The following is a 72,089-nucleotide window of genomic DNA, read 5'->3' on the forward strand; positions in this document are numbered from 1 at the left end:
TAAGGAATATTATGTACTACAATCTGGGGACTTGAGGGACAAAGTAATTGTACATGGGTTCTGTTTTATTTTTCTTAATGTTCTTTGGCTGAAAGTTCAAAGTTAAGATATCAGCAATGGGACTACTGAGAATTCTGTATATGTGTGATTGTCCTTCCACTGTAACTTTACCTTGTCCTCTTTCTTTGCATCTTTGTTCTCATAATTAAAAATAAAAAATTAGGGCCCGGAGAGATAGCACAGTGGTGTTTGCCTTGCAAGCAGCCGATCCAGGACCAAAGGTGGTTGGTTCTTTCTTTCTATTTCTTTCTTTCTTTCTTTCTTCAGTTCTTTCTCATTTTTTTTCTTTCTTTCTTTATTTACTTTCTTTCTTTCTTCCTTCCTTCCTTCCTTTGCTTCTTTCCTTCCTTCCTTCCTTCCTTCTTACCTTCTTTCTTTCTGTTCTTTCTTTCTTTCTTTCTTTCTGTATCTCCTTACTTTCTTTCTTTCTTTCTTATTTTCTTTTTTTTTCTTTCTTTCTATCTTTCTTTCTTTCTTTCTTTCTTTCTCTCTCTCTCTCTCTCTTTCTTTCTTTCTTTCTTTCTTTCTTTCTTTCTTCTTTCTTTCTTTTCTTTCTTTCTTTCTTTCTCTTTCTTTCTTTCTTTCTTTCTTTCCTTCTTCCATTCTTCCTACCTTCCTTCCGTCCCTTCTTTCTTTCTTTCTTTCTTTCTTTCTTTCTTTCTTTCTTTCTTTTCTTTCTTTCTTCTTTCTTTCTTTCTTTCTTTCTTTCTTTCTTTCTTTCTTTCTTTCTTTCTTTCTTCTTTCTTTCTCTCTCTCTCTTTCGTTCTTTCTTTCCTTCCTTCCTCCTTCCTTCTTTCTGTTTCTTTCTTTCTTTCTAGCTTTCTTTCTTGCTTTCTTGCTTTCTTTCTTTCTTTCTTCTTTCTTTCTTTCTCTCTCTTTCTCTTTCTTTCTTTCTCTCTCTCTCTTTTCTTTCTTTTTCTTTCTTTCTTTCTTTTTCTTTCTTTCTTTTTTCTTTCTTTCTTTCTTTCTTTCTTTCTTTCTTTCTTTCTTCTTTCTTTCTTTCTCTCTCTTTCTTCTTTCTTTCTTTCTTTCTTTCTTTCCTTTTCCTTCCTTCCTTCCTTCCTTCCTTCCTTCCTTCCTTCCTTCCTTCCTTCCTTCCTTCCTTCCTTCCTTCCTTCCTTCCTTCCTTCCTTCCTTCCTTCCTTCCTTCCTTCCTTCCTTCCTTCCTTCCTTCCTTCCTTCCTTTCTTTCTTTCTTTCTTTCTTTCTTGAACCATTTTTTGAACCAGTTTTTTGAACCATTCCCCTAGCCCACTGAATTTCAGTCTTTTCATTAGAATTTATGGAAATTTGAAATATGACATATCTTTATTTTCCAATTTTGGAACATAACAAATCATTAAAATACATGAAAAAGTTCTCCTTAATATGAAATGTGCATTAAAATGCTTTAAAATTTAAGTAATAATAAAACACTGTTTTATATGTATATATATTTCTGTGATATTCTCCAATAATCTATAATCTATAGGATTGGTGCATTTTTTGATATTATAAAAACATTTGCTGTTTATCAGTTTCAAATGAAAAATTTCAAAATGGAGAAGAGTAATTAAGTGATAATGATGTGTAGAACACCAACAGAATGCCAAAGTTAATTTCTCATTTATTTTCACAAATATTTAATTGGTATATGTTAAAGTTCATAAACATTATCTAGTTAGAAAAACAGTAACAGTGTAGCAAGTTATCAGCAGACTTTTCCAGAAGCTATTCTTTTAAGCATATTAACTAAAAGAAAACAAATCAGGGATATCATGAATCATATTCAGCATCCTTTGTTTTAAAATATTTCCAACATTGATTCAATTTACATACAACTAATATTATCAAATGCTTTTTCAGTTAAAAATACCTTGTCCATTGTTTAATGGTGAGATGAAATCAGAAGACACTCTGTCCTTTGATCTGTGCAAAAACCAAAACCAAGATCACTAAATACAGAGGACTGACTACATTAACCGTGACTGAGCAGAATATCTAGAACCAGAAAGATTCTGTCCTACACTTCATACTAGTATCTGTGCAAATACCAAGATCTCTAACTACAGAGAACTAATTTTTGACTACACAACTGAGCAGAACATTTCCTGGCACCATAAAGAAAGACCTCAGGCTTTGACAATAAACATGTACAGAACCTGTAGTTGGTCTCATGACAGTATACTTCAACAGTGGAAATACCCTGTATCTCTTAGGCCAAGGGAATTTCCTTTTTAAATTTCCCCCAACATTTACTGTGCCTATGCAAACAAACAAACAAACAAACAAAGAAAGAAAAAGCCTTGGCACCACCATCCCCCTCTTTTTAAAAAAATTTATACTTATAGCTTCTAGACAGGAGCTCCACAAGCTTTCTTTTCTATTTTCTATTTTATTCTTAACAGAACCGTAGAACAGGAATCATTTGTTCTGCCTCATATTTCTATGTTTTCCCACAAACTCAAAAAAAAAAAAGTTGATGGTACCAGTGGCAAAGCAGTTTCATGAGCATTGAGTGGAAATAAAAATTGATCAGACACAACCCAATCCAAAATAAATGACAATAGAATCAAGAGACCCAAACCACAATAATCTATACACAAAAGGGACCTGCCACACTAGCAGTCCAGGGGGTAAGTGGGGAGGTCTGGGAGACAGGTTGGAAACAGTGGTTGAGGGAGGTCAACACTGGTGGTGGAAATTTTCCTAATTCACTGTCACTATGTACCTTAAATATAACTGTGAAAGTTCACATTGCTTTCAATAAAAATTATTAAGAAAAACATTCTACACTTCTGAATAATGCATAGAGTATCTACCACATAGAATACATAACCTAGAAGGATAATTAAACATAAATAATTTCTTAGTTTTTCATGTGCTCCAGAAGCTAGTCTGATTGCTCTTGGTCTAATAAAAATTTTATGATATAACTCTTACTTAAAGTTAAATATCTCAAAATAAATATTTACTGTATGTATGAAGATTTTATTTTGACCTTTATGCTGTTTTAAAATGTTGATTATGCTATTAAGCAATTTGAAACATTTTTCTTTCTATTTTTTTAAGACAGCAAGTAACTCACCTACAAAATAATGATACCTGCCACAGACGTGGAAGAAAACTATGACATAATTTTGGGTAAAATCGACAGCTCTGTGGTAGGGCAGGAAAGATAAACACAACCACTCTTTGTCCAGCCTGGATAATTATTACATAGAAGACTAATCCTTGATCTCAAGTTAATAATGGAAAGCAATGTGATTGGACCCAATTGGAAAGGCTACAGGTTTAAGCAGATACAGAGGATCAGACCAAAGAAGCCTGCTGTGAAGTAAACTTTTGCTTTAAGAATACTTTCTGCCCCAAGAATGTTGAAATATAGTTGAAACCATGGAAACCAAGTGATGCATTGAATAAGCTATTTATGTTTGGTGCAAGAGGTGAAAAGATGAATGTGTAGAGTGAAGCTGTTAAGCTGGGATCAGGTTACAGATCAACTAAAAACTGAACTGAGAGATAAATGAATAACTAAGTTCTGGAAGAAATATCTCCTAAACCAAAGAAATTTTCCTAGTAGACCAGAACATCTTAGCTTTACGATAAAGGGAATCTGTATTCTAGTCACTGAGTTGTGCTCAACCGTTGGTGATTTTCCTAGCTCATATTTGTACATTTAAGATAGTTTAATCTTCCTGTTTACATCAGAAAGTAACACCACTATGGTGGCCAGTATTTTCTAAAATCAATTAAATATATGCTGATACTTTCTTTTCTTTACTTTTCTTTTTTTTTTGGTTTTGGGGCCACACCCGGAGGTGCTCAGGGATTACTCCTGGCTATCTGCTCAGGAATAGCTGCTGGCAGGCACAGGGGACCATATGGGACACCGGGATTTGAACCAACCACCTTTGGTCCTGGGACAGCTGCTTGCAAGGCAAACGCCACTGTGCTATCTCTCCGGCCCCATGCTGATACTTTTTAAACCTGATTTTATTCTTTTTTTTCTTCCAACTGTGCCTCTTAAGGAATAAGTGAGGGATGACAAATTTTGTCCTTAATCCACAGTGCTTACTCTTTATCACTCTCATACCTATTTTCCCAGATAGCTATTTCTTGTTTGAAAAAGATTTTTCTCCTTTTAATATACCCATTAAAAACTAAATTTATGAATTTCTGCAAATTCTACACTAAAACTGATGTATGTAGAGAATATATGTACCCATGAGTCTTACTGAAACCATTAATTTTCTGTTTGCTCAGATTAATAGAATATCTATTATAGCTTCATTCATTAGCACTTATAACAACCACTAGAGACATTTTCCAGTCCCTTTAACAGTTTTGCAAAGGTATTTCCCAGACTAATAATATAATAATCACATTAATAATGGAAAACATTATGATATTACCAACACATCCATGTTTTTCCAAATTTTATGTTTCAACTTAACAAAAAATGTTCACCTATCAAAATAAATATATCAAAATTTGGGATTGTTCCATAGACTATTATGAGCAGAACATACGTTTGATAGGTTCTAAGATAACCTTTGTGGCAAATGTTAGAGTTATACACTGAAATAATAGAAGTTATTTCAGATATTGAAGACAACAAAATAAATAAATAATGATTTACTCAAAGTTGTAGAAGCCAACTAGCTGAAACTTTGTAGAGAATAGTTTGCAATATATATATGTGTGTATATATATATAATATATGTACACACATATACATACACATATATGTTGTTAAAGGAGAAAAAATATTGGTGAAACTGATAAGAGTGGCTAGTTTAAGGATAACCCAGTGAAAATCTTCCTAATTATTTCCTCGTGTCTGGGTCAATGACTTTTTTTTTTTTTGTTTTTTTTTTTTCAGCCACACCCGTTTGATGCTCAGGGGTTATTCCTGGCTAAACGCTCAGAAATTGCCCCTGGCTTGGGGGGACCATATGGGACCCCGGGGGGATCTAACCGCGGTCCTTCCTTGGCTAGCGCTTGCAAGGCAGACACCTTACCTCTAGTGCCAGCTCGCCAGCCCCTGGGTCAATGACTTTTAATGCCTTATATTTTTTATCTATATTGACACTTATGGAAAATATAACAGAAGAAAAATGAAAATTGTTTCAGGTAGTCATTTCTGAAAAAGTATCAATTGCTTAAATGGATTTTAAAATCTTCCATATAAATTCAGTAAAGATGAATAAGTTAATTTATACAATTTTACAGAAGTAGAATTATGTTTAGATTTATGAAAAGTTAAAACATTAAAACTTAATGAAAACAAATTGTATTTATTTATTTTCCTTCCATAGAAGGAAAATAAACCTACAATGAAAATATTCAATAATATAGCTTTGATTAAAGAATGAAACTGAAATATGCTAAAATAACATTTTTTTTTTTTTTTGGTTTTGGGTCACACTTGGCAGTGCTCAGGGGCTACTCCTGGCTCTATGCTCAGATGGCACTCCTGGTGGGCTCGTGGGACCATATGGGATGCCAGGATTCGAACCATTATCCTTCTGCATGCAAAGCAAATGCCCTAATTTCATGTTATCTCTCCAGCCCCTAAAATAACTTTTTAAAACAACAAAAATTAGGATAAATATAGGTTTGGGGAAATAAGTTTTTATTTATTTATTTTTGGCTAACACAATCAACATGGTAATTCCTAAACATGTGGGGCTTATTTTAAAAGTTGGGTAGCATTTTATTTCCAACTATTCATTTTGTAAATGAAGAAATGAAGCAAAGGGAATAATTTTCCCAGAATCTTAAAGACAAGATAGTATGAGTGGACAATGTTGCATTAAACTCAGGACAAATTGACTTCAAGATCTAGAATCCTTGTTTTTTTTTGTTTTGTTTTGTTTTCTTGTTTTTGTTTTTTTTGAAGGCCCTACTACCGCCATTGTACTGACTTACTCCAAAGCCTATCCATTTGTCCTGTTTTGGATTTCTGGAACATTTCTAGTTGAACTTTGGTGTAATTCCTAGCTTGGCCACAGGGATTCACTCCTGAGAGTGATTGGGGAACAAGTGAGATCATGGATCCCAAATGAAGCTCCCATGTACAAAGCCTGTGCTCTAGACTAGACCTTTGAGCTTACTCCAAGCTCAAGACAATGTTTTTGTAGCTGTTCAAGTTTAAAGTGGACAGACATAGCACAATGTATGTGTATATGTGTTTCTGTGTGTTCATGCGCATGTTCATATGAGTGTTATTTCTGGGCTAACATGGCTTCTCTTTAAAGAATCTTTGTTTCTGACAACTGTTTCTTTTCACAGACACTTGACCCTATCTGAATGTTTCAATTCAAATAATGGTCTTATTTTGTAGCTCCATGTCTTCTTTGTTCTCATTCTTTTGTTCCTCAAATGCAGTTAATGGAAATAATATATATTTTAGGTAAAATTTATCAGTACACTTTTAAGCCAACTCTATGTATTCATAATATTTATTTTTTTCAAGATAAATTTAACAGAATGTAAATATTAATAATAATTAGATAAGTATTAATTGGGGGGGTTGGGCCACACCCGGTGATGCTCAGCTCAGGGGTTATTCCTGGCGATGTTCTCAAAATCGCTCCTGGCTTGGGGGACCAATATAGGACATTGAGCATCGAACCCAGGTCCATCCTGGGTTCAGCCACAGGCAAGGCAAAAACTGTATAGCTATGCTATGGCTCCGGCCCAGGTTTTACTTTTTATGTCACTTTTATTCTTTTATTTTATATTAATTTAGAAAAACTACAAAATAAAAACTTATATTTTCAATTAAGATTAAGATTTTTTTGATTGTTTGGGGGGCTATACTTAGGTGCTTTGGGGATACTCCTGGCTCTATCTCAGTGATCTCAACAGGTAGAGCTCAGAGGACTACATCTTGCCATGGTTGGAACCCGGTTCACTCACATGCAAAACATATGCTCAGTCTCATTATCCTATCTCTTTTCCCAAGATAAAGACTATTTATTTCAATTATTTTGTTTTACTTTGAGGCCACATTTTGCTGTACTCAGTGTTCACTTCTGGATCTGGCCCTAATTATCATATTTATGCATATTAATTTATAGTCACTCTTCCTAAAGAAGTGATGTAGTTTCTTACATATACCTTTCATAAAATCAGAATCACTTATATACTTATAATGGAAAATATTTTTTGCTTATTTTGGTTCCAAACTTCAATGGTTCCAGACTTTACCTTCCAAGTGGTTATTTGTTCACTAATCCACAATAAAAGGCTTGGCTTGCAGCAAAGCCATATTTGGCTATAGTCATTAGATTGTTCTGATGTGGGGGCAGATTGTCAAAATTTTGTATATTTTCAAGGATCTTCTACTGTTTTATAGAATGTTTCACTTGTATACTTCCAATGTTTCATAATTCTAAGATTTTTATATGTAGTTTTGTTCCACAAAGCAGATAGTAAGTATCAACTCACTTAAAAAAAAGTGAATGCAATCATCATAGGAAATGCCACTTCATCATTATGTTCTTTTTGTGTCCTGTAAAGCCTTGTATCAAAATATCTCAAGGATTTTTTTAAATTATCTAGTTCATTTAGGTAGATTATCTTACTTTTCTCTGATAGGTTCTTGTGCTCTATACACTGAGGACTTAAGGCTTTTTCTTTGTATATGCAGTTCTTTGCCCCCAGAATTAGAGGTAGACTAGTATAATGTTAAGAATAAAATGTGTGATTATAGGCAGTTACTTCATGGTTCTTTGCATTCTTTTTCTTATCTGTAAAACGAGTGCATTATATCTTTTGTCATGCAAGGTTATTGTGAAGATCATGTTGTGATAAATTTGAAGTATACAAAGTAAGCTACAGACAAAATGCATCAATGTTGACTTTTACCTACTAGAGTCTAGTACTGTTCTGAGTTCTGTTGATACCTGCTGTGGTAAATAGTATAAATGGAGAAAGACAGATAGAAACCAGAATCAAATCCAATATATGTTGATTGTAATCAAGGGAAGATAATAAAACAGGATAATTATATCGAGAATTTTTTGTGAACAAAGGTCTCATTGAGGTATGATAATCAAAAGGCCATTCTGAGGAAGTTAGATGGATGAGTGAATTTAAAAAGAAACCAGCAATAGAAAATCTAAACTGGAAACAAGTTTTTCATATGATGACCTAAATATGTTTTATAATATTTTTAAAAATTGTTGCATGTATGTAATTTAATGTTCATTTGAATAAATTTATTTGAATAAATTATTGTATAGTAGCATATTAAAATGCAAATCTAAAAGAGATATCTGTGTTTATATAAAACTTTTAAACTATAACTTCTGGAGCAGTAACAGTGCTTGCCTTGCACATGATGACCCAGGTTTGCTCTCTGGCACACCATATGGTCCACCAACCCCAGCAGAAGTCATCCCTGAGCAGAGAGACAGGAGTAAGCCCTGGACACTACTAGATGTGGTCAACCACTTCCAAAATAAAACCCCCAAAACATTTGACTTCTATACCCACAAATAAATTCAGTGATATATTGAAGTTAAAAATAAAATTTTTCCTCAATTTTGAATCTGGAATATATAATCTCACAAGGAACATTAGTCCTTTTATGAAAACTTTAAAGATAAAATCAAATAATTCATATACTAAATGTTTCAGGAAAATTTTTTATAATCATTTAATATTAATTCTTAAACTTCTCAGTTATCACTTTAATTGGGTGGTGAGACATACAAAAATTAAATACCATATCCAAAGTCTCGAAGACAGTAAAAGTAGGGCATGGATTGAAATTTACTAATTATTTATTAAGAGTAGAATGAACCTGCATCCTTGGGAAGTTTAGATAATATTTAACTATTTTCAGTTTATAAATTAAGATGGCTGTCTATTAAATTTAAATTATTTCTCCACAGACAAGGTCATTGGAATATATTTGAGATTACACTGCAAAATCTATCAGGTATGGTACCTATGCTATTAAGGGCTTGTGAGAGTCTTCTGAATTCCCAAAATTAATGGACGGTGTGGACCACAAGTTATCACATCATGGCTGATGAACTTGCTATCTGAGTTGTCAAGGGAGATGCTGGAACTAGCTACTGAGCCCTTGTTGTTTCTTAAATGTGTCAAGTTCAAAACTGATGAACCAAGAAAGTGGCTCATCAATTTCAAAAGAAAAAGGTTTTCTGCTTTTATTTTTATCTGAGGCTAAATATTGCTTGTGGTATCTCTGACATGGCTCTGTGCCTGTGAAGGTTGGCAGTAAATAAATGGGGTTGAAGAATGAAAGTCACAAACAGGCTGAACAGATGCCACCACCTCACTCAAGCCCACATCAGACCCTAGAAGGCTAATGCATCTCTGTATTCTTTAGTTAACGGTCACTTGAAGCTTTTTCTATCAAAATAATACATATATGTCTAGTCAGCTATTATTGAGTCTCATCTGGGAGATATATCAAGCAGTGCAAGCTGCATGATATTTGAAAAGGACAAAGAAAAGGCATAATAAAGACAGAGACAAATATAACTTTCAGGGAAAGAGGAAGATATGAACCAGGGGAAGATACAAGGGCAACTGCTTATGAATGTTTCAGTGTGTTATTGATGGCAGAGGAAGGGATGTGTGTGGTTCTCCAAGTACTTTTCTTTACAGGATACCAGTGACCTTTCTCCTGATTTAAGACTAACTTAGTAGCATGCATTATTTGTAAATTTGGTGCAATAAAGGCAACATATCAAATAGCAACTACATAAAGACAAGAGGCCATGGAGTCATCATGAGAGCTGTAGTAGACACAGTTTATAATGACCTCTGGCTCTGAGTGAGTTTTCAGTGGATAAAAGCTGCAGCTGTTGATGTTGATCAAGGGGAACTTATTCTAAGTACCTACTCTTAGTTGAGTCTTACTCAGATTTATAAAAAAAAATGTACTTTCTATTTCTTTTCTCCAGGAAGAGTCATAAATAATAGATAAACAAAGTCAGGTTTTTATAGCAGAGTCTCTGAAATTGAAGTTTAGAGAAATTAAATTCAACCAAGTGACATAAGCAGAAAGGCAGAAATCAGACTGTAATTGGTGTGTGTTCTAAGATAGAGGTTGTTTTTGGACAGTCTTGTAAATATTTAATGAACATATAAGTGAGGTTCCAATTGATACAAAGGCAAGAAAAATGAGGAAAAAAATGAAGGTGAAGCAAAGTACAAATAGGGTAATATTTTAAAATTAATTCACACCTTACCCACTCTTGATATTATTTTTTGATATAAATGTGAGTAAGCTATTCCATTTGGATGCTGCTATTTAAAAACTTTCTAGTCTCTCTGTTAAAACTTGAGCAATTTAAATTGTTCCAGTAGATTCTAAGATATTTTGAGATTTCAAAAAACTATTTTAAGGGACAGAAATCCAGTAAGTAAAGCACTTGATTTGAATGTACTTAAATCTATTAAATACTTAGAGTCCAATATGTTCCTCTAAGCTCTGCCGTGAATTATCCCTGAGCAAAGAACTAGAGGTCAGCTCTGAGTAGTGCCAGGTATAGCCCTAAACAAAAACACTGTAAAGAGCCATTATTTTATCTTATACAAACACAAAGTATGTTAATATTTTCAACAAATGACAATTTGCTGAGAAAGAAAATAGTAGACCTACTAGTTATTATTGCCTATTTCAGAAGGGTTTTCAATGAGAGTTCTAATCCTTTATGAGAACTGTGAGATTTAGACCCTCATTTTCTATAATAACCAATATTTCTGTTTAACTAGGGTGGTCTTGGATTCTGTTATAAAGTAAAACACTTCCAGCAATTGTCAAGACATAAAAAGGTTCATGCCATGCTATTCATGGTATGGGTTTTCCGGAATTACTGAGGAAGTGTGGACTTCTTAGTTTGTTGTTCTGGAACGGCTGAGGGAAAATTCTGTAATACAATGGACATAGGTCATTTCCTAATAAAAACAGCATTGTGCCATAAACATATAAAAATAGTTTATAAAACACCAGTCTGGACCTTAATGGACTAAAAGAAGCAAAGAATATGTTATTTTTTGTAACCTCCCAGCTTAGAACTAAGCATTCTTCCTTGGAACACCAGGATGTTGCCAAAATTAGTCTCATAATCAGTCTGTTGATGTGTCAAATTTTCCTTTGATCATACATTGCATAACATACCACATAAAAAGGCAATATTAACAAAATCTTCACAATAGAGGCAATTAAAATAAAAACCATAATAAATACGTGACTGAATTTATGAATAATATATGTGTGTCTCTGGAAAAGTATTTTCTGTACTGGAAGTAAATGGACTAAAAATTCCTTAATGGAAACAGCTAAGGAAAGAACATAACATGTACATAATGAGGAGACAACATACACTGGATTTCTATTCTGCAAAAAGAATTGCAAATAGGCTTAATATTATTCAAAAATTAGAATTTTACTACTCAAATTGAAGAGTCATACTTGATTTGGGGGACAGAGCAGTAGCACAGAAAGGAGGGTGTTTGCATTGCCAAGTCTGATCCCTAGTATCCCATGTGGTCCCTTGAGGTTGTCAGGAGTAATTTATGAGTGCAGAGCTAGGAATAAGCCCTGAGCACCACTGAGAGTGACCCCAAACCTCCCCATTTTTTCCCCCAAGAAACCTACTTGTTGAGAATGACAGTCTGCTAGTGAGATTCAAGGACTCTGAGGCTCTGACTTGGGCTTTTGAATGCAAAGCATTTACTCTAAATATTTGCACTATCTCCTGACCCCTAAAATATGACTTTTGTTGAAAGAGTTTATTAAAAATAGCTAATCATAGGGTGTACTACTATCTCCTACTATTCTAATTTCCTTGCTTTTATTTTGGGTTGGGCAATAACTAGCTTGTAGGAGAAAAGTCAGCTTTATAATTTTTCATAATTACCTCATATTTACCAATGAAAAAGTTTCAGAAAAGAAAATCAGTTTTTAATCAAGCTACATTTTCTTTTTCATATCCATACTCAAAGGAAGTCAATTTTAACATAGCCTTATCCTTTCTTTTTAGGAATTATTGAGGACCATATGAATTACAGTGTACCTTAAAATATTCTGAATCAAAGTGTCATCAGAATAGAAAGTTATGTTGTCCCAGTAAAAAGAAATAAAATATTACAACAGCACACTGTCACCCCCTCCCAGGCCAAAATGCTAATCTCACGTGGAGAGGCAGAGCTACCCACATCTGGGAGGGGTCTATGGAAGGTAACAAAGGGGTTGCTTGAGAGGTGGAGAAGGCTTGAGGAGGAGAAGGCTGGGAAGAATGGATTGATGAGGTAGAGATGTTAGAAACAGGTTGAGATGCTAAGCGGCTGAAGGAGCCTGCTTAAAAGGTTAGATTAAGGCCACACATGATGGCTGTGGCTTGTAATAAAACTTTGTCTTCTGAAACTTCATGATTGCCTGTGGATCATTTCCCTGCCGCTACACTGAACCTCCTGACCCGCTGGCTGGAAGGGGTTGCAGGCGCTAGCCTGGGCTGACAGAGAAAGGCCTCACCAGCCATCCATCACCATCCACTATCCAGGACTCATATATATAATTAATATATATTTCTATACACAACAACATATATACATATTCCTATTTTAAACTCATATCCAAAATTCATATTCCCAGCATAGAGGGATTGAGTTAATCTCTATCCTAATACTGTCAATTACAAATCTTATTTCTTGTCATTTTTATGTTCCATTCTTGATGTCAACTTTTATGTATTTTGATAAGTGAGAGAACATTAAATCCAAAACATATTATGTAATTCACATTAATATTTTCCTGATATATAGATAACATAAATTTAGGGCTGGATTGATCTTAGGAATTCTAACAGGATTATTTTCCTTTGTTCTTTTTTTAATAGTCATACACTTTATATTGACTCGGTAAGAAATTTTAAGATAGCATGCTGACTATCTTAAAACAACTGTGTTGGGGCTGGAGTAATAGCACAGTGGTAGAGCTTTTGCCTTGCATGCTACTGATCTGGACAGAACTGGGTTTGATCCCTGACAGTTCATATGATTCCCCATATGGTCCCCTTGCTAGGAGTGATTTCTGACCACCACAAAGTCCGTAGTAACCCCTGAGTGCTGCCAGATGAGTGATTTCTGACCACCACAAAGTCCGTAGTAACCCCTGAGTGCTGTCAGATGAAGCTAAAACAAACAAACAAAAACAACCCAAAATTATTGTGTCTATATCTCCCAAGTGCAATGGATGACAGATATCTTCTCTCTATGATTCTAGATTAGGACTTGAAAAATCAGTGAGATTTAGAGACTAAGTGAAGCTTCAGTCATTAAAGTTGAAAATCTATGTAAGAGAAGAGCTAAGTGCAGTTTGCAGTTTGGACTGCTGATTAGCGAGCTGCTTTACCTTGTTCATATGAGATGATATATGCCCTCTCCTATCACCTATTCTACCTTGTTCTTTTAACTTCTTGGAATGTTTCTGTGAAGCACCAGCTGTGGTGATAACTTTGTGGGCAATCAAGTATTAGGTTTGACTTTGTACTTATATTGCACTTTGTCTTTCTAGGTTCTGAAGTGAATTTGTGAGATCCAATTTGTTCTCATTCCCATTTCATATTTATTTTTACTATTTGATGATCAAGTTCAAGCCTGTCACCACTTAAAGTGTCAATATTTTCCCATGGATTTCTTCAGCAAACCACAAATTATGCATGGTTTTATTTCTAAAATATTTATTTGTTTCATATAGTTTATAGAAATTCTTCTTCATTTTGTGTGTGTTTGTGTTTTGGGCTACACCCGGCAACACCCAGAAGTTACTCTTGACTCTGCACTCAGAAATCACTTCTGGCAGGCTTAGGAGACCCTATGGAATGTTGGGAATCAAACTCGGTCCTTCCCAGGTCAGCCGCATGTAAGGAAAATACCCTATTGCTGTGCTATCTCTCTGGCCCCAAAATTCTATTTTTGTAACCAACTCCCACCTTAAATAATAAAAATAGGCTTTCTTTTTGTACTCATTTCACATTTTTTTCAAACCTTGTGAAAAAAAAAAGACGTGATTTTTTTACTAGGATTTTTATTAGTTGAATCAACTTGAGTCATGAGGTAATTTCCTATATATCTCTGTGTCCCAGAAGACAACATTGTACTTATTGGTAAACCTGATTCATATGTTCTTAAATTAATCATTGTGGTTCAATGAGTTCAGCATGTGACTGAACAAAGAGAAGAGGGTTGATTTGCAAAATAATGAATGGTGTTGCAGGAGGAAGACAGAAAAAGCATGCATTATATAAAGGAGCACACTCATATTGGATTAGGTACATTGTAGATGCTTTCAAAGATTAGACATTTAATAGTAGTAAAGAGACAGTGACTGTTTCTAATCAAAACTGGGAAGGAGCCTAATAGTTCCCACCAAACTCTTAAACTCTGAGAACAATATTTCATTTGATTTTTTTTTTTTTTTGGTATATACAACACAATGGTTACTCTGAAAGATGAGCTTGTTTAATGGTATGGCCTATGCTTTTGAACAATGGTAAGATATTATTTGGTATATACAGGTGAGTGAAACATAATTAAGTCAGAATCATGGTCTTTTCTAGATAGAACACATACATGAACAGGATGCTAGACAAATTGCAAGATGCGACAGGTTTAAGAACGAAGGGAAAGCATGAAGCAAAGGACGATTGAGAAGTAATAGGAATATAGAAAGAAAACTGGAGCACCTAAAAAGAGAATCTCAAAGAAATTGGGCTCTTTGCAGTTTCTTGGAGGAGGATGAAGTTGTACAATATGCGTATCTATTTCTTATAAATACTGTGAGCTTTTTCCTCACTGTTTCATTCTATAATTACAGATATTTAAAAATGAATCACATGGTGATTGGCCCAAACTTTAAAAGTTGGCATTTGTCAAGGATCAATGATAAAATTTAAAGCTTTGTACATATATTAGTATTATTTTTATGTTCTCATAGCCTCAATGCATATCCATTAAGTTCATTCTAAGAAGATAATGCCTAATTCAGTAAAAATAGTATTTAATCTACCTTCTTCTTACGTTATTTCAACTTACCAACTCCCAGGGTTTTAAAAATTAATATTAGAGTAAATTTTTGTAAAAATAATAATATACAAAAACACTAAAATAATATACAAATCCACAAAAAATAAACAATTTCACTATAAGAAATTGTAGAGCATATAAACGTTAAATATATTTTCTATACTTTAAATTAATCAGAGTTCTATATCATAAGGATAATGTTAGCAAGTTATTCTGTTCCAAGAATATCAAAGGAATTACATTAACTTTAAAACTTTCTTTGTATCAAGTTACTAAGTTAGTTTAAAAATGTATTATAAGATGAAATTAAAAAAGTGAATAGCTTAATAAATCAAAATAAGTAATCAACTATCCAAGCACTTGAAACTGATATTTGAAATTTAAAAATTATTAAAAGTTATAATTGCAAGCTTTTAGAAAAACAACAAAATCAGAAAAGTGCATTAAACACTGATACATTTATTTGAAAACCAAACTCAGATATAATTTTTTCATCAAACAAAAAGAAAAATAAACATATCCTTCAGCTTAGAATAGTACAGAAACATTATAGTCAATTACTTTTTTAAAAAAATATAAAGAATGGAGAAGCTAATATTAATGAAAGAGAAAATGAGAGTAATAAAACATCTTTAAAATGTGCTTATTCTTTAGGCAAAATAAAAATTTTGGAAATTGTAACCATAAAGTATTTGAGAGGATTATAACAAAATGTCAGAACTATAATAAAACATTGTATTCTCATTAATGTTTAGTGTCTGAAAGTTTCAATGAAATAATATTGAAGGATATAACAAACTTTTTTTTTTTTTTTTTTTGGTTTTTATGTCAGATCTGTTAGCGCTCAGAGGTTACTCCTGGCTCTAAGTTCAGAAATCGCTCTTGGCAGGCTCAGGGGACCATATGGGATGCCGGGATTCAAACCCTTCTGCGTGCAAGGAAAATGCACTACCTCCATTCTATCTCTCCGACCCCAATAACAAACTTTGAATAGTATACCATAAAGCAAAAAATAAAAAAAATGCATATTGAATTTTTTTCACATTAAACTCCCAATAAAAAGAGGTGACTCATTACAAATATACAAGAAATAAATTTTACTTTTCTATAAAACCATTTGGTCAAAATATATAAAGGATCGAAAGTTATACAACTCAGAAGTAAATTTTATAAATATAAAGAAGTTTTATAAAATCTGGGGGGTGGAGCGATAGCATGGAGGTAAGGCTTTTGCCTTACATGGTAAAGGACGGTGGTTCGAATCCCGGCATCCCATATGTTCCCTGAGCCTGCCAGGAGCAATTCCTGAGCATTGAGCCAGGAGTAACCCCTGAGCGCTGCCAGATGTGACCCCCCAAAAAACAAAACAAAAAATTAAAAAAATAATATAACTGAAAATTCAAAATAAAAACTTGGGGGAAATAAAATAAAAACATTTTATTTTTATAATTAAAATATATTTTATAAATAAAAATAAAATAAAAACTATTAAAAACTAACCACTATTTTCAGATTGTCTTTTTCTCACAGGATGGTGGTTGGTGGTTATAATATACAAAAAGGGATATGATATAAATGTATTTTCAGTCAAAAGGAGTTCATTTCAAAAAAGTTAGAGCTTAATTAAGCTAATACTTAATTTAGTACTACTTTACAAATCTTCAGAGTAGAAATTCCTTTATTTATTTATTTATTTATTTATTTTGGTTTTTTTTTTTTTTTTGGTCACACCAGGCAGTGCTCAGGAGTTACTCCTGGCTCTACCCTCAGAAATCGCTCCTGGCAGGCTTGGGGGACCATATGAAATGCCGGAATTCGAACCATCGTCCTTCTGCATGCAAGGCAAATGCCCTACCTCCATGCTATCTCTCCGGCCCCCTTTCATCATTTTTTAAAGTATATTCTAGGCATATCAGACTCTGTTTCATTCAAATCTCCATTTTAAAAATACACTTAAGTGCCAAAGAGGTACAGCAGATATTGTGCTTGCCTTGAAGGCAGTTAACATGGGTTTTAATTGCCAGCACAGCAAAGCCAGGAGTGATCTTAATTTCGTTTTAATTCTAAACTACATTTCATACTATTTTTAAATTTTTTGTATACACTGGCTAGAGAGATAGTACAGCTGGGTAGGTTGTTTTCCTTACATGCAGTAGAATTGGATTATATCAGTAGTAGCCCACATGGTCCCCAGATTCTTCTAGGAGTGATCCCTGAGCTCAGAGTTAAGAATAAGTCTTGAGCATTGCTGATTGACCTCCCCAAGATTTAACAAACAAAAAACAAGTAGTTACAAAAGAGAAAGAAATTTTGGAATAATATCTTAACTTATTGTTGATGTACAATTTGGTGGAATTTTAGCAATTCTTTTAGCTTTAATTACCGTATTTTCCAGCATATAAGATGACTTTTGAAACAAAAAAAAGTCAACCGAAAGTCGGAGGTCATCTTATACGCCGAGTATATCCCGAAAAATGTTTCAATATGCCACTAAACAAAAATTGTCTGAATATTGTCACAAAATGAATTTTCCAACTCGATCTTGCACCAATCACTGCAAGGCTGCTCGGATGCCTCTCTAACTCAGCCAATCCAAGCAGGCTTTTTATGCATGCAAATTATACAGTGTTCTGTACCCCAATCAACCCTGTAAAAAACCTGCTCATATTGGCCAGAGTCAGAGAGGACATCTATTACAATATAACCTTTGGATCTTTGCTTGTTGTGATTGGCTCACTGTGGAAGATACAGTTGCAGCACAGGAACATTCTGTCTTATACAGCAAATATTGGCCTAAACCTATGTTTTAACTGTAAAATTAGAGTGTCGTCTTATACGCCGGAAAATACAGTGTGTGTGTGTGTGTGTGTGTGTGTGTGTGTGTGTGTGTGTGTGTGTGTGTGTGTGTAGGTGTCACCACATCCACAAAAAGAAGTAAAAAAAATATCTCCCAGATGTAGATTAGAATTTTTTTATTTGGTTTTTAGGCCACAAAAACAAAAAGCTGGTTTTGCTCAGGTGATGCTCAGGGGTTACTCTTGGCTATGTGCTCAGAAATTGCTCCTGGCTTGGGGTACCATATGGTACACTGGGGGATCAAACTGTGGTCTGTCCTAGGCCAGCTGCATGCAAGGCAAATGCCCTACCATTGTGCTACTGCTCCAGCCCCAGATGTGGAATATAAAGAAGTACAGAAAGTGAATGGCCAAAGTCATTGGAAATAAAGATGTTGTCCATGGAATTGAGCTTTCAGGGGTTAGGGATGAGTTGGCTAAAAGGGACCCTTGGAAAACTGGTATGCATAAAAATGATATATGCATAAAAGTATAATAAACAGCATTGTAAATCACCATACTTCATGAAAACAATTTTTAGGTATTATAAATTACAGTACCAAAATCATTGGATAACAGGAAAGGAAAATAGAAGGCGAGAAAAACAGAAAAAAGAAAAAAAAACAAAGAAAGAAAGAAAAAAGAAGGATGAAAAGAAAGATGAAAGGAAAAGAGAAAGAAATAAACAAATATCTAAGTATAATATTTATAATTGTTCACATTAAAATTAAGATGTTTAAAATGAATATAGTAATAGAGGAAAATTTCCTTATCATTGTGCAAACTAAATACCAGTCTGTCATTAGCAGTGAACTTAAAAAGTTGAAAATTAAAGCATGATAAAAAAAAATGAACTCAGTAGTTAAGGATCCTTTAAGAGACAAGTGCCTTTATCTTTTTTAAGGTTTAATGAAAGATTGGCCTATTGGCTTTGTCTCTTTCCTGGCTAGCAAGCTACTTCCTTTCCACATTCACGTTGTTTAAATTACCCTCTCCCAGTTGCAGTGGTTTGTTTGTGGAGAAAGAAATGAGCAATTTTTCTCTCTAACCACTTTCTGTGGGTGCAGAGCAAATAAAAAAAAATTTAAGATTGTTCGTGTAGCAAGTGCAAATAGAAGATGAAAGTGCCTTTGTTTTGGTTTCCATCTTCTCTTCCGAGGAAATGCCCAATCATGACTGTTCATTGTTTATAAATGTCTCAAGGAATTAGTTTTTCTCAGAGTTGATGACTGCATTTTGAAAAGAGGAGGGAGGAAAAGGAGTGCATTAAGAAACAGAAAAAATGCTAATTTGCACTATATTTGGATTTAAATCCCCAAATCTACAATATACTGTTATTTTTTATATTATTATAAATATGCTATTTCTGACAAGAAGGAAATTGAGCAATATTTATTTGCCTCATCAATTTTGTCATGATTGCTGCCTATTTCCTATTTCTTGGCCTCTCTGGCTACTTTCCAGGGGTCTGGTGACCAATCCCAGTGATACTGGCCTGAGGTTCAGTGCTCAGAACCTGCAATGCAGGTGGACCACCAACACCTTCTTTGGATTGCCAGAAGCTCTCCAGTAAAACATCTAGCAGTGTTCTCAGCCAAGCGGTAGTACTGGGATGAAACTGAATTTGGATGTATGTTTTGTAATACCCATCTAACACATGTAGTATATCCCTGATCTTTTTTTTCTTTCTGTTTCCTTTTTTCCTCTTCTTTCCTTTCTTTTCCTTTTCTTTTCATTTCTCTTTTCTTTTCCTCCCCCATTTTCTTCTGTTTTCTTTCCTTTTCTTTTCTTTATCCTCTCTCCTCCCTGATCCTTCTCTCGCCTTTCCTCTATCTCTTCTCTGCTCTCTTCTCCTTTCATCTTTTCTTTTGTAAAGTTTTCATCAGCTGTAAGACACATATTAAAATGGACATTTTAACTACTTTGAAGTTTTCTGACTTTAAATTCTTCGTTAAGATTTATAATAACAGTTCTAGTTTTGTGTCAATAATCTGTCTAAACATTGGAATGTTGTTTATTGAGTTATTTTTATTCAATAAATACTTAAGTAAAATTTGTTTTAAATGCAAGTGTAAGGGTAATATCGGTTATTATATTAGAGCATTTAAATATTTAACTGTATTTAGTGTACTAATAGATATTTAGATATTTAAATAGTAGAATAAAAATAGTATTTAAATATAGCAATATGTGAGTATAAATTTAAATATTTGAATAAAGTTTAAATATAAATTTTATATTTAAATTTTAAATAGTGGAATAAAATAATAGAATTAGCTTGGGGCACAATGTCACAAAGTGAAGAGAGATAATGAACAGATGAGATAGTGACCAGTTCAGTCTCACACACACTGACCTTGAGGTATTTCAAAGTAAACCTGTGTGGAAATAAATGCAAAGCATTTGCTTGGTTTTCTGGAGAAATGTGCCTGGAAAACAGATTTGTGGGCTCATTGGCATTTAGGAGAAATGTTAAGTTTCGCAGTCAAAATGAAAAAGAATTTCCGTTCACCTTGCCCACTTCTATGTCCTATTTATGTTTTATTTAAGAAATCTTCAAACCAAAAAAATAAAAAAGAAAACTTCAAACCAATATTATTTTTCCCATGCATAATGGTGAAACTTACAATTATTCAGAGGCCCTATTTCTTTAAAAACATTTTTATATCTGTTTCTCAACAGCCATATCAACCAGATACTTTTAAGTCACAAAAACATCTACTTGTTTGAAAAGTACCTTTTGTTTCTCCTTTAGTTTCTAAGTTCCTAGGAAACAAACTGCAACATTGCCAGACTGTTCAAAAGTCAAGACAGAAGTCAAGGGCAAGAATAACAGTGTTAGTATTATGAAACAAATTAGATTTTATTCTATTATTTCTTTTTATTTGGTCACTGTGAAATTACAAATTTATTTATGATTGGACTTCAGGTATACAATGTTTCAACTTCGATACCTCCAACCAGTGTCCATGCTGTCCTACAATATTTCCAAACCCTATTTACAAGCTACCCACAAGTCCTCCTCTAAAGAGGCACTTATCTATACATCCATCCACCCCACATATATGCCATTATACACATACACATACACACAAACATATAGAGCACTTTGGTTTACAGTTTTTGCACTTTTGCACTTTGACTTACAGTACTGGTGCTGATAGGGTTTCATATATAACAATTTACCACCTTTCAGCAATTTCTTCTAGTTGAATGCTTCAAAGACATTTTTACTTTCTTTTCTTTCTTTCTTTCTTTTTTTTTGGGGGGGGGCTACATCCGTTTGAAGCTCAGGGGTTACTCCTAGCTAAGCACTCAGAAATTGCCCCTGGCTTGGGGGACCATATGGGACTCCAAGGGGAATCGAACCACTGTCCTTCCTTGGCTAGCGCTTGCAAGCGCCACCTCATCGGCCCCGACATTTTTACTTTCTTAATTACCAACTTTAGCATTTTGCTACTTAATGTGTTTTGTTTTTAATGCAACAAAAACTTCATGTTTTGGGGCCAGAGAGATAACATGGAGGTAGGGTGTTTGCTTTGCATGCAAAAGGACGTGGTTCGGTGGTTCGAATCCCAGCATCCCATATGGTCCCCTGAGCCTGCCAGGAGCTATTTCTGAGTGTAGAGCCAGGAGAAACCCCTGAGTGCTGCAGAGTGTGACCCCAAAACAAACAAACAAAAAAACCCCAAAATACCAAAAAACCAAAAACGTCATGTTTTACGGGGATCCTAAAAACCAATGGAATAACATCCATATCATGTGAACAATTAATTCTCCAGTGTATTTTAAAGTAAACTTTGAAATATGGATTAAGAACAAAATATCACTCACAAGCAAAATTTACAACTAAATTCAAAATTTCCTTCTAATGTAAAAAAAAGGTGTTAATTTAATAAACTTGAATGTATATATATATAAGCTGATAATTCAAAGTGGATTATAATGTTATTATTGTATATTACTGATTTTCTTACATTTATTAAAATTAAAATATTCAAGTATTTTTATTAGCAGTAATAAAAAAATCAAAAGCATAACTTTTGTTAATACATTACTTTTATAAACATTTGTGCATTTCTTACATAAATTAATTGTACTTTATATAATAAAATAATATTTTAAAGAAATATTAAACTATTTATTTCTAAGGTTTTAGAAGGGGAAAATATTTGTAAACATCTGGCCTCTGAAGAAATAAAATTCCCACAGAAAATTTCAACTGACCTATTTCATAAGTATTTCTTTAAAAATTGGGAGAAGCACAATTATTGAGAAATTACTCATAATTCCTGAGAAATGTCTGACAATCTTCATTTGTTTTACTAAGAATCAAAACAAAGTGATGGTTAATTTTCCAAAAGATGAGAGAATGTTTCATTATTTTTCTCAAGATGATGTAGGAATATTCAAGATTTGCAGAGATATTTAAGAAAAGATTAGTATTTAAATTTCTGATATTTAGCTTTTTTTTTCTTTTAATCACTTATGTATTGGGTTGAATACTCAATGATTATGAAAAGTTTATGATTGAAACTCATCATTTGAATTCATGCCTTTTCTCTGATCTTTGCTGCCCTCTGGTGATTGACATTGTGCTCCACTTTTCCCTTTAAAACCAACTTAATCTATATCTAATTAATATATCTTATTGTATAAATTATATATAGAAAGCCAATGCTTAAATTTTATATAGATAAATGTTAACCTAGACATAAATGTTACCATACTTTATTAAGGATATTTGCTGGATTAGTACTTACAACTGAAACACTTTTGAAAAGAATTGTAGTCTAAGTTATAAATAGTAGCAATAAGGATCTGGAGAAATAGTACAGTGGGTGGGGCACTTGTATTGCTTGTGGCCAACTCTTGTTCTATCTTTAGTATTGCATATATCAGCCGACCTATATCCTCAAGAGTGATTCCTGATAGAGTTAGGAATAAACCCTGAACTTCTCTGGTTGTGGCCCCCAAACAAACAAACAAACAAACAAATAAAAATTAGCAGTATTGAAAGTATAAATTGTCATATTAAACAGGGAACGGGGACAGTATAATAATGAAGGATTGATGCAAATTGGTCTCATTTTAAAACAATTAATGTTACATTATATACTATCATTAAATGTGAAAAAAATATGACTAATGTAAGTAAATACTTTTGTTTGTTTTGTTTATTTTGGCAGTGCTCAGGTCTTACTCCTGAGTCTTTAAGCAGGGATCAATCCTGTCAGAGCTTGGTAGACCATATGGTGTGTGCCAAGGATTGACCCCAAGTTGGCCACTTGCAAAGCGAACACCGTATCTGCTGTTTTCCCTCTCTGGCCTCTAAATGCAAGTATATTTGTAAAGATGTATGCAAATTTGATAAAAGAATATTAAAAAATGGTTTTGTAAGAGTGTATGGCATGATCAGTGTATGTGTGTAGATACATAAAATAAAAGCATTTGCCATCATGTTATTATTAAAAATAGAAAACGGGCCAGGGAGAGACACATGTTTTGTATGTACCAGGTTCAGATTCTCAACCCATAAGTACAACTCCCCTATACTGCTAGTACACTGGTGGCGGCCTCCACTGCAGAGCCTGAGCAGAGTCACAGAGCTGAATTCAGCTCAGCACCATTTGTCAGGCGTAGCATTGTGCGGAGCACTGTTGAGTGTGGCTTTGGTTACCCATGGGCCATCAAAGGAAACCTCCTCTGCCCAAATGCTTGTCTCTGTTTTGCTTTCTGGAACATACCCGGCAGTGTTTAGGGCTGAATTCTCCATGCTCTTGACTCAGGGTGGTGCTTAGAGGATGATATGTTATCCCCGAGGTGGAACCTGACTCTGATATATTTCAGAGGAAAACACATTCAACTTTGTACTATTTCTCCCGCTCCCTAAATAGATCTTAAAAAGAAAATTAGATCCTAGGAAACTCTCAGTGATAGAACAGAGAATTTAAAGATTTAATGAAGCAGCATGTAAAAATGAGGAACTTTAAAAATTTACAAGGAAATTAAAAGCAAACAAATAAAAAAGAATATTTTGGTGATTTTATTGCTTTGTTTTTTTTAGTATGGATTAGTATTATGCAAAAAAGGAAGTGGCATGCATCTGCATAATAGAACCTGGTGAGATAGTTTCTATTACTATTTTCTTTTAACTTGCTTGCATTGAGATGGAATGATGGTTTTGCCTTGCACACAGCCAATCCAATGGGATTCTATCCCCAGCATTCCATATGGTCCCCCAGCATTGCTAGGAGTAATTCCTGAATGCAGAGCCAGGGATAACCACTGAACACTGCTGGATGTAGCCCAAAAAATCAAGAATAAACAAACAAACAAACAAAAGACAAAAACACTTATTTCAATCCTGAGGCTTATAGAATTGGAGAACTGGACTGAAGCATCACTTAGGGAAATGTTATAGTACTGAGCAAGATTTCAATCACTGCCATATTTCTAAAAGAAAAAAATTAAAATTCCACCTTTATTCATACAGATACCTCTAGTAGTAACCTCTAAGTGGCTTGCAAAGACTTAATGAAAGTGGGGAGCAAGCTTATCTATGGTGAATTCTAAAACGTATTCTTCTTAGAACTTGCCTATTAAAATTTTTTTTTTATTTTCTCTTATTTAACTGATAGCTTGGGTTCAAATATTCAGGTAGAAAATCTTTTTATTTTTATTTTAGAAGCCCCTTTTACGGGCACAATTGGGCCAGATAGTTCAATGGAGGGCATGTAAATGGGGAAGTGCTTGTTTGGACACGAGGTTCCTGTGAGCCCCAGAGACCACTCTGGTCTGGTGCTGGTCTGTGGCCCATGTGATGTTGGGGTTGGAACTCAGATCTGACCAACAGAATTTGACTCCCTCAAAAAATAATTTTCTCAGAATTTTGAGTGCTCCATTCTACTTATTCTCAGCTGGAATGTTGCGTAGAGAAAACAGATAATGTTCCCTGAACTGTTCCTCCTAAACTTTTACTATTTTGTACTATTTTACTATGAGACTCATTAATTCTGATAGAGATATTAATCAATATTTTTTCTTTATAAAATTGGATTTTTAATTCAGGGTAATTCTTATTTTTTCTTTGTAATTTCCTCCCATTAATTTTTTTTTGTCTTTTTTCTGAACTGCTGTTTAACTTGAAAGTTAGAATTAAAATTTCTATTTTTCTTTATTCTTACCCTAGTTTCCATTTGTGTTTTTGTTTTTATCTTTTGAAATAATTCATCTTTAGACTCCAAACTTGCTAATTAATTTTGTTTCTGGTACTGCATTGTTAATTTCCATGAACTTTTGTTTTTGCTGTCTTTTCTGTCATTTGATTCTCATAATGTTATCTTTTTATGAATTTTGTATATGCTTATTTTGGGTCATTAACTTTAGGAATACTTTAAATATTTTCTTCTAGTATTTCTATCATTCAGGTATTTTTCTATGTTTCTTTGTCCTCTACATTAGTAGATTTATATTTTAAATTCTTGGCTTTGATATTTAGAAGTAGGATCCTAGAAATGGGATTAGGAAACTTGACTGTATCCTCTGGGTTAATTGTCCATTGAGAATTCTTGTAAGATAATCACATAGGAGCCCAGTAGCTTTTATTGAGCACACTCAACTTGCAAATGTTTTGCGTTTTAACCATGAGACATTGTGATTCTAAGGAGATGATCCTTTAAATTTCCACCTACAAATAAGCACTACAGGTTAGAGTTGTGGGAAAGTATCAGATGAATTTTGTTGTTGTTCAGGAAATAGACCTTAATGGAATTCTGATTAAATACTGTCTCCTACTCTTTTGGTGTCTGATGTCTATTCCACATTTCTCAGGGGGAAAAGCCTTTAGTTGTCTGTTGTATTGGTCTATTTTAGGGTCTGATTATTTCTCATACAGAATTTTAAGGAAAACAACGGTCTAAATGATTCTACAGATATAATGATTCAGTTGTGTTTGCCTTTGTACTTAGCTATGCAGAGCAATCTGATAGCTCTAAATTTAGTAGTTTTCTTAGATAAAACTGTAAATTCACCACTTGTATCTTTTGCAGGATTTTTTTGTGTTATTTTGTTTCTGAGTTATATCTAGCAGTGCTCAGGGCTTATTCCTGACTGCACTCAAGGATCACTCCTGGTGGTGCTTGGGGACCATGTGATGCTGGGGTTAGATTTGGGGTTGGTCTCCTGAGAGGCAACTGTCTTAATTTCTGTACTATTTCTCATGCCCCCCCTTATCCATTAAAAATCCCATTGTTGCTATTGCCTTATATTAATAATCATTTACTGCTGTTTTAAATAAATTGTCTCCTGACTAATTTTCTTACCTCAGTTTTTTGCTTTAGCTTTCTTTGTCCTATTGCCAGCAACAAATAGTCATAAAATATCATTCTCATTTTATCACTAGACTTCTCAAAAGGCTCCAGATATTTCAAATTCATTAAAATAAAAAGCTAAGCCAGGGAATACTATGGGTAGGGGAGTTGACTTGCATGTGGCCAACACAAGTTTGATTCCCCACACCACAAATGATACCCCAATCCCTTCTAGAAGTATGCCATGAGCACTGCCAGGTATGACAATATACCCTCCACAAATATTTTTAAAGAGTAAATTTCCAGGTGCTCAGATGATGATGATGATGATGATGATGATGATGATGATGATGATGATGATGATGATACATCAGGTAGAGCATTTACCTTGCATAATACTTACCCAGGGTTTGATACCTGGAATTCCATATGTTCCCCAGAGCTGGTTAGGAGTGATTTCTGAGCACAGAGATAAGAGTAATTCCTGAGCACCTCCAGGTGTGGCCCCCAAAACAAAACAGAACAAAAAAGGAACTTTCTAACCTACATGAAATTTACCCAAATTCAACGTTTATTTTCTAACAAGTTTCAATATGAACACATTGCTCATTTAAATGTTACTGTGTCCAAAAGTTCACCTGTCTTCACACAATTTTATTAAGTATCTTTTCTTTCATTTAATTTTAGTCAGTCTTCTTGTTCCCCAAGAGTCTTCTTTGCTTCTTTCAGTACAAAAATGTTTCTATGCCATATTTATAGTTATAACATTTCATTATAGAACAATGCACTTAATTCTAAATAATTATCTTTAGCCTTTCATGGTTGCATTGAAGGTAAAGATCTTGTTCTTTTTATTGTTGTATATTCTCTTTCAAAGATATGAAGCATCTGAGTGCCAAGTCCTATTGTAAATTGTTTTACTTTTTCTTTAAGAAATCATAGAATTGTGGAGACAGAAGTTTATATAAAGAGTGAACACACAGAATGTGATTCGAGTGATCAGTTGAAAGTTCCCAAAGCAAACTCCAGTTTCAAAGAGGATGGATGAAAGCAAGACTTATCTCCAGCCTTAAGGGAAATAGAAATAAGATAAGAACCCTATTTACGGTTCATATCTACAAAAGAAAAAAATAATTGTTACCTTGTTCAAGGAAGGAAGGACCAGTATAGTACTAAAAGTTAGCATGATTTAATACATAAATCACTTGAGTTTTTTAAATAAAGTCTTCATTTTTCTTTGCTTCAGATGGGGTTGATCAACAAATTTAAGGGTTGCTGAGATTTCATGAAAAATTGTCTAAAACTTGCAGAAGGAAGCTAATCTGTTAACAAATAGACTGAAGCTATTAAAGACTGAAGTTCTCTAAACTTCACCAGAAGTTTGTGATCCAGAATATGTGATTTTTCACTCTCATATAAGAAGAGTTCTATATTCTTCTATTCCCTTTCAAGGGCAAATTCCACATCAGTAAGAAGAGTATAAGGCAATTTGTTAACTTTTAAAATAAAAGTAATAAAATTCTCTTATATTTAACTGTAGTAGTTTTGCTTCATTTATTTTTTAAGCTTTTATATTTTATTTTTTGTTGCTTTGTTTTGTTTCTTTTGGGGGAGGGTGAGGGGGTTACACCTAGCAGCACTCAGGTGTTATTCCTGGCTCTATATCCAGAAATAGCTCCTGGCAGGCTCGGGGGACCATATGGGATGCTTGGATTCGAACCACCATCCTTCTGCATGCAAGGCAAACCACCATGCTATCTCTCCATGCTATCCCTCTGGCCCCAAGCTTTTATATTTTAATATTATTCGACCTCATATAGACTCCGATTGAATAAATTAATACTTGTATGAATAAGTTCTCTCATTTTTTCCTTGCCAATATTTTTAATAATAAATATCGATTGAATGACTGGGGTATGTTGCAAACTTGTTCATGGTTGAATTTCAGTTATAAAATGTTAAACATTGATGCACATATTTTTAATCATAGTAGTTTTGTTTCATTCTTTCTATGAAGCTTTAATATTTTCATATTATTCAACCTCATCTTGACTAATTGAACAAATTTATACGTTTATGTTTGAATAAACTCCACAATTGTACAATTTGTCGAAATTAAGAGTTTATAAATACTAGATTAATCCTTTATCACATAAAGCATGTTGGAAATGACAACCTAAAGAGTAGTGAGAAAAACATACTTTCAGCATCAGAATATGAAGGTTTTTATATAGACAATTCAATTGTGTGAGAATAGCCAATTCCCTTAAACTATTAAGAGTCTTAAGTTGTCTTAGTTAATAAAGCCTACCAATTTCTCTTGAAAATTAAATATCTGTGAAGATTTAAACAAAAGTTTATAAAAGTTATTTGAATTATTATGTACTTTAGCCACAGAGCTTTTAGTATAACTTGAAATAAATGAATGAAAAAACCTAAAGATTCTCTAAATAATTTTCCTCCCTCAAATATATATATATATATATATATATATATATATATATATATATATATATGACTCTTCTTTGCTTTAATAATATTTGTTATGAGGTGGCAGTCTAAAGGTGGGTTAAAATTTAACTCAATTGTCTCTAATTTAATTCATTTCCCTGACAACATGCCTAAAATAGTCAGATTCAACTTTTTGCAGTAAGTGCTTTAGTCTTCAGGAGGCACCTGTAACTTAAAATAAATCAACAATGAAGAAGTGATTTAATAACTCATGAGAAGCTATTTTCATATTTATACAGATTAATATATCAGTAGGGAGTAAAATTTAAATACAAAGCCCAAAAGAAGATAAGAGTACAAAAGCCTCTGTTTCTCCAGAGTATGAAATATACTGATACTGGAGATAAAGGTAAATGGAATTTTGGAACTTAATAATGAGTAATTTTATAACTCTGTAAGTCATGCTAATCCAATTAAAAACTGGTATTTTGAACACAAGAATTGCTTCTGTTCACTCTTTTAAATAATTTTCTTCCATTCCTACTGAACTGACTGCTTAGATCTATACAATATACAAGATTCATTTATAACACAGTACTACTTATAAATCTTTGATGAGTCCTCAGGAGAATCAATTTCAGTAGAAAATTTTTACTTCACAATTTAATTAGGCGAAATAATTGTCGAGATATTTCTTAGTTAAACCAAGAAATTTTCAAACCAAAAAATAAACCTGAGAAATTAGACAAATATTAACACAACTCATTTCATGATTTCATGCAATTTTCTCAATTTTGATATGTGATTTTTATTTTTGAAAAGTATATCAAGCAACTATTATTTTCAGTCCTTTGCATAAGTATTAGCGAGAATAAAATCACAATTGTCAGTAGACTCTGATATGCTTCCTTGCAGACTCTGTCAGTTGGTGCTCAATGAAGAATCATATGGCATATGCCATCTCTAGCAGATTATTTAAGATATAAATTGTATTATAATTTATAAAGTGCATGTTGAATATAAGATATTAAGTAGGAAAAATTTTTATAAATATATGTCTGTGTAGGGGGGTGAGTGTGGGTATATGTGTCAGGTCTGAGTAAGGCAATGCATAAACTTGATATTTAAATATTTTTGAGTGCTAACTATGTGCTTGATTTTCAATCTAATACCTATATAATGATTTGACTCCAAAAATTTTCTCTCTGATGTGACTTACATGATAGTGAATAGGAATGAGATAGTAGAAAAATGGGTTAGGTGTTTGCCTTTCATCCAGTCAACCCAAGTTTGACCGCTAGCATCCCATATGATCTCCAAGCCCACCAGGAGTAATTCTGAGTGCATAGCCAGAAGTAATTCTGAGCACCATCAGAGTGCCCCACAAAAATAAATAAAATAAAATAAAACAAAAATAAAACAAGCAAAAGATGATGAAGTTTAGAGTGAAAGTTGCAATTTCAAACTGAGTAGACAAAGAAGACTTTTTGAGAAGAGATTTAGGGTTATAAATCTAGTAAGTAGGTGGTAGAGGGTCTTGGTCACTCCTGGAGTAGATAAGTCAGTTATTTGCATCCAATCCATAAGAATAGCATTGTTGTAATTATGTTATCTATACTATAGTCATACTTAAAAAGAGAAAGAGAGGAATTTCAAGAGGTGAAGGAATATTCTAAGTAGCTCTCTCAAGGAAGACCCTTTTAGGTATAGTGGATAGCAAGGAAACTATCCTAGAATCTACATATGCCACACTTTCACGGAACAAAAAATAGCCAACGCGACTGAAAAATATTCAATAGAGCAGGAAAGAATTAGGAATAATATCATGTAAAAAAAAGCAAAACAAAAATAGAAGTAGATAATCTAGGTCTGAACATACTGTTAGAATTTTATTTCACATAGTATGGAAGTCATCAGAATATTTATGCAGAATAGTAATTTGATGTATTTTCAAAAATAAAAATAGTATGAGGGTTTGTGGACACTTGATTCTGAGTCACTTAAGCATCTTTTAAAAGGCCCAAATAAAAGTATAAAATCAAGAGATGGGTCATTATATAGATATCTATAAGTAAGACCAAAGTTGATATCAACTTTTTTTTTGGTTTTTCGTTTGGAGGCCACACCTGGGGGCGCTTAGGGGTTACTTCTGGCTCTGCCCTCAGAAATCGCACCTGGCAGGCTCGGGGGACATATGGTATGCCTGGGATTGAACTCAGGTCAGTCCCAGATCAACCTCTTGCAAGGCAAACTTTGTACCATTATGCTATCACTCTGGCCCCTGATATTAACTTTTGATAGGGTGGTGAGACATTGTAATACTTGATGACAGAGTCAGTTATACCTTAAAGAATTTTTTAAATGAAAGAGTGGTAAAGTATCAAATAGAGAATCGAAAAATAACGCCAAGTTTTAAAGACTAAGTAACTGGAAAATTGCTGTTGCCATTGGCAACCATAACAAAGAAAATGAATGTATGAAGTTTAGAAAAAAGATTACACAATTGGTCTTTACATGTTGAAATGTTAATTTGGCCTCCTAGAGTAATTAATTTACATTAGGTCATTTCTCTTTGAACCTAGAATAAAAGAGAAGTATGACCTAGAGTTATACAATACTGGAAATTTTTTCCCACTACTGGAGAATTTTATGTATAAAGCTGAATGTCATGCCAAAAAAGAGTGAACTTTACAAGGAATGATGATCTCATATGACTTGATAGAACTAAAGGATCTCATGTTATGTGAAAGGACAAGTACTAAATGTTCTCACTGATCTGTGCTATAAAAATAGCATATATACATACAGATGTATATATGTTATTATTATATGTTATATAACATATATGTATATATGTTATTATATGTATATATGAATGAAAGGTATTAGAAGTGGGCAAACCATTGGCTCAAGATTACAGAAATGGAAAATGTCAATAATGAGAGAAATGGCAGGTGGTGGGACGATGTGAGAAGGGCAGCTCATAGATATAAAGTGCAGGGTCCTGTGACAATTTGTGGTGAAGAGGTGAGGTCTTTATTTATATTTAAGTCACTAGACTGAGAACACTGTAAGCATGGCTTAAAATGTATTTGTTTAAAAATATGTCTGTTTTTTTTATTAACACACTTGTTCATGATTGTTTTTCAGTCCTACAATATTCCAACACCCATCCCTTCACCAATGCACACTTCCAGCCACCAATGTCCACAGTTTTGTACATTTTCTGTCTTACATCTCTTTTGCCTTCCTACCCCAGCTCCCCACTGCCTGCCTTTATGGCAGAAATTTTTCTTCTTCTCTCTCTTTCTCTTTCTCTCTATCCTCTCTCTCTCTCCATCCATCTCTTTCTTTTGATCTTTTAGGCTCTGTCATTTGCAATATTGTTACTCTAGTGATATCATGCATATCAATTTATCTCCATTCAGTAATTGTCCACTGATCATTTCCAACTTTTATTGTCATAGTGGTCTCTTCTCTGATCAAACTGTACTCTCCCTTTGTGGCAAGCTTTCTACCAGTGTCTAGTTAGTCCTCCTGGTCCATGTCTCTATTTTTTGTCTCTAGGTATTATTACTATACTATCCCCCTTTTATAAAAAATATCCCACAAATGAGCACAATCATTCTATGCTTATACATATCCTTCTGATTCATGCCACACAGGGTAATATTCTCCATATCCATCACCTATAAGTAAATTTCTTTACTTCATTTTGCCTTTCATTGTGAAGATGTACTATTATTTCTTTATTCACACAAATATTCTTGGATTGTTTCCAGATTCTGGCTATTGTGAATAGAACTGCAATGAACATAGGAGTGCAGGCACATTTCTGCATTTTTTTTTGTCCCAGAGCAGTATTGCTGAGTGATATGGAAACTTAATTTATAGATTTTTTTTAGAAATGTCCATATTATTTTCCAAAATGATGGATCACTTACATTCCCTCCAGCAGTAAGTTTCTTTCTTCCTGAATTCACACCAGCATTGGTTGTTGTGTACTTTGTAATAATTTGTGTCAACTCTGCTATAATTGATATCTCATTGTTGTTTTGATTTTCATTTCCATAATGATTAATGATATAAAGATTATTTTTCATGTGCCTTTTGAGATGCTGTATTTCTTCTTTGAGGAAGTTTCTGTTCATCTCTTAACATTTTTGAATGGGGTTAGATTTTTTTTGGTAAGCTGTACTATTGGCTTATATATTAGATATTAACTCCTTATCAAATGGATATTGGGGGAATAGCTTCTCCTAACCCCTATGCAATCTTTGTATACTAGTCACTGTTTCCTTTGAGTTGAAGTTTTTTGTAGTTGCAATTCTTTAGTTTTGCTTCCATTTGCTTGGTAAGTAGTGTTTTATCCTTAAAAATTTCTTTAGATTTTATGTTATGTAATTCCCTGCCTACATTTTTCTTTATGTACCTTGTGGTTTTAGTCTTCTGTTAAGGAAATTAATAAATTTTTATTTGACTTTTATTCAGAAAGTACACAAAATTTTCAGATAATTTTTTGCATGTAGCTGACCAGTTTTCTCAGCACCTCTTGTTGAAGAGGCTTTCCTTGTTATACTTCATATTTCTTGAAATAGGATAACTTCTTAGCCAGCAGGACAAAAGTCATAAATTAAGAAACAAAGTCATGTTAAAAATATAAAAGACAGAATATTTAGAGATTTAAAAATTTGGAATGTTTTTGGAGGAAAGTGGGCACTAATGAAGGGGTAATTTCTGGAATATGGTATACCTGAAATTATTAATTAATAATAAATAATTTTGTAGCTATGTAGTTTAGAATGACTAACATTTAAAAGATATTTTAATAAAATTCACGTATCAATGAACACACAAAAAATGTGTTTGTCAAGGAGACAGGTGAGAAGTAGAAGAGAACCTGGAGTCATTGTTGGAAGAATGAGGATACTGGTGGTGGGACTGGAGTTGAGAACATTGAATGTTCTGAAACTTTATGCTCAACAACTTTGTAATCACAGTGTGTAAATTAAAAGAAAATACAAAGACTTTTCTCATTGTCATTGATTTAAAGATCCTTATTTTAATAGTTGGTGAAGGTAGAGGAAGTAGCAAAGGAGAATGATAGAAAATCATCCTACATAGTGTCCTGGAAGAGTTTCCAAAAATTGGAACTGTCAAACTATACCAAAAGCTTTCGCTAAGTCATTTCAAGTGAAGACAAAATATTAACCTTTACCTAGAAAGAGAGGAGTCTTTGGTAACATTTTCAACAGTAATTTTGGAGAAAGGAAGTCCATTTGGCATGAATTCAAAAGGAAGACAAAGTGAAGAGTCAATAGAAGAGTATGGGTTTTCATGTTGCTAACAATTAGATGAAAATGAACCAATGAGGTCGAGAGATTTGCTGCTCTGTGATCTTGATCCAGTTAGAACTCCCAGAATCCTATGCACAGATGTAGGACTTATAAGAAGCTTTTCTCAAATTTTTTTCTGTCAGAATACGTGAAATAAAAAGCAAATATGTCCAAATTTAAATTAGAATAAGACACACAGAGGTGAGTATTTGTGGATAATTTTGGCTATTATCAATTTCCTAGTTAGAGATAAATGTTGTAGTAGTCCTCCTTTTCAGTTCAAAATACTATAAAATATATTAAACCAAAGCTGAATATGATCTGGTATAATGAATATGGATTTCTTGTTTTGAGCAAAGAGGACTCATAGGCTGTTATAAAGGACTTTTGTTTCTTCTTTCAATTTAAAATAAAAAATTAGGGTTGAGACAAAAACAGTGGATAGGATGTTTCACTGTATGCGGCTGATCCAGGTTTTATCTTGGGCATCCTATATAGTTCCAAGAATCTGCTAGTGATGATTTCTGAGTGCAGAGTTATGAATAACCCCTGAGTACCTCCTGATGTGATCCCAAAACAAAAACAAAATTAGAAAATTTAATTTATTCTTTATGACCCATCCTGTCTTCCACTTGATAGAAATTAAGAAAACTAAGTAAACCATTTTTTCAATTTTGTTTTAAATAAAATTTTTAATAGGTAATTAGCATTTCCATAATTATTATAAAAATTTTAAATTTTATTAAAAAAATAAAATTAGTTCACTTCGTTACTTTATGCCTACTACAACTTGGATTTCTTTAGTGAGAAAGATTCATAATTGGGTATTATTCCTTTTATATTTATCAATCCTTTTGGGAAAAGGCAGACACTTGGTAGAACTCAGGGCTTACTCCTAGCTCTGCACTGAGGTTCACTTTTAATAGACTCATTGGACCACCTGGGGTACTGGGATTCAAACCTGTGTCAGATGTGTGCAAGGCAAGTGACCTAAATACTTTACTACCACTCCTGTTCCGTATCAATCCATTTTTTAGCCTTCTGTTTAGCAACACTGCTGTTTCTGAATCCTTCAATGTTTGAAAATGAGTAGAGATAGTATAGAAGGCAGAGAAAATAGTTCTTTCTTAATTAATACCATCATGAACTGACATTAACCTTAGGTTGGGCCTCAGATATTTCAAGCTTACTTTACTTCTCTTGGGAAGTAATTCTTCCTTTAGTAATGCATTATTTTTGGCTGATTACTAGCATCTCATAAGGAAAGTAGAAATCAATAGTCTTGTGATTTCAGCTAAAGCGAAAACTAAATTAGCTACATTAGTGCATTTTAATGTATAAATGACAAATCTAGTATTATTGGTGTTGAGAGGGGAAACCCAAGGTGAAATAGAGGGTGAGGCTTGGTTAGAAAATGGGAACAAAAGGAAAGGATATTTGAGTTGGATAATAGAATTTAATTATTAATATTTAATTAATATTAATTTTGATGTTCTTGGTAACTAAGTCATGTTCTACTTCTCTGGATGAAGATATAGCTGATGGTTTTTTATAGTTCATTATGTGTGATGACATTTAACTTCACTACTTTGGGTAGACACAACTGATCCAAAGATCTGGCCTTGAAACAAACTGCAGCTAAGAGTTTTCATTTTATGAGCTTTTTTTCAAATACAAGTTCTTTAGATGGAATCTTATCACATTCAAATAATTAAAACAAGAATTTTCAGGAGCCCACAGCAGTATAGAGAGAGGCAATAAAAGTCTAAGTAGGAATCACAGATAATAGAATTAGTCACAAACCGTGGTATCAAAAAATAGAAACGGAACAGAGAAACTTTACATTGAAATGAATACAATAGAAGATTCTGAGTTGTTTTATCACCAAAATAATAATCACTAGACAGTAGAGTCATATCTGTATGTTGATTCCTGGATACATAGCTTCACAGACCCTGGTGACTATAGAAAATTAAAAATTAAATATAACAAATTAAATATGTGTGCACTTCACATAGCCAACGTAATGCGTGTATCAGGTACTTTCAACTTTCTGTTGAACTTCATCATAAAAATATCTCTAATATTTATTTATAACATTATTTATTTAAAAATTCTGGACAGATACTGATACTAATTTTTATCCATTATGTTATTTTCATGCATATGATTATTTATTTTGGTTTACTAATTCATGTAGGTTAATTCCTTATTTACTTTCATCATATCATTGTAACTCTAGCATTCAGGGGAGGCAAATTAGGTGCAAAATACTCAATACACCTTCTTTGTAAAACTGCATCTCTGCTCACTACCAGGTTCCCCTGAGATCCCATGTCTATTTTCATTAACTTAAGTCTGCAACATGACAATAATGCTTAATTTCTGCTGTCAACCATTCTTTTCACTCTACCTTTATGCTTACAATCAACTTATAGTAATTGGATAAGCTTAACATGGTCCTGTTCCTTCTATTTTCAATGTTTCCTTAGATATTATATATTTCTCTGATCAAAGAGCTTTGGCATGAACAAATTCCTTCCCCTGACTCATTACTTCAACCTCTTTTATCTATTGATGTTTTTCCATTTGTTTATTCATAGCTTACATATTATTTTACTATGCATAAGCCAGAGTTACAGATTACAGTTCAGAATTCTTTTTATCCTATGATGAGTTTCAACACTGTAGCCTAGTGTAGCCATTAGTAGGTCATCCTCCATTTTCTTTTTAACTTTCTTCTGACAGATTGGAGATGTTACTTTATGTAATTTGTAAACAAATTCAATTTCATAATACAATATTCAGCAGATATTTCATATAATTTTTCATGAAAATTTTCACTTATGATGCAGCAAGTTATTGATAAAAAAATTTGAATCTTTCCAATATTTTTCTGTTACACTGCTGCTATCTTAGCAATACTAGGTTCTGCGAGCTTCCACCAAGTTCCAGAGGCTGTTGGGTGTGCTGAGGTGTTATGTAAGCCATTTCTTTTTCTTTGGGTGGGGCACAACCAGCAATGCTCAGGAACACCTGTTTCTGCACTCAGTCTCCTGGTGCTGCATAGGGGACCACATGGGATGCTAAGGAACAAAACTAGATTGGTAGAATGAAGAGAGTGCCCTACCCATTGTAGGGCTCTAGCCCTGAAAGTTATTCTTTATTATATCTACATTTCCTATTGTATGTCCTAGGTCTATTTAAAATTTATTAGGTAAGGAGTAGACCTAAAATCATCCTTGTCAAATGTACATAATGTAAAACATATTGTGAAAGGTATAACAGCAAAAACCAACATTATAGTAGGAAGCGGTAAAGACAGAGGTGGTATCTGAAATTGCTCAAAGAATGAATAAAAATGTTTCATGTTAGTTTACAGTGTTTTTTTTACCCATCTCACAGATAACAGAAGCAAAAGTCAAAATTAGAACCTTTTATTCTAATGAACAAGATGGATGTTGGTTATTGCCAAGGTATAAAATGAGATAAGCCAAGTTGATGTGAATATTATCATTTCTTGTTACTTCTATTTATATCAGTAGAATTCATGTTTTAATTTGCCTATTATCTCTGCAATATATAAAGTAATTTAGAATTCCTTGGACCTATGACTTCTTTCTCAACACAATACTTAGTGGGCTATGAAAATAATACAGCAGGTAGGATTTTTGCCTTGAATGGTTCCACCTGTGTTTATTTTCACCATCTGTATGGTCCCTCAAGCACAGAACCAAGATTAAGCCCTTTGCATTGCTGGTGTGGTTCTCAAACAAAAACAAAACAAAACAATCTATCCACCACTCATTACTCTGGTGCCTAAAGAATGTGGAGCTTTTTCCACCAACCACTCCTACTCTTTACTTGACTCTCACACTACATTTCCTGGCAGAGTCCTTCCCCATTCATGCTTCTTTTGCTCCTCTTAATTACTCTCTAAGAGAGGATATAAAAAGTGCTTCAAACAAGTAAAAGCTTTCATCTCTACTGACAGGTTCTTCTGGTATCAAACTCTCTTGACTGGACTTCTGATTGCAGTTTTTTCCCTGAATTTTTCAGTTCTGATGATATTGTCAGCTCTCTGGAAAATTCTATTTCACCTTATGAAATTACTTTGAAGCAGGATGTCACCAGGTAAAAATGTATTTGGCTGCAAGTCATAGAGAAGTCTCCTTAAAGGAGATTAAATGGCAAACATTTTAATCTTCCACAAGCCCCTTCATAACCCTGCTAATACACAAGAAGCCTGTAATAGTACATGAATTTGCTTCTGGATCTTCCCATCCAAGTTGTAGAATGATTGCCACAGTTCTACACGTTAAGGCAGACAAAAACACTCAGGTGTTTAGAAATAATAATTTCTGTACTTGGTGACCTCTGTTGTCTGTATTGTTGCTTCTTCATTAAAAATCCCTAAATTTACAAAAGCATTTAAGAACAAATAGGTATAATAAAGTATGTTTCATTATTTACTTGACCCTAAATATATCTTTCTTTAAAGGATTTCTATACAATAAGAGCTCATTTACAATTTAGCAGATGTTGTTTTCTTTTCGCCTCTAATGTTTGATCTTAAACTGGTAGAAAAATTTGTCTGAAAAGTTTATTCCCAGGGCTGAATATAATTACTTTAAGAGCAATTAATATTAATGACTAAATTAAACCACTGACATTAAAAATTTGAGAGACAACTCAAACAAATTTATGTTTTATGGTCCAAAAATAACTGATATTAGAATTAGACTTACTCATTATTGGCACACTTACCATTTTTCCTTTAATTTATTTATTGGATTTATGAAAAGTGTTAGTGTCCACGAACTAAATTTAATTTCATGCAAATTTGTGGCTGTCATAGTTGATATTTGTATATCAGAAGGTGTTAAGCTCTGTCAGGATGGATTTAACAAATGCATCACTCCACAATTTCAATTTTCATAAATTATTAACAGAAAGTAAATAGTTAATTTACTTCTAATAATGCAATTTCAACACATTTGCATTTTAGTTATTTGTATCCAACTACAATGTTTTTAATTCAACTTGATTTGTATATTTACAGTATTTAGACCCCTGGTTACAGAATTTTCTTTTTCTTTCCTATTAATTTTGCTTATAATTGTTGGGTCAGAGTCATAGTGCTGCTGGTAGGGCACTTGCCTTGCAAACAGCTGACCCTGGTTCAATCCCCAAAGCCTGATATAGTTCTCTTAAATCGCTCAGGAGTGATCCCTGAGCACTGAACCAGTATTATCCCTGATCTCTGCCAGGTGTGACCCAAAAACTACCAAAAAATCTGCTTTTAGAGTCACTGCCCTACATGTATGTTAATAAACCACTTCAAGGGTATATAGCAAATTTAGTATTTGATTATATAGTTATATATGTAGATATATATACTTTTTTCTATGGAAGGGACTATATATATTTTCTTCTATCTGAACCTGGACTATATATTTTTAATTTTTAAAATCCCCCCCCCCCGAATTTTGGGCCACACCTGTGATGCCAGGGTCTCAGAGACCATATGGAATGCTGGGGACTGACCCACAAGCATGGTAAGGACCCTACTCTCAGCAATCTCTCGATCAATAAGCAAGAATATATTTTACTGATCTACATAAATGAGTGCAAGATGGTCAGTTCCTTGCTCTTCATGGTTTACATGGAATGCAGCTACTCCAGAGATTTCTGGTGAACAAAGGAAAGACATGATGAGAAGTTAAATGAAAAAGTATTAGAATGTCCAGGAATGAGGCGAAAATAATTTTGGATGCGTTATAATTAGAACAAAGTGCTGAAAGTATGGCCATAATAGTAATAACACAGGGGATCAGAAAGGGTCAAAACTCAGTAGTTATGAGAATTCCATATTCCTACCTGCAACAACAGCAAAAAAGAAGCCTGTTAAGGTTGACTTATTGTTCTCAGGGAAGTTGGCTTGTTAGTAAACATTTCAGAAGCAAATGTGGCTTCATTTCTGAGAAGGATAAGGTGGGGTTGATGGGTGTCCTCTACCTTCGCACTCCTTCATCTCTTAAGACATGCCTACCATAGCTCCATGTTTAAAGCAAAGAACATGAAAATATATACTACCTATGATAGAACACTAATTTTTCTAGATAAAACTTCATAAGACTTATACAAAAGAACTATTTTATTTACTTATTACTAATTTGTCCATTCTGGGTTTTTTTTTATACTAGTGACATAATATTTGATAATGAACATTTAGTATAGCAATAAAAATACATTAAATGATCACTGCTGGTGACTGTTTGCCAATCTGCTTTTCAATTTGTCAATACTTATTAATCAGACCGAGAGAGCTAAGAAGGTAAAAAAAAAAAAAAACAGTGTTTGCTCTTCTGGATTTTAGACAGTAATATTTGAGAATCCATATAATGCTGATTATGTAATTTATCCTATAACTCAATTTTACTTGAGAATAAGAAGAAATTCTTTTTAATAAAACCAGTTACCATACAGGTTTAAACTGAGTCTCTCTTTCTTAAAATAAGCTTTGTTTTTTTATCTTTTTGTTATCTGATACTTTGATATAAATAATCAACACAAATATGCATTCTTTAATGTGGAGTAATCCAAGGTGTTTTGTTTGTTTGTTTGTTTGTTTTAATTGTTGGGCCACACAAGGCGGCGCTCAGAGGTTCCTTTTGGCTCTGTGCTCAGAAATCGCTCCTGGCAGGCTCAGGGGTCCGTATAGAATGCCAGAGATCGAACACGGGTCTGTCCTGAGTTGCTGTGTGCAAAGCAAACTCCCTACTATCATTCCTGCCCCAACCCATGGTCTTTAAAAAACTCAGACTATTGCATGAGGTTATGTCCAAACTAATCTCTAGATATAATCTCTAGACCTAATTAATATTTTGGGGGAAGAGATTTAAATTACTAAAGCCACCTTTTAAATATGCAGTAGAGGTCTATATCCAACCACATTCAACAGGTCCTTCTTGCCTAAATAACATTTATTGAAGAGGGGTGAAGAAAGAAGAATGAAGGGAGAAAAGGAAAATAGTGAAGAATCAGGTATGCTATAGAAGAAATCCAGTAGTTTTAAGTGTTTCAAGATAAAAAGCACGAACAGTTAGTTTAAAAAATAAAACAAGGAAACCATGTTTTCTTATGTTGAGATAAACACTATGGCAACTCACCGTGAATTTCCGCAGTCGCAGTGAAGCATAAAATGGTGTCTTGTGCTTTTCATCCAGATGGAGGAGGCCTCCAAATATTTTCTTATGAACCACTAGAGGGCAGTAAAGTATTGGGGAGAAAATAGATTTTAACTAAGACCATTGTCCCACTGTTTAGTAGCAAAACTGTTCAAAATGAAGGAAAGCTGTAAGGCTAAGAGAGAGCAAGGAGAGAAAAAAATATGTTGGAATAAAAGTCACATTTCATCTAAGGACTGCAGCAAGGGACAAAACAAAGTATTATTTCAACATATTCTCAAACTGACCTAGACAGTCCATAGTAATAAGATTTATAATGTCAATCAACACAATTTTTGACAAATGCACCACTATGAAAATGAAATTTTTAATCAGATCTAAAATATAATAAAAGGGGTTGCGATAAGGAGGCTTTCAAGTTAGCTCTCCTACTTGAAATTCCTTTATTCTATACTGATTTTAAAACTAAGAATTTTATGTGTGGCTTGAATCACTGAAGCATTCTTCTTTGTTTTGTTTTGTTTTGGTTTGGTTTGGTTTGGTTTGGCTGGGTTCAGGGGTTACTCCTGGCTCTGTGTTCAGGGATTATTCCTGATGGTTCTCTTGGGACCATTGGGATGATGGTGGTCAAACCCAGGGTCAGCAGCCTGCAAGGCAAACGCCCTTTATGCTGTGCTACTGTTCTGGCACCAGGTGGCTGAAGCATTCTTGTTTGTCTTTCCCAATGAAGAGTCGTCATCACCTTATTACTTTAGACTGAACAATTCCCTTTGAGTGGCTGAAATTTACTGTCTTAATTGATTTTTATTACAACACACTACATGAAATGAAGTACATTTCAGTAGAAAATTACTTTTACCATTTTTAAAGCTATACAAGTGTTGTGTATGTGTGGATGTGCTTGCTATATATTGTATCAGCTTTAAACTTCAGAAAAGTTTCAGTTCCTAAATGTTAGTATCAAAAATACAGCAAACGTTTGAGAGAATAAAAATGTGGCATTTTGTTAGAGTTTATAAAGAGTCTGTAGAAAGTTGCAACATTAGGAAAAAATAAAAGTTCCTTACATCATTTACACTGTTTATATGTTTAATTTAATAAATCCATTAAATAGCCTAAAAGGCAGGATTAAGATACCACTGCAAAAATGTGCTCATTTATTTTCCAGAGTATCAAGTTTTAAAAGTAACATGAATAGATAGGTATATATTTATTCCTTGTTTCAAGTGTTAGTTTTATTCCTCAAAAGATATTCTTGGGCCCGGAGAGATAGCACAGCGGTGTTTGCCTTTCAAGCAGCTGATCCAGGACCAAAGGTGGTTGGTTCAAATCCCGGTGTCCCATATGGTCCCCCATGCCTGCCAGGAGCTATTTCTGAGCACACAGCCAGGAGTAACCCCTGAGCACCACCAGGTGTGACCCAAAAACCAAAAAAAAAAAAAGAAAAGAAAAGATATTCTTAACTGAGATGGTTTATTTTTTGTAAATATAGCCATGATTTTATTTTATCTATTCTCCTAGGAGAACTTCAGAGATTCTTAATCTTTATTATTTGTTAGTGATATCTAACTTTAAGTTTGAGGGTTTTTTCCTTTGTTAGTAAAAAAAAAATCTAAAAACACTTTTATGCACTGAAAAGTTATGATGTAATAAACTCTGGAAAATGACTTTCAAAAAAAGAATCATCTGTCAGAATGAAAAAAAATCAGCTTATTTCTTTTTTAAAATGTCAGCTTCTCTAACTTTTTTATACTTTTTCAGTCTAGAGTCATAGTAACTGAACAAATCTAAACTATCACACTAGCATTTCTGATACTCTAGTTTTCCTCTAAGAATTTTGGAGGGTCCATATTTTTCATCGTTTACTTATCATTTTCTCAAAAACTTCAAAGTTGTCTATTTTAATAGGGAACATTTCTGAGGAATACATTTTTTGTTTGTTTTGGTTTTTTGGCCCACATCGGTGACGCTCAGGGGTCAATGCTGTCTCTGTGCTAAAAAATTTTATTTAAACACCATGGTTACAAGGTTGTTCATACTACAGGTTTTTTTTTCCCCATAGATAAAGTTGTTCATCATAGTTATAGTCATACAATGTACAACAACCCTCACTAGTTCACATTTCTGGCCACCACTGTTAACATTTTCCCTCTAAACTTCCCTAATATCCTCTTCCCTTACACCCACCCTCCCCTGCCTGCTCTGAGACAGGCATTTTAATGCTCTCTCTCTCTCTTTCTCTATCTGTGTCTCTCTTCTCTCTCTCTTTTCTCTCTCTCCCCACCTCTGACACTGTGTTTTGCAATATTGTTAATGAAGGGGTGCCATGCATGTCATTGTCATAGTAGACCCTTCTCTACTCTAACTACATTCTCTCCACACTGTCTTTTATTAAAAGACAAGTGTCTTTTATTAAAAGACAGTCTGAGGAAAAAATTGCTCTGTGTGTGTGTGTGTGTGTGTGTGTGTGTGTGTGTGTGTGTGTGTGTGTGTGTGTGTGTACAATGACTGATGTCTGAATTCTGTTCATTTTCTCTAGTGAGTAAGAAACTTAATTGACTAGTCAAGTAAAGATGCTATTCAATCTTTTTCTGGAACAAATACATTTCTTTTTGAATCACAAATGAATTAGGTCCAGAAAGGGGTTGAATGAATGCTCTTTAAAGTTAAATAATTTTTTTTAATTTTTGTTCGTTTGTTTTTCTGGCTATCACCTGCAGTTCTCAGGGCTTACTTCTGGCTCTGCACTCAGGAATTACTCCTGGTGGGATGACAGGGATTGAACCTGGGGCAGCTGCATGCAAGGCAACTGTCCTACCACTGTACTATTACTTTGACCATTGTTATAATTTTTTTGATGATTAAAATTTTTTTGAAAAATAATAGGACACATTTCAAAGAATTAGGCAACATACAAATGTTTCTGCTCTAGTTACTTGCTGAAGTTTTATCCCTATTCCAAAGAATTTGGCATGTAGAAAATTTGATATGGCAAATTAATTAAATTATGCTAAAGAAAGTTAAGATTCAAGTGATCAATATTTGTTTTTCAGATGTTTTTCTTAAATTTATAACTAACAATTTATAAGATGACAATTTTCAAATGTTAGTCAAATTTTTAGGTAAATAAAATAAAAATGTAAGTAATTTATGTTACAGAAAAGTAGCTTATGTGTTCTATATTTAGGTAAAATATCCCATTTTTTTTGTTTGTTTTTGGGTCACACTCCTGACTCTATGCTCAGAAATTGCTCCTGGCAGGCTCGGGGGACCATATGGGGATTTCGGGATTTGAACCACCGGCCTTCTGCATGCAAGGCAAATGCCTTACCTCCATGCTGTCTCTCTGGCCCCCAAATATCCCATATTTAACAAAGTCAATATAATAGTAAAGCTGAACAAATTATAATGCAGAAGCCTTCCCATTACAGTGGTGATGTGAAGAAATCCTTATATATTAGCATAGAGAAAGCTAAAAAAAAATGTTTTTATTCATGGGATGGGCAATAAGTCAGACAGATATCATACTACTAATATTATTTGATAGTAAAATCATATTGATACAAAAGATACAATATTATATTTACACAACTCAAGAATTTTAATTATGCTCACGTGTGCTAGTGGGAACACACGTTTTAGCGTATATTGATGCTACATAAGTAACAAATACAAATGCGCAAAAATACATCAACAAACAACAATGGAAATAATCATTACATTATTGAACTAATCACTGTTTGAAACACCTTTATTTTAAATGCTGAATCCTTAAAAAGCATGATAAGTTACTAAACCATGCTGTTTGTATTGAGAAAAATGAAGGTCAGAAAGATCCATTAAATGACTGAAGCAGGATTGCTAGCTGGTGAAGGGTTGAGGGATTTTTAGGAAGATTCTATGGGCCCAGCATATCTGCTCTTCGGATCAGTACCACATGCCTTCCTTCCTAATTAATGGCAAAAGGAAACACAGAGATAATCAAGTTCATAGTCTTTATTAGTAGAAATATGAACGATCAGAATTATTAACTGATTGGCTTAGTACTTCATTGAACAATATATATAGTATTCCTTTAATACCTTTTCCTGTGTGATTTTATTTGATTTTCTTAAAATTAAATATATTGTACTTGTTTCTTTTTCATTGAAATAATGAAAGATTTCTGTGGTTACTCATATCTTCTCAATTAGAGAATCTTACATAATCTCATAGACTGAACATAGACTGAACATTGTAAGATACTGACATCAAAATTACATATTTTAGCATTTATTTAATGAAAACAATGAAGAAAGATAAATTAATATTAATCATAAAGAAATATAAAGCCAGATCTCTTTTGATTATTTAAATCAAGGTCCTAAATTATATTAGGGACTTTTCCATTGCTTAGCTAAAATTTTGTAAAGCTAAAAGGTCAACATGATGAAATAATTCATTTAAAAATTGCCATAACACCAATTGGAAATTTATAATATAAAGTAAATTTGGTAGATCTATTAGCATATGTTGTTTTTCATGTCAAATTTGTGTGATAATTGTCAATTCATTCTGCTTTTATTTAAAAATTAGATAAAAATAAATTAGTTGATACAGTTCATAAAGTTTATAAAGTATATACAGCTATAAAATATACAGTTTATAAAGTAAGTTTTGGGCAAGATTTATTTTTATTTGTTTTACGATATAAGTAATATACTTCATGTAAAACAAGGGGATTTTCAATCAATTATTTTTATTTCTTAAAAATTTATTTTTGACTGTTAGAAAGTTGAAATCAATTTGCTTTACATCCATTGAATAGTCTCACTCATCTATGGGTTTTAAGAAAAATAAAAGTCATTTTTGCAACAATCCTCAGAGACAATGAGAGGAGGGCTGGAACTTCCAGCTCACTTCATGAAGCTCACCACAAAGAGTGGTGAGTGCAGCTATAGAAATAACTACACAGAGAACTACCATAAGCATGTGAATGAATGAGGTAACTGGAAAGCCAGTCTGGAGTACAGGTGGGGGTGGATGGGATAGAGGGAGATTTGGGACATTGGTGGTGGGAATGTTGCACTGGTGAAGGGGTGTTCTTTACATGACTGAAACCTAATCACAATCACTTATGTAGTCAAGATGTTTAAATTTAAAAAAAAAAAGGAATTCTTCAGTAATAAAGTTTAGACTACATTTCCTAGAAAAATAAAAAAAACAACAACTAAGGAGCATTGTTCTCTGTGCTTCTTGCCTATTTTATTTAGCTTGTGAATTGATATAATTATTTTTTCTCTAAAAGAATCTCCAAAAATATTTATACAGATGTTTTCCCAAGACATCCAAATCTGGATTGTTCCAATATTTGACACATTGATAAGTGGAACAACAATCAATTGAAGCTCTGTGCAGAACAGGGAACATTCCAGAAGATATGCAGAAAAGTTAGATATGGGAACACCTGGTTTACTCATTTAGTCAGAATCATATCTTAATGTAAGACATACATGTAGAGACAAGTTTTTTTTTTTCAGAAGTCACCCTTTCTCATCATGTCAGACCCCATACTGACTCCTTGATATTCCAGAAGCTTATCATAGAAAAATATAAACACCTGGTCATTTTGTTTAGGTTGCATAGCCATAAAACTCTTCATATGCATGTGGTTCAGTTTTGTTTCCTTTACCTATGAATAGTTTGATATTAATTTGTTTGTTCATTTGAGCTTGAGAAAAACTTAAAGAGGAGTCTGGGGAATGTTTTCTTAACCTCTAACACAGTATTTGACTGAAGACTCTGACTTCTCTAAACACCTACACTATAATAACACAAACAATGCCAAGTGTGAAAATTAGCCCTATTTATTTTTTAATACTCTAATTAAGAGCTTAATCCAAATTTCTATAAGTAACTTAAAAATAGGGGAATTAATAATCTTTTAGGGAACAAAATATTTTTTTTATTCCTGAGAACTTTTTAATGTATAGTCAGCCACTGAGTATTATAAAATCCAATTTGCTTCCTTAGTAGTTTAATCATGGAGATTTTCAATGGTTAGAGGAGGAGTGGATGGGTCTTAAATTCTGTTTTTGTTTTGTTTTATTTTATTTTCACTGACTCACAGCTATTTCTTAAGAAAATCTTATCATCCCAAAATTTACTCTATTAGACCATTTTTAAAAATAGTTGTTACTTCCCTGTTGTGCCTCATGTTTAATTCTTTCTGGAGAGTCAACATGTGATTTTATATGTTATCAGTTTATATCTTCCCCTGACTGTTCCTCTGAGTTTCAGATAATAATTCATATTGAAGTCTCAGTTCTTCAACCAGTCACAATTCTGAAGCAACTGTTTCATGGCACATCGGAGAAATGGTTAATTCTAGAATTTATTTATTGACTTCCAGGTGATGATATCTAACTTATGAAATGTAATGGAATTTAAATGGAACTTAATTTAATGGAACTCTTTTTACAGAATCAGCTGCCATATGCTGCCATCATGGAAGTAACATTTACCTAAACCAAAGTTCCCAAGCTCATTTGTCCTATAGTCCTTTTCTGGAAAATGGATCACTTTACCCTCTTTAAACAAATAACCACTCCTCTTGTACATCATAAGTTACTACCACAACCTTGAATGCTATCAAGACCCAAAGCCAATATCACTCATTTTGTGAAACAATAACCTAGGTATTCGTTTTTCTTTCATTTCTTCATAAATTAAATAATTAAAAACATTTAATGAGACACACACAAAAACATTTAATGAGGTATTATAAATTATTGTTGTTATTATGATTATATACCAATCATTCTAACATAACTTGTAAATTGTGTTCCTTTATAATCCTAGCTTGCACATGCAGATGCATAAGCACACAGAGTCTTTGTGACTTATGGTAAATGGGGAAGAAATATAAAGTTAAATAAGTTATTTAGGTAAATACTAATTTTAAAAGTCCTAGAAAAGAAATATGCAAGTTCTGTAATAGAATAACAGGAGGACCAGGGCTGGATAAGCTTACCTGGAAAGGTTTCTATAAGAGTTGACTAGTATATCCAATCTTAAGTGTACATGTCTTTATTTCTATTTTATCATTGCTTCATTACATAGCTATCCAATAATTTCAAAACTCTTAGCAAAGCAGCAGAATGTAAATAATCAGTAGTTGATATTGCTAGCTAGAAAACAACTTACATAAATAGAAATTAGTATGCGTTAGGGACTATAAAAAGAAATGCAATTTATAAGCTAGTTTCTACTTCAGTATAGATAATCTCATTTATATGACAAGCAGGTGCCCGTTATTAAAATCTTGAATATTCTATATGAAGTGTTTACTCAGAGTAAATCTTCTAGATTTCATGATTTATAGATTTATATAAAAATTGAGTCATGCTACAAAATCATGCTAAGGGGATTTGTGTGAGCTTATTCTAAATACCAATAAATTTGCCTCAAACAATGCTAAAATTTTAAATGAAGAACATATATTGAATGCGCTTTAGGATCATTAGGCAGAGAAAACATTGGGCTGCTATTGCTGCAACATGGTGATTTACCAGCTTTCTTCATGCTCAATTAGAAGTTTCTAGAGCACAGAACATATCAAATCTCCCACAGAGTCTGAAAAGGAGAGCAAAGAACACTAACTCTAACTCCTGGCTAAGTCATTAATTTTAACTGCATTGCAATCTGAGATCTGTTATAAAAAGACTGAAGAAGTCAAAGAGAAGTAAAATAGTATGGACTATTTAGAAAATAGGATTCTGTGACACATGGAAAGATATAAATATAGTTAAGTCTTTGCTACTCTAGGAAAAAAACAACAGTCATGAAACATACTGTGAATATTTTTGGCAGTGTATTTTATATGGAAGTAGCAATAAATAATATAATAAATAACTTAATAGGAATTTAAGATCTCTTTTTTATTATGATGCATTGGAAACCAAAGAGAGAGAGAGAGAGAGAGAGAGAGAGAGAGAGAGAGAGAGAGAGAGAGAGAGAGAGAGAGAGAGAGAGAAAGAGAGAGAGTACAGTGGTTAAAGTGCTTGCTTTGAAGGCAGCTGACTCAGGTTCAATTCCTGGCATCCTCTAGGATTCCCCTAAGCTTCACCAGGAGTGGTCCCTGAATGCCAAGCTAGAAGTTGTGAGCACCAAGTGTAACCTCCCTAAAAACCAGTTATGCTGTGCTTTAAAACAAAACAAACCAAAACAAAACTTTTCACTAGTAGAATTTAAACTCCTAAGCTTCATTAGTAATCAATAAAATTTACCTATAAAGGGTAGTATTTTGTTCAATAGGAATTTTAAAAATTCACATTTGCTTAATAGGTTCATTGAGAGTAGAAAGAAAAGGGCATTATATCAATTAATTTTTATTAATTAAGTAGTTATTTAATTTCTGAGTCATACTAGGCTGTGCTCAGGGCCTGCTCCTAGTACTCTAAAGGAGGAATCATATACAGTTTCAGGTGTTTTGAACCAGGTTGTTTGCATGCAAGGAAAATTCCTTATCTATTGTACTATTTCTCTGGCCGTACTCCTTTATATTTTGTCTTCAGATCTCAAACTATCAGGTAAATGCTGTTCATTTCCTTTTCTCACATACATTCAAAGATCTGGGAAATAAATTAAGTGCAAATATAATTGTTTTTACTTTTTTACTCTTTAAAATGTAATTATTATAGTTTAGGTCACATACTTGCAATCATGTTAACATGATTACCATACACCACTGGCGTACTCAAGACCAAATACTAGGGGACCTCACTTATCTGTGATATATAGAGATCTAGACTTAAATATTCAAAATGGCGACTTCCTGCAAAATACAACTCTACAAATCAGTAAGAATGATATTATTTTTATAGAAAAATGGTACAATGGTAATTTATACTTCCTACTTGATTTAAAAAATTTAAATAAAATAATACATTATTGACTTGATAGTTAAACCAAGCACATTTTCTGATGGGTTAATATAACCTCAAAGCAAGATAGATGCCATGTTAAAATATTAAAATTAATGAACTGGATGAATATTTCTCCCAATTGTTAGCCATTAATGCATATAAAATTGGACACACATAGACTAAAAGTAATAGATTTTATATTACTTTGGTAAGTTTGAAATCTGAGCAGAGTGAGCTGATTTACTGTTCAAAGTTTCTCACAAGTCCATGTTCCAAACAGTCTTGGTATTGAGTCTCATCTGAAGCTGTGACTGAAGAAGAATCTGCTGAAAAGTTTAGAGATCCTTGAGGATATTGAGCCTCAGGACCAGCATCCCAGATGAACTGGTAGCTACAGACCACATTCACTTCCTTGTTACTGGATTTGTTGAAAAAGCCAATGTAAAGAAAAGATACATTACTGCTCTGGAAATATCAAACATTTTCTTCTGCTTTAGTCAAAACTGTACAAATAGAAACCAATGGTGCATCAGGGCAATTATTTAAAGCTTAGTAATATTTTTACTACACAGTTTAGGCTTTAGAATAAAGATATATGATTAAAGACATCTGTTGTGCAGCAACGTTTGCTCATGGAATGAGAATTGATTTTGTATTTAAAGTGCAGTCAAATGATGCCCAGATCAATGTTTCTTGATTTCTGAGAAGCTTTTACTATATATGGCCTAGGAACCAAAATATAAACAAAGGAAACAATATTTGCACACACTCATGGCTCATCAAGTTGGAATATTTCTAAATGGTCATGCTAAATATCACAAGGCAGAGAAGACTCCTAGGAAAGCATCCACATCGGGCCTTTTGCCACCAAATCTTTTACAAATACACTGATTACTATTATCACTGTGCTGACATAAGATATATTGAAAATCTTATTCTTAATTTATATTAACATTTGCAAAGTATTTGACATTTCATACATAACTAATCTCTACCTTATAGGCTTATCCAATAATTCTCCAAAATAGGTATACATATTTTAAATCTATAATAAATATAATAATATAATATATTATATATTAATATATAATAATAAATAAATATTCCAGGTGAAATAAACTAGTGTAATTATATTATTGTAAATGTTTTTTTTAATGTATATCTTGGAGCAAAAGAGATTGTGCAGCAGGGAAAGTTCTTATCTAACACTTAGCTTACCTGTTCTATCCCCTACATTCAATATGACGCACCAAGTCTACCACAAGAGGTAGAGATTCCTGAGCCTAGATCCAGTAATAAGTAAGCCCTGTGATCCATTGGGTATTACTCCCAACCTACTTTCCTCAAAAAGAAGAAGCACACTTATCTTTGCTTGGTAATTTTTTATTTCTGAATGAAAATCTGCTTGCATGGGATAGTTCAAGTTGGTTGCACAGGACAGACATATTGTTTGCATAATTGTTCACCCAAATGTACTTCCTTTCTCAACCAAATTTCAGCTCTTTCAGGTATGTCAATTTAATTCTACTAGGTGGAAAGGTATTGATGAACAAGTCTCATCACCACCTAAGTTTCTAATCATATGTGGTTTGGTTGGAGATAAATGGCCTCTGTCAGCCCCTTAGCAGGATTAGAATGAATAAAAAGTTACATCTGTTTATCTAATGTCATCCTGGGCTCAACTGAAAGAATAAAAATAAGTGTTCCCTTTTTAAATTGCCTCAGGAAAAATTCCCAGGACATTATTAACCTGGCATTATATTTTCATGCAGTCACTATTATTAAAATCCTTTAAAATACATGATGTATAGCTGAGGTTGGATTCTCATAGAAATACTGTCAAATTATAAAGTTTCAAGATTACCTCAGTATACTTTAATAAATCCAACACTATTAATGATATCATAAAGTATTAATTTATGAGAAAATAGTCAAATAATTAAACACATAAAACTTGGCTAAGAAACAATTAAAATAAATTTATATTTTATTCACTCTTACCTGCTTTCTAATATTGTAGAAAGAAAGTAATGTATTTGTGAAATTATAAAAAGATATGTGATGGCAATGGAAGATAATAAAGAAACAAAAGATTAAGTCACATTAATATTTCTGCTGGAATATTTTGAATATTCATTAAATAATTCAATGTATTCACTATATTATAGATACCATGTATTTCTTTAAAAGAAAATATTTTTTTATTTTAATCAATGTACCCGAGATCATTTGGCCCCTGGCCTCCATCCTGTTTCTCCTCCTCCACTCAGATTTTCTTTTCCTCACTATACTCTGTGACCAATGGTGTTTAAAATAACTCCCATTTAAAAAGAAAAAAAAAAATTTTTGCCTGTATACAGCTGAGCTAGGTTCAATCCCTAGCATTTATACAAAAACCTGAGCCCAGAGTAATCCCTGAGCAAAGAGCCAGGAATAGGCCCTGAACACCATCAACTGTACCCCCAAACAAAAAAAAAGCAAAAAAGAAATATTTTATCTTAGTTAAATGAGCTTAAGCTTTTCCATCTTTCTAACAAAGCAATCTATTTTTGATCCTAATTAGCGTAGGAAAATCAATTTAAGTATTTTGAAAATCATTTCTTTTATACCGTTTCTGTTTCCTGTAATTCCCTTTACAATTCAGTTTATGTTATGTTTTTGACTTGCTGAAACTATTTTACTTTGCTAATGAACTTTTAAGCTTATAATAAAAGTTATTTTCATTAAAGAAAGTACGTTTTATTTATGTATAGATAAAATTCATTGTAGTTTAAAAATAATATCTAAGTACTTAGTGAGTTTACTTAGTAATTCCTTAGTTTACTGTACTTAGTGAGTTTACTTACATGAGTTGTAACACTTTTTTATTCTGCTTTCATGCTTCCTTTGGATAATCTTAAAAATTGAAATTTAATCTTTTTACTTTCAAATTGCAGATTCTAATAGGTAGTTCATAGTTAGGGTGATAATAGGAAGGGACTCCACTCTGACAGATTTCTATCCTAGCAGAAGGTAAAGTGAAGAAGAAAAGTATCTAAAAGTATGCAATTCTATGTCACTTCTACCGTGAAGTCATAATGCAGCTTTTATTTTTATATGGAAATTCCAAAGAAACAACTGTTGAGATTGATCAGAAATTTTAATACAGACTTTGGGGGTATATATTTTTATTTATTTTTTAATAAATCTTTAAGCACCAGGATTACAAGCATGTTTTTAGTTGGATTTTAGTCATAAACAGAATACCCTCCCTTTACCAGTGCAACATTCCCACCTACCAATACCCCCCCATATTTAAGGCTTACTGTTAAAGTTGTATTTCATATTTAAAAAGTGATTTTTATTTCAGTACTTAAAAATTCCATTAAAAAATCAATGAGGGGTGGAGCACAGCAGGTAGGGCATTTGCTTTGTACTTGATCAATCTGGGTTTGATCCCCGGTGTCCTACATGGTCCCCAAAACCTGTTAGGAGTGATTTCTGAGAGCCAAAAGTAACCCTTGAGTCTCGTTGGGTGTATCTCCAAACAAACAAACAAACAAAAATCAATGAATGCTGGGCCCGATGAGATAATTCTGCTGTGGGGTGTGTAAGTGCTTTGCATTTGAGAGACCTGGCTTTGATCCCTGGCATTGTATTTGGTCTTCAAAGCACAGTTGGGAACAAATTTTAGGCCCAAGCACGGAGACAAAAGTAGAACCAATGCCACTGGATATATGTGACCTCTCAAGAAAAGAAAAGTAAGAAAGAAAACTTATATCAAACAATAAAGTACCATTTAGAAACAAAGTGTTAAATAATTTTTGCATAATTCGCCCAAAGTGATAGACTTTGATCATTGACTGTAATTCTTTTTTTTTAATGAACTTATTTAAGAGCTGGATAGATAGTACAGAGGGTAAGCCACTGGCCTTGTATGAAGCTGACCAGGATTCTATCCTTGACACCACATATTCACATATGGTCCACTGATCACCCTGGAAAGTCAACTCTAAGCACAGGGTTCTGAGTAAAAACTTAACACAGCTGGGTGTAGCCAATTCCCAAGCCCCTCCAAAAAACAAACACCCCCAAACCACGACAACAACCCAATAAAATTATTGATTTCATTACTGAATTGAAGGTATCTGATTATTAGGCTTTAACTTCAACAAATGTGCTAATCTTGGGGACCTTGACATTTTGAAAATTCTTTCAAGTCAATGTGATTCTCTGGAAGGTCCTTGTTTGTCAGTGGGGAAAACTGGCAGCCAGAATAATAAAGTGTGGTTTCAAAACTTATAAGCTGCCAAATCTGTGCTCTCAGTGAAAGCCAAGTTTCCCATAGATGAAAAGTAATTTAATATTGGCTCACATCCTACTTCCCTAGGGCAAAATCTGCCAAATGAGCTGTTTTGGTCTAAAACAGGATGTAGGGCTAATTTTATCTTTTCTTTTTTCTTATGCTACTTCTTTGTCTAGCTCAGCAATCTAATGATTTGATTTCTGCATATGGCAGCATTTCTGAGTGAGCAAAATGACGATGTTATCTAAAGGACAAAAGATGGATTTTGGGGAAAAAAAGTCATTCTCATTCACTTGCTCATTCGTATCTCTGTCTTCTGTAGATAAAAATTTTAGCCAGTGTATATGTAAACATTTTTCATAAATAAGGAGAACATTTTTATTCTCAGCTGTCACATATTTAGGACTGATGACAAGGTTTGAGAAATCAAAATATTAGTGTAAAAGATCAATGGCAGCTTCTAGGAGCTTTTCTACAGATACACCATGTGCATTCATTGCACTTTCGTTTCTTCTTTTCCTCCTTTCTTCTTGAGTTTTGTTGTTGTTGTTGTTGTTGTTGTTGTTCTGTTTGATTGTTTGTGGGAGTACACTAGGCAGTGTTCAAGGCTTTCATATGGCTCTGTACTAAAGGATCACTCTGAACAGGGATCTGTGAACCTTATGATAAGGGACACAGAGCACATGCCAATTGCTTACGAAGCAAATGCCCTACTCACTCTCCTGTGGGTATCCACTATCACTTTGGCTGTATTTCTCCTTCGTTGCCCTTTTTGTTGGGTCCCATTTACACCTTTGTTGATTGTTTGAGTATCCGCAAAGTTAGCTCCCAGAATGAGAAATTGGTTCCCAGCCCCTTGTTCCCTCTTTGGGGGGTGATCTTGGTAATATTTATCCGCAGCAAATAATCCACATGGACAGGAGGGTTATGGGTTAAAAGGTTGGCGAGGAGAGTCCTTTGTCAGCCTGCTGCTAGTTCCAAAACACCTGGAGCCAGCCAGCCAACTCTGGCAAAAGACCCCCCTTACACCAGGAACCTAAGCTATTTATTTGGCTCTCAACAGCGCCCCCACCTGGAGGGTCAAGGTGGGACAACAGACAAAGGATAATCTTATGGAAATATTTTCATGTACAACACTCCTTTTTCTATCCTGTAATATGAGTATGAATGTGACAGCTAGAACTTCATCACAAACCATGTAGGGTGCAATAACCTCTTGGGTCAGAGGTTTTTCAGAGTTTCTGTGTCAGCTTTGTGCAGCTATGGAGGATTTTGAAGGTTGCCTTGCTGCTTTGCAAGCATAAAAATTCAGAATTATGTGTGAAGGGGAATGACATTTCTTAGTTGTTAAAGCCGTCCAAAAGATTTTCAATTTTTTCTGTTATTCACAGTTCATGTTAATCTCAATTTAAAAGTTTTAATTGTGTGTTTCGATTGGTCATACATAATAGTTGAAAGTACCATAAATATGCCTAGGCCTTTAAAAATTGAAGCATAAAATGCCTGTTAAAGACACGATGATTTAAAACAAACTGGCAAAAATGTTAAACTAAATCCTATAAATAGTGACATTTTTTGCAGTTATCAGAGGAAAAAGGATAAATACAGACTCTTTTAGGTGGTGGTATGGCAGGAAGATGAGAGCAGAGGTGGTAAGTATTAGACACATGTTGTGCTGTGACGCCAAATGCCTGGTATTCTATAATATTGTATTGTAATGTAATATTAAATAATAATTACAAAAATGAATAGGACATAAAACTTTAGTTTACTGCAATAAAAATGCTTAACAATAGTCTCTGTAAAACACCTAGCAATCAAACTTTATTTTATTTAAATGTTTGGTCCAGCTGAGTTCAGGACTTACTCCTGGCTGTGTGGTCAGGGATTGCTCCTGGCAGTATTCAGAGTGTTATATAGAACCTGTTTTGGCCACACGTAAGGCAATTACTTTAAGTATATTGCTATTAATTTGGCCCCAATCTTATTTCTTTTCGAAGTCATATTCAATGTTGACATAAAAATTTTAATTTAATAACTAAATTAAACATTTTAACTTGAGGTAGACACTTTCACTAGAAAATTCTGACTTAACACTTATATTATCAATGACCAGAAGTGATCAAAGTACCAATATTTTACATGAAATTAAAACTAGAAAAATTATATTTCAATCTAGTTTCAGTCTGGTCCAGTGGGCCACATCCTGAACAGGACTAACTCTTGGCTCTCTTATGGGAGCAGATAGTGTGCTAGTGATGGAAGCCAGGTTTGGTGCACACAAGGAAAACACTATACCCACAGTTTTATTACTCCCGCCTAAATGAATATATCTTAAGTCACCCAGTTTGTGGTATTTTTATGGCAACCTGTGCTGATTTAGCATTGACTAAACAACCTTAGCAGAACAAAAAGTTATTTGAAAAAACACTTGAACTATTATGATTTATTGTTAATGATGAGTTTAGTAATAGGTTTTCTTCTTTCTTTTCTTTTCTTTTTTTTTTTTTAATTTGTGGGATACACCCACAAGCAGTAACCAGGGGTTACTCCTGGTTACACACTCAAAAATCACTCCTGGCTTGGAAAACCTATGGAATATTGGGGGATCGAAATGCAGTCCATCCTGGGTCAGTTGCATACAAGGCAAATGCCCTACCACTGTACCATCTCTTTGTCCCCAGGTTTTCTTCTTTCTTTCTAACTAAAAATTGTACTTAAAACTAGTGTTTTTAAATAGGGAAACATAGAATCTTAAGGGCTTCTATTATATTCCAAGATGGCCACATGTAAAACATGAGTCACAGAAATGAACTAGTTTCCAACCAGTATTGTTGGTGTACAAGGGAGTAGAAAAAAGAAACAAGAAGAGAGTCATAATGGGAGAAAGGTTGACCTACACTGGTCTACTTTTGTTGAACTTTATTATTCTTGGTTAGAAATTTTCTGAACAAACACTAGGTTATATACTATACCATTATCATGTGTTCATATTTTAGGAGATCTTAAACACTAACACTTTTGTGATATCTGAGTTATGATGCATTGTAATTAAATTTAGTAAAAATTATTCACTCCTCTTCAACATTTTATTATTTCCAGATTATTTTTATTTTATAGATTTAAAAATAAATAATATCTTTATTTAAGCACCATGATTACAAACATATTTGTAATTGGATTTCAATCTAAAAAAACACCCCCCTTTACCAGTGCAATATTCCCACTACTAATGCCCCCATATGCCTCCTCCTCTATCCTCTGCCTGTATTTGAGACAGGCATTCTACTTACAATTCTGTTGTTTTGTTTTTCTCTTTTATTTATTACCTAACTTTGAAGGGTGCCTTAGGAAGTAATAAAAGGGATCAAGGTAGCTTCCACCTTCTTCAAAGATATCCATCATTTGATATACCATCAAGTTTCATTGACTTTAGTGACACTTGTTTTTTGTTCTAACATATATGTTATCCTCCAGGATGTTCTATGTGCACTGTTGATTTAGGCTGCTGTTTCATAACTGAGATTTTGTTTGGTTGATAGATGTATCAGTATTAAAGTTCCCTTTTATGTTTATAAAATTATAGTGTTTCTATCAACATGTTTAGGCAGGTATCTTAATAAATAAAATATTTTGATACCACATACTTTGGAAAGTATACATTAATTAAAGTTAGGTATCAATTCTTTGAACATTATGTAGCATCTATTCTTTTTTCTTAATTACTTTAAAATTTTTTAAATTTATTATGTCTGAAAAAATATAGCTGCCCTTTCTCTGAAAATAGCTATTAATTCAATAAGAAAATAAAAGAGGACATTAAATAAGTCCTATAAACAATTATGAATGGTGACAGAAGCTATTAGGACATGTTGGGTCACAAGAAAACTAATAACTGAAAAACTGTAGCACTGCAGGCTTACATCAGAAAACAAGGAAAAGCTCTAATGACTCTAAACTCACACACTAAGAGATTCAAAAATGAACAACAAATGAAGCAAACCACAGTAGAAGGTAGTAAATAATAAAAATTGGAGTAGAAGTAAGCAAAAAAGAGTTAAAACAAAGGGGGTAAAGATCAATGAAATGCAGAGCTGGTATTCTGAAAGACTAAATAAGATTTTTAAACCTTAGGATATGCGGCGAAAAAGAAAAAATAGAAAGATGTAATAAGGATAATTAATAAAAGGGGAAAGCTACAGATAAATATTACAAACATATAACAGGAAATCAAAAACGAATTACAACACAGGGGCTAGAGAAATACTATAGTGAGTAAAAAGAGTGATTGCATTGCCTGTGACTGGCCTGAGTTAAGTCCCTAATACAACATCTACTCTCCTGAGCCAGACAGTTGTGATCTCTCAGCATAGAAGTAGGAGGACGACTTCGGAGCATAAAAACCGGCTAACCTTTGCAAAAGCTGGCTCCCTGTGTGTGACACCAGGCGGGGAAAATCCGCGAAAGAACACCGGCCCAGTGGGGCTCAGCTGTGAAAGACTGTGAGTGTGACCTGTCTATGTCTGTCTACTGTCCTCTTGCGTGAAACTCTTGCGAGTGGGGCAAAAAGAGGCTCAGAGGAGCACGGCCGCTCCGCTTCGCTACGCGGCTGTGCACTCTTTCTAAGGAAAGAACTCCATTGCAACAAGAAGGAAAAATCACACTAAGAACGGCGCTATATCACAGAAGCAAACATTTCTCTCTGGACTGTCTTCTCTGTTGCATGCTCGGGCCTAAGATTTGACCCAGTGTGAGGCTTCATCCACGGAGGACTCCCCTCCCTTAGAGGCAAGTCAGCCCATCCAGAAAGGGAGGAGCCAGAGGAGTGTGCTGCCTACATAATACAGACAATGAATACCACTACAACACGTAGAAAAACCCACAATACAAGTGTGACAATGGGGAAACAACGCAGGCCAGCATCAGACATAGAGAATGAAGATGACAATTCTGAGGACCAGATAATGACTGAACAACTAATCAACCTCTCAGATAAGGACTTCAGACTAGCAATATGGAAGGTGCTCAACAGACTCCAAGAAACCATGGATCGAGTTGAACAGAACACTAATAAGAACCAAGAAAATATGAAGGCAGAAATGACAAAACTCCAAACTGAAATAACATGTCAACTAACAGGACTGAAAAAGTCAGTAAACGAAGTGAATGACAAAATGGATAAGCTCTGGGACAGGGTATCAGAAGCTGAGAATAGACTTGGTGCTGTGGAAGATGAGATACATAACAATTCCATACAGCAGGAGAGATTGGACAAAAAACTTAAAGCAAATGAGCAGACAATGGAAAAATTAGTCAAAGAATGGGAACAGACGAAAATAGAAGTCTATGATAAGATCAACAGAAACAACTTAAGAATCATTGGAGTCCCAGAGACCCAGGAAGAAAATTTCCAGGAAGAATCAATGGTCAAGAACATCATTAAAGAGAAACTTCCAGAGCTAAAGAATATATGTGATCAAATCCTGCATGCCCGAAGAGTACCAACCAAAAGAGACCCCAGAAAAACCACCCCAAGACACATCCTAGTCACAATGACAAATCCCACAGATAGAGACAGAATTCTGAAAACAGCAAGATCAAAAGGGGAAATCATGTTCAAGCAAGCTTCCCTGAGATTTACAGCAGACCTGTCACCAGAAACGCTCAATGCCAGAAAGCAGTGGTGGGATATTGTGACAAGACTGAATGAAATGAATGCTTCACCCAGAATACTATACCCAGCAAAACTCACTTTCCGGTTTGATGGAAGAATACATGGTTTCACAGACAAAAAACAGCTCAGAAACTTCACAGACACAAAACCAGTCTTAAGAGAAAAACTGAAAGACCTAATCTAAGACAAGACTACCCAAAAGACACACCAAATTTTGAAATAAAGATGGTGTTAAATCCCAGGACAATTCTTTCTCTCAACGTCAATGGACTAAATGCACCAGTTAAGAGACACAGAGTGGCTAAATGGATCAAAAAACTCAATCCAACCTTCTGCTGCCTACAAGAAACGCACCTGAATAGTCAGAACAAACATAGACTCAAAATAAAAGGCTGGAGAAAAGTTATCCAAGCAAACAACACCCATAAAAAAGCTGGAGTGGCCATACTAATATCAGATAATGCAAACTTTATACTCAGGAAGGTTGTAAGGGACAAAGACGGACATTTTATATTAATCAAGGGGTACGTAGAACAGGAAGAATTCACTCTCCTAAACATATATGCACCGAATGAGGGGCCAGCAAAATATTTAATACAACTGTTGACAAATCTGAAAAATAATATCAACAACAACACAATAATTGTGGGGGACCTTAACACGGCTTTGTCAACACTGGACAGGTCAACCAGACTGAAACCCAACAAGAATATACTAGACCTGAGGAGAGAAATGGAAGAAAGAGGCCTAGTGGATATATATAGGACACTCCATCCCCAGAAACCTGGATACACATTCTTCTCCAATGTACATGGGACATTCTCCAGGATAGACTACATGCTGGCACATAAAACATACCTCCATAAGATCAAGAGGATAGAAATTTTGCAGACTACCTTCGCTGACCACAAGGCTCTGAAATTATTTGTGAACTCCAAAGGGACTCAGAAGAAACACTTTAACACCTGGAAGTTAAACAGCCTAATGCTCAATAACCAGTGGGTCCGAGATGAAATCAAGGAGGAAATAAAAAGGTTCCTGGAAACAAATGACAATCAAGACACAAACTCTCAGAACTTATGGGACACAGCAAAAGCAGTACTGAGAGGAAAATTTATAGCTTTGCAAGCACACATCAGGAAGGAAGAAGGAGCTTACCTGAGTAGCTTAATGACACAGCTAATAGAACTAGAAAATGCTCAACAAAAGGACCCAAGAATAGGAAGACAGAAGGAAATAACAAAGCTGAGAGCAGAAATCAACGAAGTGGAAACTCAAAAAACAATCTGAAAGATCAACGAAAGCAGAAGTTGGTTCTTTGAAAAAATAAACAAGATTGATAGACCACTGGCAAACCTAACAAAGAAAGAGAGAGAGAGAAACTTGATAACTCGTATCAGGAATGAAAAAGGAGAGATCACTACTGATATGACAGAGATTCAAAGGGTAATCAGAAACTACTTTGAAAAACTCTACGCCACTAAAAATGAGAACCTGGAAGAAATGGATAAATTCTTGGACTCTTATAATCTTCCACGGTTGAAGGAAGAGGATGTAGCATATCTAAACACCCCCATCACCATTGATGAAATTAAAACAGTAATCAAATGTCTGCCGAAAAACAAAAGCCCAGGTCCAGATGGATTCACTAATGAATTCTATCAAACTTTCCAAGAGGAACTACTGCCAATCTTGGCAAGACTCTTTCATGAAATTGAACAAACAGAAACACTTCCAAATAGCTTTTATGAAGCCAACATCACCTTGATACCTAAACCAGACAGAGACGCTACCAAAAAAGAAAATTACAGACCAATATCACTGATGAATGCAGATGCAAAGATCCTCAACAAAATCCTGGCAAATAGGATTCAATGCCTCGTTAAGAAGATCATCCACTACGATCAAGTAGGTTTCATCCCAGGAATGCAAGACTGGTTTAACATCCGTAAATCTATCAACATAATACACAACATCAATAACAAGAAAAATAAAAACCACATGATCATATCAATAGATGCTGAGAAAGCATTTGATAAGGTCCAACACCCATTCTTGATCAAAACTTTCAGCAAGATAGGAATGGAGGGAACCTTTCTCAATATAGTGAAGGCCATCTACCACAAGCCACTGGCAAATATTATCCTCAATGGAGAAAAACTGAAAGCCTTCCCTCTAAATTCTGGCACAAGACAAGGCTGTCCTCTCTCACCACTCCTATTCAACATAACACTGGAAGTACTTGCTATAGCGATTAGGCAAGAAAAGGATATCAAGGGAATCCAGATAGGAAAGGAAGAAGTCAAGCTCTCACTGTTTGCAGATGACATGATACTCTACTTAGAAAACCCTAAAGACTCTATCAAAAAGCTTCTAGAAACAATAGACTCATATAGCAAGGTGGCAGGCTACAAAATTAACACACAAAAATCAATGGCCTTTCTATATACCAATAGTAATAAGGATGAAATGGACATTAAGAAAACAACCCCATTCACAATAGTACCACACAAACTCAAATATCTTGGAATCAACTTGACTAAATATGTGAAGGACCTATACAAAGAAAACTATAAAACTCTGCTCCAAGAAATAAGAGAGGACACACGGAAATGGAAACACATACCCTGCTCATGGATTGGCAGAATTAACATCATCAAAATGTCAATACTCCCCAAGGCATTATACAGATTTAATGCCATCCCTCTAAAGATACCCATGACATTCTTCAAAGAAGTGGATCAGACACTTTTGAAATTCATTTGGAACAATAAACACCCTCGAATAGCTAAAGCAATCATTGGGAAAAAGAATATGGGAGGAATTACTTTTCCCAACTTTAAACTGTACTACAAAGCAACAGTTATCAAAACAGCATGGTATTGGAATAAGGATAGGTCCTCAGATCAGTGGAATAGGCTTGAATACTCAGAAAATGTTCCCCAGAGATACAACCATCTAATTTTTGATAAAGGAGCAGGAAATCCTAAATGGAGCAGGAAAAGCCTCTTCAACAAGTGGTGTTGGCACAATTGGATAGCCACTTGCAAAAAATTAAACTTAGACCCCCAGCTAACATCATGTACAAAGGTAAAATCCAAATGGATTAAAGACCTCGATATCAGCCCCAAAACCATAAGATATATAAAACAGCACATAGGCAAAACACTACAGGACATTACAGGCATCTTCAAGGAGGAAACTGCACTCTCCAAGCAAGTGAAAGTAGAGATTAACAGATGGGAATATATTAAGCTGAGAAGCTTCTGCACCTCAAAGGAAATAGTGCCCAGGATACAAGAGCCACCCACTGAGTGGGAGAAACTATTCACCCAATACCCATCAGATAAGGGGCTAATCTCCAAAATATACAAGGCACTGACAGAACTTTACAAGAAAAAAACATCTAACCCCATCAAAAAATGGGGAGAAGAAATGAACAGACACTTTGACAAAGAAGAAATACGCATGGCCAAAAGACACATGAAAAAATGTTCCACATCACTAATCATCAGGGAGATGCAAATCAAAACAACGATGAGATACCACCTCACACCCCAGAGAATGGCACACATCACAAAGAATGAGAATAAACAGTGTTGGCGGGGATGTGGAGAGAAAGGAACTCTTATCCACTGCTGGTGGGAATGCTGTCTAGTTCAACCTTATGGAAAGCGATATGGAGATTCCTCCAAAAACTGGAAATCGAGCTCCCATACGATCCAGCTATACCACTCCTAGGAATATACCCTAGGAACACAAAAATACAATACAAAAACCCCTTCCTTACACCTATATTCATTGCAGCTCTATTTACCATAGCAAGACTCTGGAAACAACCAAGATGCCCTTCAACAGACGAATGGCTAAAGAAACTGTGGTACATATACACAATGGAATATTATGCAGCTGTCAGGAGAGATGAAGTCATGAAATTTTCCTATACATGGATGTACATGGAATCTATTATGCTGAGTGAAATAAGTCAGAGAGAGAGAGAAAAACGCAGAATGGTCTCACTCATCTATGGGTTTTAAGAAAAATGAAAGACACCCTTGTAATAATAATTTTCAGACACAAAAGAGAAAAGAGCTGGAAGTTCCAGCTCACCTCAGGAAGCTCACCACAAAGAGTGATGAGTTTAGTTAGAGAAATAACTACATTTTGAACTGTCCTAATATTGAGAATGTATGAGGGAAATGTAGAGCCTGTTTAGGGTACAGGCGGGGGTTGGGTGGGGAGGAGGGAGATTTGGGACTTGGGTGATGGGAATGTTGCATTGGTGATGGGTGGTGTTCCTTTTATGACTGAAACCCAAACACAATCATGTATGTAATCAAGGTGTTTAAATAAAAAAAAAAATTAAAAAAAAGAAAAATAAGCCAGGGGCCAGGCGGTGGCGCTAAAGGTAAGGTGCCTGCCTTGCCTGCGCTAGCCTTGGACGGACCGCGGTTCGATCCCCCGGTGTCCCATATGGTCCCCCAAGCCAGGAGCAACTTCTGAGCACATAGCCAGGAGTAACCCCTGAGCATTACCGGGTGTGGCCCAAAAAAAAAAAAAAAAAAAGAAGTAGGAGGACTCCCTGAGCACAGCTGGGTATAGCCAACAAACAAATACACAACAATAGCAACAAACCAAAAGGCTATTATGAACAAGTTTATGTCATTAAATTGAGCTACATAGGGGAATTGATTGAAATTCTAAAAGCATACACTCTCCCAAGACTGAATATAGGAACAAACAACAAAATTCTCAGCTGAAATTGTTTTGCTAGTGAATTTTACCAAAATTTCAAATATGACTTATTACCAATATTTCTGAAGCAATTTCAGAAATGGAACAGGAGGAATTCTTCCAAGGAGTTCTCTATGTGGTCAATTGTTAACATAATACCAAAATAGTATCAGGAGCTCACACAAATGGAGAACAAATCAATATCCCTGAAAAGCACAATTTTGAACTTCTTCAATAAAATCTTAACAAAACAAATCAAGTATGCATTAAAAGTTGTATACATCATACTAAATGTGGATTTAATTTATTGATTCAAGAATAACCAACATATGCAAATAAACTACTGTGAAAACCACAATAAAGAAAAGAACAACCACTGATCATGCAAATACATGCAAAAATCATAAAAGAATATTTCTTTATGATTAATACTTTTGTCAAATAAAATAACTGTTTATAAATAAAAATTTATGATGAAAAAACTGTTTGTGACATTTTATTATACTTATAACATTCTAAGATGTTAATATACATATAACATTCATCAAAAAGCCTTAAGAAACAATAACCTAATATAAAGCTGTAGGACACTCAAAAATATGTCCAATCCTCCTGAATTGTGTAGACATGCAACACACTAGAAAAAAAAATCAAGAGAACAATTCTATATACAATTGCATAAAACACTATTTATTTAATGTCAGCATAACAGAGGTAAAAGACTTTTACATTAAAACTCCTGTCATGGGCCCGGAGAGATAGCACAGTGGCATGTGCCTTGCAAGCAGCCGATCCAGGACCAAAGGTGGATCCTGGTGTCCCATATGGTCCCCCGTGCCTACCAGGAGCTATTTCTAAGCAGACAGCCAGGAGTAACCCCTGAGCAATGCCGGGTGTGGCCCAAAAACAAAAACAAAAACAAAAACAAACAAAAAAACTCAAGTCATTGTTAAGAAAAATAGAAGACACAAACAAATGAAAACGTATTTCAGGCTAGATTCAAAGCGATAATACAGAGATAGAGTGTTAGCCTTGCACACAGCTGACCCATGTTCTATACCTGACATTCCCTCTGGTCCCCCAAGCCAACCAGAAATAATTTCTGAGTGCAAAGCCAGGACTAAACTCTGAGTGCCACCAGGTGTGGTTCCAAAATTTATATATGTATATATATATATATATATATATCACTGTCTGTATAATATTTTGGAAATATCAGTATTTTTAACAATGTTGGTCTTCCAAGTCATGATCCAAAATATTATACAGACAGTGAGATATCTACCAAAATTCTAAAGATATTCTTTAAATAGAAAAATTAGTAATAAAATTCTCATGGAGCATAAAATTCTGCAAATAGTCAAAGAAATTCTAAAAAGGAAAGAGATGAGTGACATCAAGATCCTGTCTCTAAAATGATACTGTAAAGCTATAGTAGTCAAATAGTATAAATTGGAATAACAAAATGCCACACAGACTAATAGGTTAGAATTTAGAGTAGACAAATTCTGAGGTATATTTAAAGCTAATTTACAATTATGAAACTAAGAGTATTTAATGGAAAAAAGGAAAATCTGTTCAACAATTGAATTGGACATTTTATTGTATTGGAAAAAGTGTACAGCTATATGAAATTACACCATTATCCAACACCACGTACAAAAGACAATTTAAAAGTTTTTTTTTTGTTTTTGTTTTTGTTAAACTATGAGTGCACGAAAAAAATCAAAGGCTAGACACTCCGCAAAATGACCTTTGTGGCTTCTTCAGTGGCTTGAATATATCGATGAGCAAAATTACAAGCAAATAGAATTACATTAATTTTAAAGCTTTCCACTACAAAAGAAAGTTCCACTAAGATAAAAAGAATTTCTCTTGAATTTGAGCAAGTAATGCATCACACATATGACAATGGGATAATATAATACTATGTAAAAAAAAAAAACTCTGAATACTTAGCAAGCAGATAAAAATAATTTGGAGGAGCTCTGCACAGACATTTCTTTCTCTAAAGAATACATACAGATGGCCAAAAGCACATAAACAAAGCACATCATCATTGATCGTTAGAGAAATATAACTCAAAACATAAATAAAGCAACTTCCCATCTGTGATGATGGCTTATAAAAAAAAAAAAGAAACAACATGTACTGATGAACATGTGAGTGGTAAAGGAATCTATATCCTTGTTAGTGGGATGTAAATTGGCTCAGTCTTTAGGGAAAAAAAGTATGAAGGGTTCTGTAAAATGTAAAAGTTCTCAAACCAACTAGCAAATAATCCAGCAATTTCACTTCTAGTAATTATCTAAAGAATATATAACACTAATTCAAGATCTATGAAGATAGGTGCTAATTGATTGTTATTTCAAATAGCCTAGTACACCTCGAAGCAACCCAATGAAAGATTAGTAGAAGGCTATATGTTACATATTCATAAAATGGTCTATAAATTATAAAAAAATATGATGTTTTTCTTATATGTCATAAATTAAATGAAAGAGGGTCATGTTAAGCAGGAGAATTACAAACACCACATGCTTTCACTCAGATGTGCTGCATAAAGACACAAAACAAAGGGGATAGAAAATATCTAATGAAAACAAACTCATTAGACTCTAATGACAGATAAGATGTTGCCAAAAGAGTTGGATGTTACCAAAAGTAGTCTATGGATTGTATTGGGTGTGGTGTGGTGTGGTGAAACAAACAATTCTAAGACAGGTAATCATTTATATCTTTGTAGACAGATGTCATGTCAATAAAAAAGAAATAAAATATTTATCATTAAAAAACTGTCTCATATCAAATACAGCTGAAGCTCTGTTTGGACACAGAGATGATGATGATGATAAAGAATCCAGTTTTAAAGGATTTTAACCTTTATGATTTAGCTTGATTACCTGTTAAACTATGGTTTTCTGCACTTTATTTAAAGTTTAAAGTTATAGTTACTAGTTTACAGTCTTTCTCTAGCAGTAAATATTGAAAAATATTTAACTTAAAAAAAAAACTGCCTAGAAATGTGGAAAGATTTTTGTGTTTTTTTTCCCACAAACATTATTGTCATGATCTTAAAATATAATTGTCAAATAAATAGGACATACCATTACAGATAAAATTTTTAATATAACAGAATGTTTTGTTAATGGATTAGTTAATACCTAATACTGTTTCTTTTATATAAATATATTATATAAATAAATGCCAATGTTATTTTTCAAACAATGATGATTTTAACAATTTGATTCCATTGACGTTTGACATGCATTTTCTTGAAAATGCTAGGAAACCATCACAGGGTCATATGATGTGAATGGCTAATGCAAAGGAAAATTAAGTTGGTAATGTGAAAAGTTTTCCTATTTTTAAACAAAAAAGTCAAAATATTGTTTGTTTGGTTTTTTTTTCCTTTTGGCTTTTTGGGTCACACTTGGCAGCGCTCATGGGTTACTCCTGGCTCTATGCTCAGAAATCACCCTTGGCAGGCACAGGGGACCATATGGAATGCCAGGGTTCAAACCACCATACTTCTACATGAAAGGCAAATGCCTTAACTCCCTGCTATCTCTCCGGCCCCTAAAATATTGTTAATAAGTTTCACACTAGTCAAAGTTTCACATGCTTCATAGACTGTATTTATTTAGGCTAATTTAAATTTTAAAAAGATACAGAAGTAATATTACTATCTTATTTTGACAACTCTTAAGTCAGCTAAAGAAACTTACCCAAAAAGATACTATTTAATTTTACATGAATTCTACATTTTTAGGGGAGGCATGTTAAAATGTCAGTTTCCTTGTCTATTTTCCATTTGATAAAATTCCTTTTGACAAATTATTACAAAGACTCTTAAATAAGACCTTCACATTTTTATGTGGTTCCTGGGCCTAGAGCTCTGAATAATTGTATAACCTGCTGTGTGTTTACAGGTCCTTAAAACAAATGGAATTAGATTCTCTTCATCATAATGTACAAGGGAATGTACAAAGGAAGCTATTTTTTTTTGCAGTGTCAGCAATCAACCCTGATTACATACAGGATGGATCTTGGTTCAATCCCTGGTGTCCCATGTGGTCCCCCAAGCCAGAAGTGATTTCTGAGTGCATAGCCAGTAGTAACACCTGAGCGTCACTGGGTGTGGCCCAAAAATTAAAAAAGAAAGTTTATAATATTTCTAAGTATAAAAGAAACATTTGTGAATTGTATGTCTTTTCTTTTTTTAGTATTTTTCTACAATTTAGTGAGGTCCTTACGGATTTGACCTCACTGGAATCATTGACAGCTTTACTTTTAAAGAAAAGAAATGAAGTGCACAATTCAATGAACAAACAATAAAATGAGCATCACACAATTTAAGGTAAATGAAGTTGATTTATTGCTGTGGACTAGCTCTTGGAATCCAGATGCCTTAGAGGGCTTCGAGACCTTTTTGAGAAGAGGGGATACAGGACAGCGAAATATGAAGAAAATGAGACCACACAATGAATGAATGTATGTGGAAACATGTTCTGACAAGTGTATTACAAATTTAATCTCCAAACTAGGAATATTTAAGGGGTAAAAGTCAGTCATAGATATTGAGAAGAATGTTTACAATTACAATGCAGAATTTAACAATAAAACAATAATACATTAAGATATAGGTGTAAGCAGTACGAGTTCTGAGTTACAAAGGAGAAGGTCACAACTCAAGGCAGTTCCTTGCAAACTAGCTTCAGATGCAAAATAAGGGATTAGAGAGGAGTAGAAAAAATCTAGGAATTCTATCTTCACTGTGATAAACTCTATTATTTTTGAGGTTAAGTGAAAGAAAGAACTAAATCCACTCAGGTGTAGTTCTAATCATTGGGAAAAGTCAATAGCCCAGAATCTGCATTCTGGCAATGCCTTTGCATCCCAGAAGTCAAGGCTGCAAGGGCACTTTGAAGAGAAATAAAAAAATACTGTCTTTGGTTTGGTGCTAAAAATTACCCAGATAAAGGGGTTTTAATCAAGGCTATATTTTGCCTGTGAATATCAGAAGGAAGAATTAATTTTAAGGCCAATAATATTAAGACAATATAATGTCAGTACCGTGACATGAATTTCAGAAATATCTCTTCAGAATTCCTCAACTCTCCATGAGGGGTAAAGCTTCCATGGCAGGTCTTTTGATGAAAATTCTGTGGGGTAATCAGTTACCATGCCAGGAAAATTCAGAAAATTCATTTGAAGGGCCTACTGAATCGTCCCTTTAATTGAGATATGGAAATTATTATCAATGGCATAGATAATCTATCTTGGCAAAGACACTAACGTAAGTTATAATGAAATTAAAATAATGTTTTATATTTCACTATATTTTCTTGTAAGAAATACAAAGTTTTTAATAACAAAACTTATTGATCTATAATCAATATAATATTCAAATCAAAGGAAAACTATAATGATCATTAGAAATAGAAGTCTCAAATGGTTAGTGTCTAATAGTTTTGGGAAGTTTTTATAGTCCATAATACATTTCTGTGGTATTTACTATAATGTGCTAGTATTTATAAACTTTTTTCTTTTTGCAGCCACACAGCTGCATGTGGAAGAAGATCTTTTTAAGTGAGTTGAATGTGATCCAGATCGAATCTAATTTTGGAAAGGTTAGAAACCCACGGACGTTAGTCGTTTCTATAGATATTCACCAGGTGAAAAAAATCTATTCAGGCATTTGTTACTGCACAAGAATTTAGTGAGCTTTAAAAAATTTACTACATACTTGTTTTGGAGGTTTTAGAATAATTAAGAAATTAGACTATAACAATTATCAATGCTAAATGATTTAGATAAGTAAGGAAAACATGCTCTTTAATTTTGTGAGGAAAATATTGATTTATTAAAAGCATTGAACATAACATTTTTAATCATGAAGTCCCACTTATAGGTCGAATTGAACTAAACCACTTTGAGTTTATTTTGGTTATCTACTATGAACTGGACTGTGTCATTCCAAATTTATTTGTAAAGCTCTAACTCACAAAGTGATAGTATTTGGATATGGTTCTTTGGGAGTAGCTTTCAAGGAACTCAAGAGGATGAGACCTTCTTAATATGTTCTTATTTTTGTTCTCATGAGGACAGATTCCAGAGAACCAGATCTGAGTCTCTTCTGCCATTTTTCTTTGCCAAATTAGCAAACCATTAGCTTAGAAGAGGCTCCTTAGCCAAGACCTTCATACTGTTAACCTAATCTTAAACTTATAGACTCTTGAACTATAAGAAATACATTTCTATTATTTAAGTAACCATGTTTGTTGTATTGTTATGGCAGTCCAAGCCAAAAATCAACTTTTAGAGATTTAATAGCCAAGAAAGAACGTTAATGACAAATTTCCACCAGGATTCAAGAATGACAAAGACTTTGATATTTCTTCTTTACTTCTTATCTCATGTCTGCCTGTAGTTTAAGCTAATAGGAGTGACTAACTCACTATTAGTCCTTCTGTACAGTTCAATTTGTCCTTTGAGATAAAAAAACTAGACATCTCAACTGCAAACTAGAATGTTCAAAACATCTTTTTCTGAAACTTTGTATATATGTAAATAAACATAATTATATTGATACATATTTATATTTTCGTGCTATTTTCAAAGTGTTTACTATGTAAGATATAATAAAAAGAATGAAAAATTAATTAAAATAAAGGCTTATTGATGATACATAATTGAACAGACATATAAACTAGGACTCTGAAAGAAAACAATAGATAATATGAAAAAATATGTTTAAATTTGGGGCTGGAGAGATAGCACAGCGGTAAGGCGTTTGCCTAGGACACAGAAGGATGGTGGTTCAAATCTCGGCATCCCATGTGGTCCCCCAAACCTGCCAGAAGTGATTTCTGAGCATAGAGCCAGGAGTAACCCTTGAGCGTCAAACAGGTGTGCCCCCCCCCAAAAATACTTGTATAAAAATACTTTATACTAAGTTATGATCAATATGCAATTATTTTTGTTATAAAAAGTCTGTAGAAATTTATGAGAAAAAATTTTTAAAAGTTATTGGAAATGGAACACTTTATTAAGAGCCATATCTAGTTATGCTGGGGAGCAAACTGCCAGAGAATAAACCAGAGAATGTCATACATGTAGGCATATGCATTATTATTTGAGAATTTTATCATCATCTAGCATACATAAATTTATACATATGTGCACATATATTTGCATGTTTTGAAAGTAGAATTGGGCATCTAAATATATTTTCACCTGTAAATATTT

This window comes from Suncus etruscus, chromosome 3, assembly GCF_024139225.1.
Source record: "Suncus etruscus isolate mSunEtr1 chromosome 3, mSunEtr1.pri.cur, whole genome shotgun sequence".
Classification (NCBI taxonomy): Eukaryota; Metazoa; Chordata; class Mammalia; order Eulipotyphla; family Soricidae; genus Suncus; species Suncus etruscus.